The sequence below is a fragment of the Heterodontus francisci genome, chromosome 9 (assembly GCF_036365525.1).
Source record: "Heterodontus francisci isolate sHetFra1 chromosome 9, sHetFra1.hap1, whole genome shotgun sequence".
NCBI lineage: Eukaryota > Metazoa > Chordata > Chondrichthyes > Heterodontiformes > Heterodontidae > Heterodontus > Heterodontus francisci.
In genome coordinates this window covers 120,638,219-120,710,307 of record NC_090379.1, presented here as the reverse complement: position 1 = coordinate 120,710,307, position 72,089 = coordinate 120,638,219, and the positions used below count along the sequence as shown (strand labels likewise).

The 72,089-nt window shown below is 47.4% G+C and overlaps 1 protein-coding gene across 1 annotated transcript; it reads left to right on the top strand.

The window, feature by feature from the left end:
* Positions 1-33,526: 33,526 nt before the first annotated feature.
* On the top strand, positions 33,527-43,647 carry LOC137373407 (zinc finger protein 229-like). The gene is made up of 2 exons (XM_068038224.1): positions 33,527-33,772; positions 36,389-43,647. The coding sequence occupies exons 1-2, from the start codon at positions 33,527-33,529 to the stop codon at positions 37,667-37,669; spliced, it is 1,527 nt and encodes a 508-aa protein (XP_067894325.1). The 3' UTR covers positions 37,670-43,647.
* The last annotated feature ends 28,442 nt before the right edge of the window (positions 43,648-72,089 follow it).

The following is a 72,089-nucleotide window of genomic DNA, read 5'->3' as shown; positions in this document are numbered from 1 at the left end:
GATGATTGAGCTTAGTGAATTCCAAATGCCATCAATGTCAGCTTCCTGTTAAGGCTTTGGTGGGTAGCAAGCATTCTAGTGACAGTGCGAAGTGCTGGTATTTGACATTGTTGCTTCTGCAAAGGATGTTGATGGTGGTGGGCCGTCGTGTTTGGAACTGTGGAACTTTTGGGGGTGTACCTTCACTTCGGTGTCTGGTACTCAGAGCAAATATTACAGACTTATATTACTATATAAGGCTCTGTGAGTATAGGTGATGATTAAACAGTTCATGGAACCTATTTCTTGTCACGGGCAATCTTTGGTTAGGTTTATTTTTCATTTCTCTCTTTTTCTGTTTATTAGTCATTTGTAAGTTGGTATGTCCTGGCTTCATAAATTCACTCAGGCCAATTGTGGGCCAGTTCATTGTGCATTGATCCCAATCAGCATATTGTGGTTGAACAGGGGCTCGGACAGGTGCTTTCTGAGAAGCTTCCTTTAACGGTTTGATTGTCTCTGTCCAGGCTGGTGTCCATTCCCACTCAGCATTCTGTCTCAACAAAGCAAAGAGGGAGCAATTAACGTGGAAAATCCTCGATAAAATCCCAGTCGCACATCACCAATCCCAAAAAATGATCATACTGCCTTTTATTTCCATTTCATCAATATCCCTTTTCCTGCCTTGCGAATGTTTACTCCTAGAAAGGTAACCTTATCCTGGGTTATCTGTGTTTTCTTTGGATTAACTTTCAACCCTTCCTTGGTTAACAGTTGTCACAATTCTCTCAGAAATCTCATATGGCTTTTCTATGTCCAAAGTCAGTAACAATAAACCAACCATGTCCTGTATTAAACACTCAGGCTGGTTGAACTGAACGTTAGTCAGAACCATTTGTTTATGAAAAATGGAGAGGGGTTTGTGAAATCCTTGTGAGAAACGATTCCAGGAGGACTGCTGATCCTGGAATGTAAAGGTAAATTATGCTGGTGTTCTGGATTGTTGGAACTGACCAAAATCTGCTTATCGATTGTGTAGCTACAGAGAAACTATTTCCTATGGTTCGGGATCAGGAACAAGAGGACATCATCTTAAATTAGAGCTGGACCGTTCAAGAGTGAAATCAGACAGTAAGTCATCACAAAAAGGGCAGTAGGAATGTGGAACTCTCTCTTCCCTCAGTATTTCCTAATCAGTATATCTCTCTCTTTTGACATCATCCTTGTGAACCTATTTTACATCCCCTCAACTGCCTCTATATCCTTTTTTATAACACGGTGAACAGAAATGTTCACATTACTTTGTGTGGTCTAACCAATGTTCGATGTAAGTTTAAGATAACTTCTCTGTTTTTCAATTCGATCCCTCTGGAAATGAATCCCAGTGCCTGGTTTGCTTTTTTATGGCCTTATTAACCTTCTTATTGGAAAACCCAGGGTAAGGGTACAGCCAGCGTGCCCACTCTGAACCCACTTTGCTTCTCCCTCTGTGTCCAACAATGCCTGCACCCCAGGTTCATGGAAGTGAATTTCAAAAGAAGGGAGGAATCTGGCTGTATTTGAAAGGTATTTATAAAGAATTCAAGGAGTTCCCAGAGAGTTGGGATCTTTCTTTATTCTTGAGGAGTTGGACATTAGAGTGTCTCCTGTCAATATAGAGCTGCCTGATAGAGTCACGATGACCTTTGAAAGTTCTGCCAATTAATCCCACTCCCCTGCCCTCTCCCCAGAGCCCTACAAACTTTACCTTTTAATTAGAGATCCAGTTCCCTTTTGAAAGTTACTCTTGAATCAGCTTTCACTCCTTTCAGACAATGCATACTAGATCACAGCTCACTCAATTAAAAAACAACTTTCCTCCCTTCTGCCACTTTGCCAATCATTTGATGTGTTTTGTTTACTTGTTATCTTTTGTTAAATACATTTGCTCAGTTGATTTTAATTTCAATTTTAAAAAGAAAGACGTGCATTTATATAGCGCCTTTCACGACCACCGGACATCTCAAAGTGCTTTACAGTCAATGAAGTACACTTTGAAATATAGCAGACAATTTTGGGCACAGCAAGCTTCCACAAACAGCAATGTTAGAATGAATGGATAATCTGTTTGTGATGTTGATTGAAGGATAAATATTGACTGGTGATAATTCCCTGCTCTTCAAAGTAGAGCCATGGGATCTTTTATAGGCACCTTACAGGGCAGACTGGGCCTTGGTTAAACATCTCACCTGAAAGATGACACCTCCAACAGTGCAGCACTCTTTCAGTACTGCACTGGAGTGTCAGCCTTGATTCATGTGCTCAAGTCTTGGAGTGGGACTATGAGCCCACAACCTACTGAGTCAGAGACAAGAGTGTTCCCAGCTGAGCCATGGCTGGCACCCAGGTTTGCCGGCGTGATGCTCTATTCACACATCGAAGGTGTAGAGCACATACTAAACCCAGTAGGCGAAAGTGATGAACGGACTGGGTTTTGTATTTACTGATCCAGGACATGTTACCGATGCCGTCCCTGGATACCAAGGTTAGGAGGTACTCTGGAAGGGATGGGGAGCTGGAACTTGTCCATGACAGTAAGCAAAGTTATGAGAACTTAAATAATGTAGAGTTAGAAAAAAGGCTGAAAAATGGAACCGTCAGGATCAGGGTATCAGTCAGCCTCCTCTTGTGCATCGCTAGCTTTAATCGCTCCACCATTACTGGCCGTACCTGTAGTTGCCTAGGCCTCAAGCTCTGGAATACCCTCCCTGAACCTCTCTGCCACCCGACCTCCCTTTCTTGCATTAAGGCACTCCTTAAAACCTGACCTAATATCTCCTTTTGTGGCTTGGTGTCAAACTTGGTTTTATAATGCTCCTGTGAAGTTATTGCAGGATTCTCTCGAAGAGGTGCATGTTCAGCTGGTCATGAATTCAGTTGCTTGTAGACTCATTACTATTCTGTACTGTACTGGCAGACTTGAAAAGGAACAGGCTTGGAGACCTTAAGATGTTCTAGCCTCCAGTTCTTTTAAGGCATGATGGTACTGCCTTGTCTGCTTTGCTGCTATTTCTGCAGTCTTTATTAAAAAGAAGATTTTTAAAAGGAGACCAAATGGCTGTCCCGCCATGTGACTTCTTACAGTTCTTTTTCAAAATATGGTGGGGACTAGATTGATCAACTCCATCCTAATTTATTGTTGTAAGTTATTTATCCCAAGGAGGATTAAACAATCACCTTAGTTGTTTCAGGAGAAAACCATTCAATTCAGGAATGTCTCTCTATGGTCTCAGGATGAGCCTTGATGACACCTCTTCGTCTGCAAGGTATTCTTTTGTCCTTTCAGACATTGAGTCAGTTTCTGAATACACAGGCCGAAGGTCAGCTGTCCTTCGGCAGCCATCTTTGCGGCCAAGGTCCATTTTTAATGTCCATTGTGGTTCATTTAAAATAAAAGGAAAATTTAGTTCCAGAAGATGTTATGCTAAATATAGTTCATGTTTAAAGTTATGAATAGTATATTCCTGTACTGGGTATGACAATAGGAAGTTGGGTAAAGGGCAGAAAACAGAGAGTGGTGTTTAATGGATGTTCTTCAGACTGGAGGGATGGAAACAGTGGGTCAGTGTTGGAACCATTGCTCTTCTCACTATAGAGAAATGATCTGGGAATGGGTATATGGGCACAAGATCAAAATCTCCAAATGACTAACATAGGGAGTGTGGGGAACTGTGAAGAGGAATCTAAGTGACTCTGTGTGAATGCACAGATTAGCAAATGGGGCAAGATGTCAGATTAAACTTAACAGTGGAAAATATGAGAAGATACATTTTGTGACACAAAGAAGATAAAAGATACACTCAATGGTAAAAGTTTAGGAGGTGAGGAGCAGAGAGACTTAGGGGTTTGAGATTCTAGCTGACACCTTTTCTTATTAATGTGCTGGTTTGTGAGCCCAGTCTCAGCAACTTTAATTCCTTATTTAGAAATGTAAGCTGAGTAGATTCTCTGTCCTCTACTGTACCTTATATTGATCCATCAATCAGAGTAAACATGCAAGTCCCGCATGGCCACGGTTACATACACAAGATCAGCCTACTGGCTGGAACCTTGGGCACCGAGCTTGATCTCCGGTGTCTCCAGTCCCGACTGTCCCCTTGCATCAGTATCCCCTTACTTTTATACCCTGTAGTGATTCAGCTCTGGCACCTGACTCTTTGTCTTTTCTGCTGCGTTTTGGCAGGAGGTTATTTTTTATTCATTTGTGGGATGTGGACATCGCTGGCTAGGCCAGCATTTATTAGCCATCCCTAATTGCCCTTGAGGAGGTGTTGGTGATCCACTTTCTTGAACTGCTGCAGTCCAGGTGGGTAGGTACGCCCACAGCGCTGGGAGGAAGAGAGTTGCAGGATTTTGACCCAGCGACCGTGAAGGATCGGCGATATAGTTCCAAGTCAGGATGGTGTGTGGCTTGGAGGGGAACTTGCAGGTGGTGGTGTTCCCAAGCATCTGCTGCCCTTGTCCTTCTAGGTGGTAGAGGTCGGGGGTTTGGAAGGTGCTGTTGAAGGAGCCTTGGTGCGTTGCTGCAGTGCATCTTGTAGATGGTATTTACTGCTGCCACTGTGCATCAGTGTTGGTGGTGGAGGGAGTGAATGTTTGTGGATGGGGTGAAAATCAAGTGGGCTGCTTTGTCCTGGATGGTGTCAAGCTTCTTGAGTGTTGTTGGATCTGCATCCATTTGGGCAAGTGGAGAGGATTCCATCACACTCCTCAGTTGCGCCTTGTAGATGGTGGACAGGCTTTGGGGAGTCAGGAGATGAGTTACTCGCTGCAGGATTCCTAGCGTCTGACCTGCTCTTGTAGCCACGGTATTTATATGGCTACTCCAGTTCAGTTTCTGGTCAACATTAGCCCCCAGGATGTTGATAGTGGAGGATTCAGCGATGATAATGCCATTGAATGTCAAGGGTAGATGGTTAGATCCTCTCTTGTTGGAGATGGTCATTGCCTGACACTTGTGTGGTGCGAATGTTACTTGCCACTTATCAGTCCAAGCCTGGATATTGTCCAGGTCTTGCTGCATTTCTACATGGACTGCTTCAGTATCTGAGGAATCGCAAATGGTGCTGAACATGGTGCAATCATCAGCGAACATCCCCACTTCTGAGCTTATGGTTGAAGGAAGGTCATTGATGAAGCAGCTGAAGATGGTTGGGCCTAGGACACTACCCTGAGGAACTCCTGCAGTGATGTCCTGGAGCTGAGATAATTGTCTTCCAACAACCACAGACATCTTCCTTTGCACTAGGTATGCCTCCAATCAGCAGAGAATTTTCCCCTGGATTCCAAGTTTTGTGAGGACTCCTTGATGCCATATTTGGTCAAATGCTGCCTCGATGTCAAGGGCAGTTACTCTCACCTCACCTCTTTTGTCCATTTATGACCAAAGCTGTAATGAGGTCAGGAGCTGAGTGGCCCTGGCAGAACCCAAACTGCGAATCAGTGAGCAGGTTATTGCTAAGCAAATGCTGCTTGATAGCACTGTCGACGACACTTTCCATCACTTTACTGATGATCGGGAGTAGACTGATAGGGTGGTAATTGGCTGGGTTGGATTTGTTCTACTTTTTGTGTACAGGACATACCTGGGCAATTTTCTACATTGCCAGGTAGATGCCAGTGTTGTAGCTGTACTGGAATAGCTTAGCTAGGGGTGCAGCAAGTTCCGGAGCACAGGTCTTCATTACTATTGCCAGAATATGATTAGGGCCTGTAGCCTTGGCAGTATCCAGTGCCTTCAGTCGTTTCTTGATATCACGCGGAGTGAATCGAATTGGCTGAAGTCTGGCATCTGTGATGCTGGGGACTTCAGGAGGAGCCCAAGATGGATCATCCACACGGCACTTTTACCTAAAAAGTCAATAAGGAATGAAACCGGATGGACCACACTGGAACACACTTCCTGAAGGGGTGGTAGAGGCATGAACCCTCACAACATTTAAGTAGTATTCAGATGAGCACTTGAAATGCCATAGCATACAAGGCTACGGGCTGGAAAATGGGATTACAATAGATAGGTGCTTGATGGCCAGCACAGACGATGGGCCAAAGGGCCTGTTTCTGTGCTGTATAACTCTGTGATTCTATGGCACTTCTGGCTGAAGATGGTTGCAAATGCTTCTGCCTTATCTTTCGCACTGATGTGGTGGGCTCCCCCATCATTGAGGATGGGGATATTTGTGGAGCCACCTCCTCCTGTAAGTTGTTTAATTATCCACCACCATTCACGACTGGATGTGGCAGGACTGCAGAGCTTAGATCTGATCCATTGAACAAAAAAGAACAAAACAGTACAGCACAGGAACAGGCCATTTGGCCCTCCAAGCCTGCGCCGATCTTGATGCCTGCCGAAACTAACACCTTCTGCACTTCCGGGGCCCATATCCCTCTATTCCCTTCCTGTTCATATATTTGTCAAGATGTCTCTTAAGCATCGCTATTGGTTGTGGGATCGCTTAGCTCGGTCTATCACATGCTGCTTATGCTGTTTGGCAGGCAGGTAGTCCTGGATTGTGGCTTCACCAAGTTGGCACCTTATTTTTAGGTATGCATGGTGCTGCTCCTGGCATGCCCACCTGCACTCTTCATTGAACCAGGGTTGGTCTCCTGGCTTGATGGTAATGGTAGAGTGGGGGATATGCCGGGCCATGAGGTTAGAGATTGTGGTAGAGTACAATTCAGCTGCTGCTGATGGCCCACAGCGCCTCATGGATGCCCAGTTTTGCATTGCTAGATCTATTCGAAATCTATCCCATTTAGCACGGTGATAGTGCCACATAACACAATGGACGGTATCCTCAATGTGAAAACAGGACTTTGTCTCCACAAGGACTGTGCAGTGGTCACTCCTACTAATACTGTCATGGACAGATGCATCTGCAGCAGGCAGATTGGTGACAATGAGGTCAAGTATATTTTTCCCTCGTTAGTTCCCTCACCACCTGCTGCAGACCCAGTCTAGCAGCCAGGTCCTTTCGGACTCAGCCAGCTCAGTCAGTCGTGGTGCAATCGAGCCACTCTTGGTGATGGACATTGAATTCCCCCACCCAGAGTACATTCTGTGCCCTTGCCACCCTCAGTGCTTTCTCCAAGTGCTGTTGAACATGGAAGAGTACTGATTCTTCAGCGGCAGGGGGGGGTGGGAGCGGTAGGTGATAATCAGCAGGTTTCCTTGCCCATGTTTGACCTGATGCATTGAGACTTCATGGGGTCTAGAATCGATGTTGAGGACACCCAGAGGGCAACTCCCTCCCGGCTGTATACTACAGTGCCGCCACTTCTGGTGAGTCAGTCCTGCCGGTGGGACAGGACATACCCAGGGATGGTGGTGGTTATGTCTGGGACATTATCTGTAAGTTATGATTCTGTGAGTATGACTATGTCGGGCTGTTGCTTGACTAGTCTGTGGGACAGCTCTCCCAACTTTGATACAAGCCCCCAGATGTTAGTAAGGAGGACTTTGCAAGGTCGACAGGGCTGGGTTTGCCATTGATGTTTCCAGTGTCTCGGTCGATACCGGGTGTTCCGTCCGGTTTCATTCCTTATTGACATTTTAGCGGTTAGGTCTAACTGGCTGCTAGGCTATTTCAGAGGGTATTTTAAGAGCCAACCACATTGCTTACTCGAACCAAGTCCTGTTCACCCACACCTACACAGGCTCTCAGTTAAGCAGCACCTCAATTTTAAAATCCTCATCCTTGTTTTCAAATCCCTCTATACCTTCGCCCCTCACTATCTCTATAATCTCCTCCAGCTCTACAACCCTCCGAGAGATCAGGGATCATCTAATTCTGGCACCTTGAGTATTCCCGATTTTCATTGCTCCACCACTGGTGTTCGTGCCTTCAGCTGTCAAGGCCATAAGCTTTGGAAATCCCTCCCTAATCCTCTCCGCCTCTCTACCTTGCTTCAGACACTTCTTAAAACCAACCTCTTTGATCAAGCTTTTGGTCAACTGCCCTAATATCTCCTTATGTGACTCTGTTAAATGTTGATTTATAACCCTCCTGTGAACAGACTTGGAACATTTTATTACATTAAAGGCGCTACATAAATACAAGTTGATGTTAACTTGGACATATATCACCGTTCCTTCATCATCACTGGGTGAAAATCCTGTAACTCCTTCCCTAACACCATTGTAGGATCACCTTCACCACACAGACTGCAGCGGTTCAAGAAGGCGACCCACCATCACCTTCCCAATGGGCAACTGGGGATTGGCAATATATGCTGGTCTGGCTAGTGACACCCAGATCCCAAGAAGGAAGTAATAAAATCTGTATATATAAAATGGATTAACAGCATCTAAAGAAATACTTGTTACTAAAACAATACTCTTTTACATTGAGTGGTTGGTGTCCATTTAGCAACCGCATCTCCCCTGGAATCTACCTCTCTTGACAATCTCACACTGGAAATTGTTGGGCCTGACTGGGCTCAAAAGTACTCGGGTTAAACCCAGCAGCTTCTCCTCCATCTCCACTCCAGCTCAGACTGATGCAAGAAAAAAGACCAACACAGGTCAGGGACCGACTTCCACATCCAACACTCACCCCGATACAAACTGGCTCTCGATCCGTCTGTGTTTCTCGACTCAGTTCTGTGATCAACGCCCGCAACAAAACAAAACCAAAATACTGCAGATGCTGGAAATCTGAAATAAAAGGAGAAAATGCTGGAAATACTCATCAGATCAGGCAGCATCTGTGGTGAGAGAAACTGAGTTAATGTTTCAGGCGCATTGAGCCTGCAATCTGGAACTCGGAGTGGGAGCAGGAGGAGGCGATGGCGTATTGGTATTGTCACTGGACTAGTAACTCAGAGACCCAGGTATTGCTCTGGGGACATGGGTTCGAATCCCACTACAACAGAAGGTGGAATTTGATTTTAATTAATTAATCTGGAATTAAAAAGCTAGTCTAATGATGGCCATGTCGATTGTAAAAACCCATCTGGTTCAATAATGTCCTTTAGGTAAGGAAATCTGCTGTCCTTACCTGGTCTGGCCTACATGTGACTCCAGATACACAACAATGTGGTTGACTCTTACATGCCCTTGAAATGGCCTAGCAAGCCACTCAGTTGAAGGGCAATTAAGGACGCCCACATCCCACAAAAGAATGAGGAGAGGTAATATAGTCCAACAGTCATAGAAACATTGGAGCAGGAGTAGGCCATTCAGCCCTTCGAGCCTGCTCCGCCAATCATTATGATCATGGCTGATCATCCAACTCAGTAACCTGTTTCCACTTTCCCCCATATCCTTTGATCCCTTTTTCCCCAAGAGTTATATCTAACTCCTTCTTGAAAACATACAACTCCAGGGGGAGTCTTCGAGACAATTTCGTCCGACAATCCACCTATATGACCAGAAGACAGGCTGATTGACGGCAGCAGGGACCAATAGGAAGAGCGGGGGCGGGGCTGGCGGGCAGATGGGGCGCTCTACCTTCAACCAATCGGAACGAGTGAGGGGCGGGACGCGTCGGGGAGCGGGCAGCCGTGGCCGAGGGCCTCCAGTCCCGCCCTCTCTCGCTATTGGTCCAGAGTTTCCGTCAATCATCCAGACGTTCTGAGCTGATAGGGAGCTGCGAGTGCGCAATAGTGGTTGGAGTATGCGCAGTTCGAAACGCATCTGCAGCGGGTAAGTAGGCCTCAACATCCCCAAATAGAAGCTCCCGGTAACGCGTTTCTACCGAGCCGGGTGGTAGTTGCGGGTCTTTTCCCGGTGACAGGCCCGGGGTTAATGGCCGCCAGATTTCCAGCTCTTTTGGAGGAACTCAGGATTAATAAACTGTAACATTAAAGGACAAAACTATAAAGGAAACTGAGCTCAGTTATAAAGGAGCCTGGGGGGAGGAACCATTTGGGACACAGCACAGGGCAGGAGGTTCCCCCTCCCTGGTTCCACAAAGACTCCCCTTGGACTGGGCCACACCTGGGCAGAGCTGGCTCAAGGTGCAGGAAGCTGCTAGGCTGAGCTGTGGACTGGGAGGAGTGGGGGGTTTGACTGACAGGCCTGGGGAGGAGGATATCAGGGCAGGTACACACACTGCTCCCCCTTTTCCTCCTGGAATGTTTTACCTGAGTCCTGTTGCTGAGTATTTCTGAACTCTGTTTCCCTATTCTGGTAATGTTGGTGGGTTGTAGGTTACTGTGAGTGTTGGACTATATTGTCTTTCCTCATTCTTCCTCCTTCTCCTACTCTGAGTTCCAGGCTGCAGGCTCTGGCAGTCGATGCGCCTGAAACATTAAATCTGTTTCTGTTTCCACAGATGCTGCCTGACCTGAGTATTTCCAGCATTTTCTCCTTTTATTTCAGATTTCCAGCATCTGCGGTATTTTGCTTTTGTTTTATTGCAGGTGTTGCTCACAGAATTGAGTCGAGAAACACTGACTGACCATTTAAGAGCTGGTTTGTATTGGGGTGGGTGTTGGATGTGGAAATCAGTCCCTGAACTGTGTAGATCATTTTTGTTGCATCAGTGACTTAAAGGGATAGGCACCAGTAATATGCTGTCACAAAAGCTACCAACAAATCTTAGCTAAATGAAAGTAAAATATTGATGATGTTTCCCTTCTGAATTTCTGGCCTGGACTGACAGTGACAGAAGGAGTTTGTCAGCTCCTTTTACAGGTCTTTAGAAGGGGAGGATTTACACATAACAAACATCACATCAAGATCTGACAAGAGTTACTTGATTCATCAGAACCTGAAGACCTTTGAACGTGGAAGGAAAAAGCTTTGTCTGTTCTGTCTGTGGGAAAAGATTTCAGGTGTCAGTGTGACTGGAAAAGCACCGAGACACAAAAACCCTAGTTAGACCTGGAGTATTGTGTTCACTTCTGGGCAGCACACCTTCGGAAGGATATATTGGCCTTGGAGGGAATGCAGTGTCGATTTACCTGAATGATACCTGGACTCCAAGGGTTAAATTACGAGGAGAAATTACACAAATGAGTCATAGTCATTACAGTACAGAAGGAGGACATTCAGCTTTTTGATTTCATGCCAGCTCTCTGTAGAGTAATCCAGTCAGTCCCATTCCCCTGCTGTATCCCAGTAGTCCTGCTGTTTTATTTCCCTCAAGTCCGCATCCAATTTTCTTTTGAAATTATTGATTGTCTCCACTTCCACCACCCTCTTCGGCAGTGAGTCATTATCATTCGCTGTGTAAACAAAAAACAACTTCATATCCCTCCTGTATCTCTTTCCCAAAACCTTAATCTTGTCCCCAATCCTTGTCCCATCACCTAATGAGAACAGCTTTTCTTTGTCTACTTTATCTAAAACTGTGATAAATTTGAACACCTCTATCAGATCTCCCCTAATCTCCTTTGCTCCAAGGAGAACAACCCCAGTCTCTCCAACCTGCACCCTCTCTAGGACCTTAATATCCTTCCTGAAGTGTGATGACCAGAACTGGATGCAGTACCCTAGTTGTGGCCTAACCAGAGCTTTATAAAGATTCAGCATAACTTCCCAGCTTTTGCACCCAATACCTCTATTTATGAAGCCCAACATCCCAAATGCTTTGCCAGCTACTCTCCTGAATATGTCATACCAACTTCAGTAATCTATGCACGTGAATCCCCAGGTTCTTCTGTCCTTGCACCATCTTTTGAACTGTGCTACTAAGTATATTTCTCCATCCCTTCTGCCAGAATGCATCACCTCACTATGACAGTTGTATTCTCTGGAATTTAGAAGATTAAGGGGAGATTTGATCAAAGCATTCCCGATATTAATTGCAACTGATTGGAAATAGTTCCTCTCTATCTACTGTATTAGAGTCTTAGAGTAATACATCACAGAAACAGGCCCTTTGGCCCATCGTGTCTGTGCCGGCCATCCAGCACCCAACTATTCTAATCCCATATTCCTGCACTTGGCCCGTAACCTTATATGCGTTGGCGTTTCAAGTGGTCATCTAAATACTTCTTAAATGTTGTGAGGGTTCCTGCCTCCACCACCTCTTCGGACAGTACGTTCCAGATTCCAGTCACCCTCTGGGTGAAAACATTTTTCCTCAAATCCCCCCTAAACCTCCTGCCACTTACCCTAAATTTATGCCCCCTGGTTCTTGACCCCTCCGCTAAGGGAAAATGTTTCTTCCTATCTAACCTATCAATGCCCCTCATAATCTTGTACACCTCAATCATGTCTCCCCTTAGCCTTCTCTGCTCCAAGGAAAACAACACTAGTCTCTCTTCATAGCTGAAATGCTGCAGCCCAGGCAACATCCTGATGAATCTCCTCTGCACCATCTCCAGTGTAATCACACCCTTCCTATAGTGTGGTGACCAGAATTGTATACAGTATTCCAGCTGTGGCCTAACTAGCGTTTTATATAGCTCCATCATAACCTCCCTGTTCTTATATTCTGTGCCTTGGCTAATAAAGGCAAGTATCCCATATGCCTTCCCAACCACCTTATCTTATCTGTGTTGCTAACTTCAGTGATCTATGGACAAGTACACCAAGGTCCTTCTGACCTTCTGTACTTCCTAGGTTCCTACCATCCATTGTATATTCCCTTGACTTGTTCGTCCTCCCAAAATGCGTTGCCTCATGTTTCAGGATTCAGTTCCATTTGCCACAGCTCCGCCCATCTAACCAGCCCATCTATATGTCCCTGTATTCTAAGGCTTTCCTCCTCACTATTTACGACACCACCAATTTTCGTGTCATCTGCGAACTTACTTATCATACCTCCTATATTCACGTCTAAATTGTTGGGGAATTTTGTTTTGTTCTTTCATGGGATCTGGGCGTCACTGGCAGGACCGGTATTTGTTGCCCATCCCAAATTGCCCTTCACAACTGAATGGCTTACTAGGCCATTTCAGAGGGCAGTTAAGAGTGTGGGTCTGGAGCCATATACAGGCCAGACCAGGTAAAGGTGGCAGATTTCCTTCCCCAAAGGACATTAGTGAACCAGATTGGTTTTTATAGCAATCAGTGATAGTGCTAATAGTGCAATTCCAGGATTTGTATTAATTAATTAAATTTAAAGCGTGGCAGGATTTGAACCTGTGGCCTCAGGGCATTAACCAGGGCCTCTAGATTACTAGTTCAGTGACATTACCACTACTCCACTGTCTTCCCTCAATTTATGTTCTAGTACTAGGAGACATAGTCTAAAACATAGAGACAGACCTTTCGTTAATCCACCCCTGGGTCCTGTAAACCCAAGAATTAATCTATCTCTGGTCCCTGTAAACCCGAGAATTAATCCATCTCTGGTCCCTGTTTATGTTTATGACTTGGGCGAAGAGACAGTGAGTAATGTATCTAAGTTTGCTGACAATACAAAGCCAGGTGGGAATGCAAGCTGTGGGGAGGATACGAAGAGGCTGCAAAGAGATAAAAACAGGTTAAATGAGTGGGCAACAAGGTGGCAGATGGAATATCATGTGGGGAAGTGTGAGATTATTCACATTGGTTGCAAGAAGAGAAAAGCAGAATATTTTTTAAAAGGCGTGAATCTTGTCAGTGTTGATGTTCCGGCAGACTTGGGTGTACCTGTACAAGGAACATAAAACGTTTGCATGCAGGTGCAGCAAGCAATTAGGAAGGCAAATGGCAATTGTGCCTTTATTGCAATTAGCTTGGAGTACAAGATTAAAGAAGTCTTGCTACAATTGTACGGGGCTTTGGTGAGACCACATGTGGAATAATTTACTTGTTTCATGGGATGTGGGCACTGGTGGAAAAGCTGGCATTTGTTGCCCAGCCCTAATTGCCCTTGAGAAGGTGGTGGTGAGCTGCCTTCTTGAACTGCTGCAGTTCATCTGGTGTAGGCACATCCACAGTGCTGTTAGGAAGGGAGTTCCAGGATTTTGATAGAGCGACCGTGAAGGAACGGTGATATAGTTCCAAGTCAGGATGGTGTGAGGCTTGGAGGGGAACTTGCAGATTGTGATTCCATGCATCTGCTTGCCCTTTTCTTTCTAGGTGGAAGAGATCTTGGGTTTGGAAGGTGCTGTCGAAGGAGTTTTGGTGAGTTGCTGCAATGCATCTTGTAGATGGTACACACTGCTGCCACTGTGCGTCAGTGGTGGAGGGAGTGAATGTTGGTGGATGGGGCGCCAATCAAGTGGGCTGCTTTGTCCTGGATGGCGTCGAGCTTCTTGAGTGTTGTTGGAGCTGCACCCATCCAGGCAAGTGGAGAATATTCCATCACACATCTGACCTGTGCCTTGTAGTTGGTGGACAGGCTTTGGGGAGTCAGGAGGTGATTTACTCGCTGCAGGATTCTTAGCCTCTGACCTGCTCTCATAGCCATGGTATTTATGTGGCTACTGCAGTTCAGTTTCTGGTCAATGTTAACCCCCAGGATGTTGATAGTGGGGGATTCAGCGATGGTAATGCCATTGAATGTCAAGGGGAGATGGTTAGTTTCTCTCTTGTTGGAGATAGTCATTGCCTAGAACTTGTGTGGAGCAAATGTTACTTGCCACTTATCAGCCCAAACCTGGATATTGTCCAGGTCCTGCTACAAGGACTGCTTCAGTATCTGAGGAGTCGCGAATGGTGCTGAACATTGTGCAATCATCAGCAAGCATCCCCACTTCTGACCTTATGACTGGAGGAAGGTCATTCATGAAGCAACTGAAGATGGTTGGGCCTAGGACACTACCCTGAGGAACTCCTGCAGTGATGTCCTGGAGCTGAGATGTTTGACCTCTAACCCAACCATCTTCCTTTGCACTAGGTACGTCTCCAACCAGTGGAGAGTTTGCCCACTTATTTCCATTGACTCCACATTTGCTAGGGCTCCTTGATGCCATACTCGGTCAAATGCTGCCTTGATGCCAAGGGCATTCACTCTCACCTCACCTCTTGAGTTCAGCTCTTATGTCCATGTTTGAACCAAGGCCATAATGAGGTCAGAAGCTGAGTGTCCCTGGCGGAACCCAAACTAAGCGTCCGTGAGCATGTTATTGCGAAGCAAGTGCCACTTGATAGCACTGTCAATGACACCTTCCATCACTTTACTGATGATTGATGGCAGTAATTGGCCCGGTTGGACTTGTCTTGCTTTTTGTGTACAGGACATTTCTAGGCATTTTTCCGCATTGCAGGGTAGATGCCAATGTTGTAGCTGTACTGGAACAACTTGGCTTGGGGCGCAGCAGGTTCTGGAACATAAGTCTTCAGTACTATTGCCGGAATATTGTCAGGGCCCGTAGCCTTGGCAGTATCCAGTGCCTTCAGTCGTTTCTTGATATCACGTGGAGTGAATCGAATTGGCTGAAGTCTGGCATCTGTGATGCTGGGGACTGCAGCAAGAGGCCGAGCTGGATCATCAACCCGGCACTTCTGGCTGAAGATTGTTGCAAATGCGTCAGCCTTATCCTTCGCACTGATGTGCTGGTCTCCCCCATCATTGAGGATGTGGCAGGACTGCAGAGCTTAGATCTGATCCGTTGGTTATGGGATTGCTTAGCTCTGTCTATCGCATGCTGCTTATGCTGTTTGGCACACATGTACTCCTGTGTTGTAGCTTCAGCAGGTTGACGCCTCATTTTGAGGTATGCCTGGTGCTGTTCCTGGCATGCCATCCTGCACTTTTCATTGAACCAGGGTTGGTCTCCTGGCTTGATGGTAATGGTAGAGTGGGGGATATGCTGGGCCATGAGGTTGCAAGTTGTGGTTGAGTGCAATTCTGCTGCTTCTGATGGCCCACAGCACCTCATGGATGCCCAGTTTTGCATTGCTAGATCTGTTCAAAATCTATCCCATTTAGCACAGTTGTCGTGCCACACACCATCAATGTGAAGGTGGGTCTTTGTCTCCACAAGGACTGTGCGGTGGTCACTCCTACCAATACTGTCATGGACAGATGCATCTGTGGCAGGCAGATTGATGAGGACGACATCAAGTATACTTTTTCCTCTTGTTGGTTCCCTCACCACCTGCCACAGACCCAGTCTAGCAGCTATGTCCTTTAGGACTCGGCCAGTTCAGTCAGTAATGGTGCTGCCGAGCCACTCTTGGTGATGGACATTGAAGTCCTCCACCCAGAGTACATTCTGCGCCCTTGCCACCCTCAGTGCTTCCTCCAGGTACTGCTCCAGAAGGAGGAGTACTGACACATCAGCTGGAGGGGGGTGGGGGGAAAGGATGGAGTGGGGGAAACGATAGGTGGTAATCAGCAGGAGGTTTCCTTGCCCATGTTTGACCTGATGGTGATGGCAGTGTCAGGGACATTGTCTGTAAGGTATGATTCCGTGAGTATGCCTATGTCAGGCTGTTGCTTGACTAGTCTGTGGGACAGCTCTCCCAACTTTGGCACAAGCCCCCAGATGTTAGTAAGGAGGACTTTGCAGGGTCGACAGGGCTGGGTTTGCTGTTGTCATTTCCGGTACCTAGGTCGATGCCGGGTGTTCTGTCCGGTTTCATTCCTTATTGACTTCATAGCAGTTAGGTACAACTGAGTGGCTTGCTAGGCCATTTCAGAGGGCAGTTAAGAGTCAACCACATTGCTGTGGGTCTGGAGTCACAGGTAGGCTAGGCTGGCAGATTTCCCTCCCGAAAGAATGTGGGGTTTTTATGACATTTGATAGTTTTATTGCACCATTACTGAGACCAGCTTCCAATTCCACATTTTTAATAGTTAATTGAATTTAAATTCCACCAGCTGCCATGGTGGGATTTGAACCTGTACCCCAGGGCAGAGATTGCTCGTTCAGTAACATTACCACTAGGTCATCACCTCCACTCCTCTGTCCTGTAAACCCGAGCATTAATCCACCTCTGGGTCCTGTAAACCCGAGCATTAATCCACCCCTGGGACCTGTAAACCCGAGTGTTAATCCACCCCTGGGACCTGTAAACCCGAGTGTTAATCCACCTCTGGGCCCTGTAAACCTGAGCATTAATCCACCCCTGGGCCCTGTAAACCCGAGTATTAATCCACCCCTGGGCCCTGCAAACCTGAGCATTAATCCACCCCTGGGCCCTGTAAACCCGAGCATTAATCCACCCCTGGGCCCTGTAAACCCGAGCATTAATCCACCCCTGGACCCTGTAAACCCGAGCATTAATCCACCCCTGGACCCTGTAAACCCGAGCATTAATCCACCCCTGGACCCTGTAAACATGAGCATTAATCCACCCCTGGACCCTGTAAACATGAGCATTAATCCACCCCTGGACCCTGTAAACATGAGCATTAATCCACCCCTGGACCCTGTAAACACGAGCATTAATCCACCCCTGGACCCTGTAAACATGAGCATTAATCCACCCCTGGACCCTGTAAACCTGAGCATTAATCCACCCCTGGACCCTGTAAACCTGAGCATTAATCCACCCCTGGACCCTGTAAACCTGAGCATTAATCCACCCCTGGACCCTGTAAACACGAGCGCAAATCCACCCTGGGCCCTGTAAACCCGAGCGCTAATCCACCCCGGGCCCTGTAAACCCGAGCGCTAATCCACCCCGGGCCCCGTAAACCCGAGCGCTAATCCACCTCAGGCCCCGTAAACCCGAGCACTAATCCACCCTGGGCCCCGTAAACCCGAGCACTAATCCACCCTGGGCCCCGTAAACCCGAGCACTAATCCACCCTGGGCCCCGTAAACCCGAGCACTAATCCACCCTGGGCCCCGTAAACCCGAGCATTAATCCACCCCTGGGCCCTATAGGCTTAAATATTAATCCACCCCTGCTGTACATACACAGAGCTACAGCCCAGAAACAGGCTGTTTGGCCCCACTAGTCTGTGCTGGTGTTTATAATCCTCATGTGCCTTCTCCCAATCTAATTCCCTTGTCCCACTCTGCTCCCCTATCCCTCTATTCCCGTCTCCCTCATAAATGTATTGAACCTCCCCTTAAACATTTCATTGCTATCAGCTTCAACCACTCCACGTGGCAGTGAGTTACACATTTTCTCACCCTCTGAGTATAGAAATTCCTCTGAAGTTCTCTATTTGACTTGTTAATGTCTGTCTTATATTGCTGCCCCTTGTTTTGATTCAGTGATAATTTTAAAGACCTCGATCTGGTCTCTGAGTCTTCTCTTCTCCAGAGAAAGGAGCCCCAGTCTGCTCAGTCTTGCTGGATAGTAACATCCTCTCTGGTGACATCTTTGTAAATCAATTCTGCACTTTCTTCACTGCTTCAATATCCTTTTTTAATACGGAGACCAGAACTGCTCACAGTCCTTCTAAGTGAGGTTCTCTATAAATTTAACATTCCCTCCCTGCTGTTATTTGTATTCCTCTAGAAAAGAACATCAGCTCTTTCTTTGCTCTCTTATCGACTTGTGTTGCTCCTTTTAATGATTTATGTGACTCTGTTCCCAGATCTCTTTGCTCCTCTGCTCCATTTAATTTCTTACATTCTAACCAATAACTGGCCTCTTTATTCCTCCTCCCAAAATGAACCAGCTCACATTTCACTATGTTGAATTTCATTTCCCATTTATCTGTCCAGTCTGCCAGCTGTTTCTGTCTTCCTGGATTTCAGTGCAGTCCTCCACATTGTTAGTTCTACCGTCCAATTTAGTGTCATCTGCAAATTGTGAAAACATCCCTCTAATTCCTGAGTCCGAATGTGGGTAAAGAACAGAAGTCCCATTGTACTTCACACCATAGTTGATGGCCCCGGCACTTGGGTTTCTGTATAATTTATTTAATTTTTTTTCATTTCACTTCGGCTCCAATTTCCATGGGATGACATGAAAATAATCATCCATTTGACAATTGGACCGTCCAATGGCAGATTAATTACCCAGGACTTCCTGTGCGTCAGAAGTCCCCTATCAATAACTACAGGAGCTCAGTGCGCCTGTGCAGGATCGGACTGTGCTCTGAGGCCGACCAGGTGATTCAGGAGGCAGGAGGAGATTGTAGGCACAAGGGAGGAATTGGAGCCGTGGGTGGGCTGGGAAGCTTCATAACCACCTGGAAGCGGCCTGAGGTCCCAAATAAGAGCCCACAGACCCTGTGTTTACCTCGCAGTGACAGGCTCGGGGAGCGGGGGCACTGGCTGCCACCTTGGACAGGGCAGGGTCAGGGTGCTTGTGCCGCCATCTTGGTGAGGGCAGAGTGGACGAGGATTCAGGGTCTCTTCCCAACCAGTTCCTCGTGCCCGGGAGATAGACAACAGGGATTTCAGCAGCTTCACCCACTCCCAGGCTGCATGTGATGTTTGCAGACTCAAGGAGTCCGTGGGACATGTATATATTCAGTGTGAGATGTTACAGTCCCTGTATAGTTACCTGAAGGGGAAGCTCCTCAACTTAGAATCATAGAAATTTACAGCACGGAAGGAGGCCATTCAGCCCATTGTGTCCATGCTGGTTAACAAGGAGCCATCCAGCATAACCCCACTTTCCATCTCTTGGTCCATAGCCTTGTAGGTTCGGGCACTTCAAGTGCATGTCCAAGTACGTTTTAAATGTTATGAGGGTTTCTGTCTCTACCACCCTCCCAGGCAGTGAGTTCCAGATCCTCAGGCGCTGAGTAAAAACATTTCCCCTCAAATCCCCTCTCAACCTCCTACCTCTTACCCTAAAAATATGCCCCCTGGTTATTGATCCCTCAACCAAGGGGAATAGGGCCTTCCTATCAACTATCTAGACCTCTCATAATTTTATACACTTCAATTAGGTCTTCATTCAGATTCCTCCATTGTAAAGAAAACAGCCCTCACCTATCCAATCTTTCCTCATAACTAAAATTCTCCAGTCCAGGCAACATCCTCATTATTCTCCTTTGTACCTTCCCTAATGCAGTCACATCTTTAATATATTGTGGTGACCAGAACTGCACACAGTACCCGAGCAGTGGCCTAACCAGAGCTTTATACATTTCCAGGGTAACCTCCCTGCTCTTATTCTGTGTCTCGGCTAATAAAGGCAAGTGTCCCATATGCCTTTTTGACCACCTTATCAACCTGCCCAGCCAGCTTCTGAGATCTGTGAACTTGTACACCAAGGTCCCTCTGTTCCTCTATACTTCTGAGTGCCCCACCATTTATTTTGAATTCCATTTGCCACTATTCTGCACACTTGACTAGTCCATTCATATCATCCTGCAGTCTACAGCTTTCTTCATATCAACCACACAGTCAATTTTTTTAATCATCTGAAAACTTCTTAATTGTACCCCCCTATATTCAAGTCCAAATCATTGATATATACCACAAAAAGCAATGGACTCAGTACTGAGCTCTGTGGAACCTCACCTAAGACAATCACAAAAACACCCATCAACCATTACCCTTTGCTTCCTGCCTCTGACCCAGTTTTGACTCCAACTTGCCACTTTGCCTTGGATCCCATGGGCTTTTACTTTCGTGACCAATCTGCCATGTGGGACCTTATCAAAGGCCTTGGTTCCACTTTAGCTTCACTCTCCTGATCTTTGGTTGCTCAGTGTGGAGAGGGATGGGTAAGTCGGAGGATCTTCTCCTAGACCTGCTCTTTAGCCTGGTTAAAACAGCAATGTGTAGATTCAGGATGGGCAGGGACCATGTTGGGGATGGGGGAGTGGGGTCACTCTGGCTGCCGCCCTCTCTCCCGTGATGTTGTCTGTGCCCGGGTGGCCCTGGAGAGGGGGCACACTTGATACCATCTGCAACCAGTGGACACTTCAGGATACAGAGTGTCTCATTGTCACTGATAACAACATTCTGGTTTAGTTGGGAAGGTTCCCTCTGCTTTTGTTGCGACTTTGTTGTTTATTTTGGCTTCCTTTAGTTTGAATGGGGGGCACGGAGTGGAGACTTTGCCTGAGTGAGACGTAGTCAGAGTGTGAAGATGGGAATTTGGTTCACGTGGGAATTTGGTGCAGAGGGGGAAAAGAGGAATTGATGTGTGACGTTCCAGCAAAGAGGGTAAGTGATTGGTTTGTGAACATTTTCTCTTATTGAAACAAAAGAATGTGGGAGCTGATGGACACCAGTGTGATCCACGGCAAACACGTCTGCAGTCGCACCCCTTAGTATAGGGTCTTCTGATCTGATCAGTGGTCAGTGACAGGAGGATGTGACTGCGAGTGAGGCAGGTAAGGGGATTGAGAATGCAGAAGTGGAGGAGGCTCAGCCCTTGCAGTTGTCTCACAGGTTTGAGGTTCTTTCAGCTTGTACAGATGAGAGTGAGGGCTGCAGGGCGGAAAAATAAAATGGTGTAAAACATTGAATATTATCCACTCCCACTCCCCACTGGAGTCGCAAATGAATATATTAATTGCAACAATTCATTTGATTTGATTTTAAATAGTTTAAAAATTGAATCATGGTTCTCTCATTGTGTTTCACAACTCAGATTCATGGCCTCATTTCAAGGGCAATTAGGGATGGGCAATAAATGCTATCCTAGCCATGACACCCACATCCCATGAACAAGTAAAAAAAAATGATTTTCTTCATCTGACAGTGTAATGTTGGTGAGTGGTGATTGATTGATTGTCCTGGGAAGCAACAGGAAGAAGCTCAGAGGCTGGAGGGCCAAGGCAGCAGCATGTTCTGTAACCAGTGCTTGAGGGGTGGAACATGAATTGGCCAGTCAGTTGAGTCAGTATGAACACCTCTTAAACTATTTATCTTTTCATAGTTAAATTGAGATTGTCAGTATTTTGTTTTCCTGGAGTTCCAATTCTGAGTTTCAGTCTCTTCAGTGCCAAGTTGCCCAGGTATGTACAGGTTATTCATTTCCCTATTTACATGTTGCTGTCAGTTAAAGATACAGAGAATGATTGCCCCTTCATTCTGTATCTGTTTGTGATATTTACAGGGACATACTCACCTTTCTACATATTTATCAGTTAAAGCAACATCCTTTCTTTTAGCAGTGAGTTACATTCTGTACAGGGGGAGATGTCAGGTGACTTCAGCATTTAAAATACTCATTCTTTTGTTCATTTCCCTCCATGACCTCACCCCCACCCTATCTCGGTGACCACCTCCAGCTGTATAATCCTCTTAATAAGGAGAAACCCTTTCCAGTATCAGAAGGGTCGGTAGCAGACGGCACAGATTTAAGGTAATTGGGAAAAGAACCAGAGGTGACATGAGGGAAGACATTATGCAGTGAGTTGTTCTGATCTGGAATACACTGCCTGAAAGGATGGTGGAAGCAGATTCAATAGTAACTTTCAAAAGGGATGAATACTTGAATTGGAAACATTTTCAGGATTACAGGTGAAGGACAGTAGAGTGGGTCTAAATTGCACAGCTCTTTCAAAGGGCCAGCATGGGCATGATGGGTTGAATGGCCTGCTGCTGTGCTGTCTCATTCTATGATTTTATGAACTGTGTTCCTCTTACTCACCAATAACCTGTTGACCAATGCTCAGCTTGGGTTCCTCCAGGGCGCTCGGCTGCAGATCTCATTACAGCCTTGGCCCAAATGTGGAGACAAGACCAGAATTCGAGAGGTGAGGTGAGAGTGACTGTGTTTGATTTCAATATAGCTTTTCACCAAGTATATAAATGCAAGTCCTTCTTTTAATGTCGGAAATAAGGCAGAAAAATTCCACACAGCAAAGTCCACAAACAGAAAGGTGTTTTATTAGTGATATTGGTTGAGGGATAAATTTTGTCAGCACACCAGGGAGAACATCTCTGTCTTCAAATTAACTTCATGGGATCATTTGCAGCCACTTGAGAGGACAGATGGGGTCTTGGTTGAAGATGTCATCTGAAAGACAGGACATCTGACAGTGCAGCACCCCCCAGTACTGTATTGGAATATCAGCCTAGATTTTATGTTCAAGTCTCTGGATGTGGATTTCAACACATAATCTACTGACTCAGGGATGAGAATGTAATCACTGAGCCATGACTAACACATCATCATTATTCTACATTATTTCAGTTCTTAGATTAGATTAGATTAGAGATACAGCACTGAAACAGGCCCTTCGGCCCACCGAGTCTGTGCCGAACATCAACCACCCATTTATACTAATCCTACACTAATCCCATATTCCTACCAAACATCCCCACCTGTTCCTATATTTCCCTACCACCTACCTATACTAGTGACAATTTATAATGGCCAATTTACCTATCAACCTGCAAGTCTTTTGGCTTGTGGGAGGAAACCGGAGCACCCGGAGAAAACCCACGCAGACACAGGGAGAACTTGCAAACTCCACACAGGCAATACCAGGAATCGAACCCGGGTCCCTGGAGCTGTGAGGCTGCGGTGCTAACCACTGCGCCACTGTGCCGCCCTTGTCCTTTGTATATTCTCATGGACAAGTCCCAGCTCCCCATATATTCCAGAGAGCCTCTCCTAGTCTTGCTATTCAGGGAAGGTATCGGTAACGTGTCCATGTATCTGTTCTGGGAGTGTTTGGTGGGACAGTGTAGAGGGAGCTTTACTCATAGGAACATACGAATTAGGAGCAGGAGTAGACCACTTGGCCCTTCGAGCCTGCTCCGCCATTCAATAAGTTCATGGCTGAACTGATGACTCCACATTTCCACCACCGCCCGATAACCTTTCACCCCCTTAATCTGTATCTAACCGTGTGCTGTACCTGTCCTGGGAGTGTTTGATGGGACAGTGTAGAGGGAGCTTTACTCTGGATCTGACTTTTTTAAGGTGGCCTTTATACCCCAGGCCCCTTTTCTGTATTATATGTCGGGGGGCCTTTATTCCTCAGGTTCCCCCTTATGTACATTTTATAAAATAAATTTATTAAAATCAAATAAGTGAAACAAAACTCAAATTAAAATGCCATTCTCGGTGTCGATGCATTCCAGTCCCTGCAGTGCCCACCGGTCGTCGAAGGCCTCAAGCGTACTGGCAGACACCGCATGCTCCTTCTCCAAAGACACCTGAGCGCGAACGTAACCTCAGAAGAGGGGCAGGCAATCAGGGTGGACGGACCCCCCGATGGCCTGCAGCCTGGGCCTGTGAAATGCCACCTTGGCTAGGCCCAGGAGCAGACCGACGAGCAGATCCTCCTCCCAGCCCACCCTCCTCCACATCGGGTGCCCAAAGATCAGGAGCATGGGGCTGAAGTGCAAACAAAACTTGAGGAGCAGCCCCTTCAAATACAATAATGGGCTGCAAACTCGCACATTCCATGTATACATGGAACACGGACTCGTCCAGGCCACAGAAATTACAGGCGGCCTGGGAGACCGTGAACCGACTTAAAAGTTTATTGCACAGGACTGCTCTGTGCAGCACCCTCCACCCCAGGTCTCCGATGTAAAGGGGGAGGACTCCCAAGTAGAGAGACCTCCACCGGGGTTTCCCCTCGCTGCCAGACAGCAACATGGACAGCTGCAGCGTGTCCGGGTGGCAGACAAGGGCGAGGAAGTGGAGAGTGTTCCTGAGCAGCCTGTACAGGAAACCCCTCTGCACGGTGTGGAATGGCACGGAGGGCATTTCCGAAAGACGGTTCGGGTTGTGTGGGCCCGGCTCCTCAGGAGGGTTTCGGGGCCTGGGGCCGATGAGCAGTTCCAGCTAAGTGGGGGTCAGCTTGGTCGGGACCACTCAGTACTCCCGAGCCCCCTTGGCACCTGCAGTGAGGAGCATCCTTTGGCTACTCCTCCGCCAATCGTTCCGTCCCCGGAGTCGGCTACCCAGACAGCCGAGGTGCACTCCTCCACCGACAGGGGAGTGCCCTGAATGGAGGCGACGATGTTCCAGACTCTGAATAGATCGCGGTAAAAGACAGGCAACTCCCTCAGAGAGGCACAGCTAATGTTACCCGTGGGAGCTGCATGTTGTCTTGAAGGCAGTGCCCCGGCGGCAAAAATAGGTCACCGCACGCCATATGGGAGGACGCTCAATGTACAGGTATCTCTGCAAGGTCCGAAGGCGGAGAGTCGCAGCCTGGGTGCAGACGCATACCTGCGACTGGCTGCCCTCCTCAATTGGGAGACTCAGGACCGCGGCAGAGACCCAGTGTTTTCTCTTGCCCCAGAAGAAATCGACAAGTTTCTTCTGGATCTTGGTGGCAAATGCAGGGGGCGGGGCCAAAGTAACCAACCGGTACCACAGCATCGAGGCCTGCAGTTGGTTTATGACCAGCACTTGTCCCCTGTAGGAAAGCACTCAGAGCAGTCCTGTCCAGTGCCCCAGCCGAGTGGTGACTTTCACCTCCAATTCCTGCCAGTTTTCCGGCCAGGCTTCCTCAGCGGGGCTGTGGTGGACTCCCAGATAGAGGAGGTGTATGGTGCACCACGCAAAAAGTGTTAACTCCTCCGGTAGGGAGTCCATCCGCCACTGACCCACCAGGTGTCCGGAACATTTCTCCCAGTTGATCCTTGCGGAGGACGTCGCAGAAAAGGTCTGCTGGCAGTTGCGCAGCCTGCACAAGTCAATGGGATCTGTGACTGCAAGGAGCACATCATTGGCATAAGCCATTGGCATCCCGCACAAAGCCAAACATGTCAGCCTCCTGCGAAGCAGGCACAGGAACGGCTCCACTTAGATGGTACACAGTTGGCCAGATGTGGGGCATCCCTGACGCACTCCTCTCCTAAAGGGAACGGGTGCCGTCAAGGACCCGTTAACTTTGACCAGACACTCTGTGGTGGTGTATAAAAGTTGTACCAGGGCCCGAGACCAAATGTCCCGAAAAGGTATTTTTGATCCACCCTGCTGAATGCCTTCTCCTGATCAAGGGAAAGGTGACCGACAGACCAGTCCTCTGGGAAAGATGGATCAGGTCCTGGACCAGGTGGATGTTGTCCTGGATGGATCGGCCCAAGACATAGAAAACATAGAAAGTAGGAGCAGGATAAGGCCATTAGGCCATTCGGCCCTGCTCCGCCATTCAAAAAAGTTCATGGCTGATCTTCTAATTCAGTACCCTGTTCCTGCTTTCTCCCATATCCCTTGATCCCTTTGGCATTAAGAAATATATCTATCTCCTTGAATATATTTAATGACTAGGCCTCCACTGCCTTCTGCAGTAGAGAATTCCACAGGTTCGCCACCCTCTGAGTGAAGAAATGTTTCCTCATCTCGGTTCTAAATGGCATACCCCGTATCCTGAGACTGTGACACCTGGTTCTGGACTCCCCAGTCATCGGGAACATCCTCCCTGCGTCTAGCCTGATTAGTCCTGTTAGAAGTTTACAGGTTTCTATGAGATTCCCTCTCATTCTTCTAAACTCTTGTGAATATAGGTATGTTAACCCAATCTCTCCTCATACGTCAATCCTGCCATCCCAGGAATCAGCCTAGTAAATCTTCTTTGCACTCCCTCCATGACAAGAACATCCTTCCTCAGATAAGGAGACCAAAACTGCACACAATACTCCAGATGTGGTCTCACCAAGGCCCTGTATAACTGCAGTAAGACATCCTTGCTCCTGTCCTGAAATCCTCTTGCAATAAAGGCCAACATACCATTTGCCTTCCTAACTGCTTGCTGCACCTGAATGCTTGCTTTCAGCGACTGGTGTACAAGGACACCCAGGTCTCGTTGCACGTCCTCCTTTCCCAATCTATCACCATTCAGATAATCTGCCTTTGTTTTTACAACCAAAGTGGATAACCTCACATTTATCCACGTTATACTGCATCTGCCATGCATCTGCCCACTTCCCCAACTAGTCCAAATCACATTGGAGCCTCTTTACATCCTCCTCACAGCTCACATTCCCCCCCCCCCCCACAGCTTTGTGTCGTCTGCAAACTTGGACATGTTCCATTTAGTTCCCTCACCCAAGTCATTAATATATATTGTGAAAAGCTGGGGCCCAAGCACTGGTCCCTGCGGTACCCCACTAGTCACTGCCTGCCACCCGGAAAAAGACCCGTTTATTCCTACTCTCTGTTTCCTGTCTGTCAACCAATTCTCAATCCATGCCAGTATATTACCCTTTTCCCATGCGCTTTAATTTTGCACACTAACCTCTTATGTGGGACCTTATCAAAAGCCTTCTGAAAATCCAAATACACCATATTCACTGGTTCTCCCTCATCTATTCTATTAGTTACATCCTCAAAAAATGCCAGTAGATTTTAGCACGACTTCCCTTTCGTAAACCCATGCTGACTTTGCCCAATCCCGTTTATGCTTTCTAGGTATTCTGCTATCACATCCTTTATAATAGACTACAGCATTTTCCCCACTACTGATGTAAGGCTAACTGGTCTGTAATTCCCAGTTTTTTCTCCCTCCATTTTTAAATAGTGGGGTTACATTTGCCACCCTCCAATCTGCAGGAAATGCTCCAGAGTCTATAGAATTTTGGAAGATGACCACCAATGCATCCACTATTTCCAGGGCCACTTCTTTTGGTACTCTGGGATGTAGATTATCAGGCCCTGGGGATTTGTCGGCCTTTAACCCAATTAATTTCCCTAGCACTATTTTATTTTTACTAATTTGTAGGACTGGTCGGGGTGGATCATGTGGGTCGCATAGAGCCCAGGCAGGTAGACATAGATCTTCTAATCCATGCTGAGGAAGGAGACTGGACGCCAGTTCTTAAGCAAGTGGAGATCACCCCTCTTAGGCAGCAGGACGATGACCGCCCTGTGCCACGAGAGGGGCATCTTCCCGTTCGTCAGGCTTTCCCTCAGGACCCGCGTGTAATGGTCCCCCAGGACATCGAGAACACCGAGCAACTCCACGGTCAGCCCAGCAGTCCGGGGATTTGCCCCTCTAGAGCTGGTGGAGGGCGCCGGTCAGCTCCGCCAATGTGAGTGGAACCTCCAATCCTTCAGTGCTCTCTGGGCTGACCTGCGGCATGTCCTCCCACAAAACTCGCTGGATGGATCCGGAGAGAACAACGCACTGTAATAGGTATGAACCAGGAAGCTCATTCCCTCCAGATCCATGATGGAGGATCTGTCGTCAGCCAGCATTACGGACCCCCCGCCATTTTTCCAGCAAGTAGAAGAAGGGTGAGGCGGGGTCCAAATCTTCAAGGATCCGGATCCGCGACTTCACCTACGTGCCTCGGGACCCTACGAGCTGCAGGTCCTTCAGCGCGCCCTTCTCTTTGCACACCTGTGAATGCATGACCAAGTGGGGACTCCAAGTCAAGCACCTCCCTCTCCAGGTGCCCAATCTCGGCTTCCCGCCTCTTGGTCGACCCCTTCGCGTACTCCTGACACCTGATCCGGAGCGGCAGCTGTAAATAAAGAGCGGGGCTCGTGGCACTCTTTCACTTACCTGGGAGCAGAGTGGAGCGGCGGCTGGCGGACCTGTGTGGAAGCTGATCCGGAGCAGCGGCACACTCCCTGTATCTCTCAGCACATGCTGAGACTCGAAAAGTGGAAAAAAAACTTGGTGACATCACAGGAATTCTGCAAGGTGATTGGTTAGGTAAGGAACAGCTGTTAGTGCATGTAAATTGCTTAAAAAAGTGGAATTTTTTTTAAAAAACCTTAAGTGATAAGGTGAGTAGTACTACTTAAATTAGAGTGATTTATTAAGGACTTTAGATTGTAGTGGGTAGTGTTTGGAGTAGAACAAGACCCCTAGTGGAATTAGTATTTTTTAAAGGGAGTAACTAAATTAATTTAAAGGTAAGTCATGGCAGGAGAGCTCAGCCCCGTGGTATGCTCCTCCTGCACTATGTGGGAAATCAGGGATGCTTCCAGTGTGCAGGAAGTGTATCCATCTGCAGCTACTGACTACCCGCATTACGGAGCTAGAGCTGCGGGTGGATTCACTGTGGAGCATCCATGATGCTGAGGATGTCGTGGATAGCACGTTTAGTGAGGTGGTCACACCGCAGGTAATGGCAGCACAGACAGAAAAGGGATGGGTGATCACCAGGCGGAGTGGTAGGCGCAGGCAGGTAGTGCAGGAGTCCCCTGTGGCCATCCCCCTCTCAAACAGATATACCGCTTTGGATCCTGTTGAGTGGGGGGGAGGACCCCCCAGGGGAAAGCAGCAACAGCCAGGTCCGTGGCACCAAGGATGGCTCTGCTGCACAGCAGGGGTGAAAAAGGAGTGGAAGAGCTATAGTGATAGGGGATCCTATCGTAAGGGATACAGATGGGCGTTTCTGTGGCTGCAAACATGACTCCAGGATGGTATGTGCCTCCCTGGTGCTAGGGTCGAGGATGTCATGGAGCGGCTGCAGGACATTTTGAAGGGGGAGGGGGAGCAGCCAGAAGTCATGGTACACATTGGTACCAAAGACATAGGTAGAAAAAGGGATGAGGTCCTGCAACAAGAATTTAGGGAGCTAGGTAGCAGATTAAAAAGCAGGACCTCAAAGGTTATAATCTCTGGATTACTCCCTGTGCCACGTGCTAGCGAGTATAGGAATAGGAGGATAGAGCAGATGAATGTGTGGCTGAGGAGATGGTGCAGGAGGGAGGGCTTTAGTTTCTTGGATCACTGCTCTGTTTCTGGCAAAGGTGGGACCTGTACAAGTTGGACGGGTTGCACATGAACTGGAATGGGTCAAGCTTCCTTGCTGAGAGATTTGCTAGTTCTGTTTGGGGGTGCTGTTTAAACTAATTTGGCAGGGGGATGGGATACAGAGTGGAGGTACAGTAGGGGTAATAGAGAACTGAAAGTGAGTCTGCCTGGAAGGTAGAGCAAATATAGACCTGTTAAGGCACAAGGGAAAAATGCAAGGTTGGATTGCATCTATTTCAAAGGAAGGAGTCTTACTAGTAAGGCAGATGAGGGCGTTGATTAGCACATGGGATTATGATATTATTGCTATCACAGAGACATGGTTGAGGGAGGGACAGGACTGGCAGCTCAATATTCCAGGGTATAGAATCTTCAAGCATGACCGGGGAGGGGATAAAAGAGGAGGTGGCATTGCACTGTTCATCAAGGAGTCAATTACTGCAGTAAGGAGGGATGACATCTTAAAGGTTCCTCAAATGAGATCATTTGGGCAGAACTTAAAAACAAAAAGGGGGGGGGCAATCACTTGGCTGGGTGTCTACTATAGGCCTCCAAACAGTCAGGGAGAGATAGAGGAGCGGATATGTAGGCAAATCTCAGAGAGGTGTGAAAATACTAGGGTAATAATAGTAGGGGATTTCAACTTCCCCAATATTAACTGGGATGGTCTTAGTGCAAAAGGCTTAAAAGGGGCGAAATTCTTAAAATGCATACAGGAGAGCTTTTTGAGCCAGTATGTAGAAAGTCCTACAAGGGAAGGGGCATAATTGGACCTAATCCTAGGGAATAAAGCCAGTCAAGTGGTAGAAGTGTCAGTGGGGGAGCATTTCGGGGATAGTGACCATAACTCTGTAAGATTTAAGGTAGTTATGGAAAAGGACAATGATGGACCAGAAATAAAGGTACTGAATTGGGGGAAGGCTGATTTCGATATGATAAAACAGGATCTGGCCAAAGTGGACTGGGAGCAGCTACTTGTAGGAAAGTCTACATCAGACCAGTGGGAGTCATTCAAAGAAGAAATAGTGAGAGTCCAGAGCCAACATGTACCCGTTAAGGTGAAGGGTAGGACTAACAGGCCCAGGGAATCCTGGCTGTCAAGGGATATAGAGCATTGAATCAGGAAAAAAAAGGAGGCTTAAGGCAGATTCGGAGCGCTGAAAACAGCGGAGGCACTACAGGAGTATAGAAAGTGTAGAGTGGCACTTAAAAAAAGTAATTAGGAGAGCGAAGAGGAGGCATGATAAAACACTGGCGGGCAAGATAAAGGAAAATCCCAAGGTGTTTTATAAGTAGATTAAGGCTAAGAGGATAACCAGGGAAAGAGTAGGGACCAACGTGGCAATCTTTGTGTGGAGCTGGAGGACATAGGTGAGGTTTTAAATGAATACTTTTCATCTGTGTTCACTATGGAGAAGGACGATGTAGGTGTAGAGATCAGGAAGGGGGATTGTGATATACTTGAACATATTAGCATTGAAAGGAAGGAAATATTAGCTGTTTTAGCAGGCTTAAAAGTGGATAAATCCCAGGCCCGCAAGAGATGTATCCCAGGCTGTTATGTGAGGCAAGGGAGGAGATAGCAGGGGCTTTGACACAAGTTTTCAAATCCTCTCAGGCCACAGGAGAGGTACCAGAGGACTGGAAGACAGCGAATGTGGTACCATTATTCAAGAAGGGTAGTAGGGATAAAGCAGGTAATTACAGGCCGGCGAGTCTAACATCAGTCGTTGGGAAAATATTGGAAAAAATTCTGAGGGACAGGATTAATCTCCACTTGGCGAGGCAGGGATTAATCAGGGATAGTCAGCATGGCTTTGTCAGGGAGAGATCGTGTCTAACTAACTTGATTGAATTTTTCAAGGCAATGACCAGATGTGTAAATGAGGGTAAAGCAGTAGATGTAGTATACATGGATTTCAGTAAGGCTTTTGGTACGTTCCCGCATGGGGGATTGGTTAAGAAGGTGAGAGCCCATGGGATCCAGGGCAATTTGGCAAATTGGATCCAAAATTGGCTTAGTGGCAGGAGGCAGAGGGTAATGGTTGAGGGCTGTTTTTGCGATTGGAAGCCTGTGACCAGTGGTGTACCACAGGGATCGGTGCTGGGACCCTTGCTGTTTGTAGTGTACATTAATGATTTAGACATGAATATAGGAGGTATGATCAGTACGTTCACAGATGACACGAAAGGTGGTGGTGTTATAAATAGTGAGGAGGAAATCCTTAGATTATAGGGAGATATAGATGGGCAGAGCAATGGCAAATGGAATTTAATCCTGAAAAGTGTGAGGTAATGCATTTTGGGAGGACTAACAAGGCAAGGGAATACACAATGGATGATAGGACCCTAGGAAGTGCAGAGGGACCTTGGTGTACTTGTCCATAGATCACAGAAGGCAGCAGCACAGGTAAGATAAGGTGGTTAGGAAGGCATATGGGATATCTGCCTTTATTAGCCGAGGCACAGAATATAAGAACAGGGAGGTTATGATGGAGCTGTATAAAATGCTAGTTAAGCCACAGCTGGAATATTGTATACAGTTCTGGTCATCACACTATAGGAAGGATGTGATTGCACTGGAGAGGGTGCAGAGGAGATTCACCAGGATGTTGCCTGGGCTGCGGCATTTCAGCTATGAAGAGAGACTGAAAAGGCTAGGGTTGTATTCCTTGGAACAGAGAAGGCTGAGGGGGGACATGATTGAGGTGTACAAAATTATAAGGGGCATTGATAGGTTAGACAGGAAGAGACATTTTCCCTTAGCGGAGGGGTCAATAACCAGGGGGCATAGATTTAAGGTAAGAGGCAGGATTTTTAGAGGGAATTTGAGGAAACATTTTTTCACCCAGAGGGTGGTTGGAATCTGGAATACACTGCCTGAAGTGGTGGTAGAGGCAGGAACCCTCACAACATTTAAGAAGTATTTAGGTGAGCACTTGAAATGCCATAGCATACAAGGCTACGGGCCAAGTGCAGGAAAATGGGATTAGAATAGTTAGGTGCTTGATGGCCAGCACAGACATGATGGGCCGAAGGGCCTGTTTCTGTGCTGTATGACACTATGAGACCAATACTGTTCACAGTACTCCAGATGTGGTCTCACCAATGCCTTGTATAACTGCAGCATAACCTCCCTACTTTCGTATTCAATTCCCCTTGTGATAAATGAGGTTCAGCTTTCCTAATTACGTGCTGTATCTGCGTATTAACCTTTTGCGATTCATGCACTCGGACACCCAGGTCCCTCTGCGTCTCAGAGCTCTGCAATCTCTCACCATTTAGATTATATGCTTTTTTATTCTTCCTGCCAAAGTGGACAATTTTACATTTTCCCACATTATACTCCATTTGCCAGGTCTTTGCCCACTCACTTAACCTATCTATATCCCTTTGTAGCCCCCTTATGTCGTCTTCACAAGTTACTTTCCTACCTATCTTAGTGTCATCAGCAAATTTAGCAACCATACCTTTGGTCCCTTCATCTAAGTCATTTATATAAATTGTTAAAAGGTTGAGGCGCCAGCACAGATCCCTGTGACACACCACTCATTACATCTTGCCAACAAGAAAATGACCCATTTATACCTACTGTCTGTTTCCTGTTGGCTAGCCAATCTGTCCGTGCCAATATGTTACCCCCTACACCATGAGCTTTTATTTTCTGTAATAACCTTTGATGTGGCACCTTATCAAATGCCTTCTGGAAATCTAAGTCCAATACATCCACCGGTTCCCCTTTATCCACAGCACATGTAACTCCCTCAAAGAACTCCAGTAAATTGGTTCAACATGATTACCCTTTCACAAAAACCATGTTGACTCTGCCTGGTTACCTTGAATTTTTCTAAATGCCCTGCTATAACATCTTTAATAATAGCTTCCAACATTTTCCCTAAGACAGATGTTAGTCTTTGTTGAGATTCGGGCCGGAGGGAAGTGGTGGAAGGTGTGGCTGGGGGTTGATCATCTTGTTTGTTGTGATCTCTCTGTTTAGATTGTCTTCTGGCTCCGCATTCGGTGTATCTGCAGCCTGCGATCCCCGAGCTTTATTAACCCGCCTCCCTCTCACCTGCTGGAACCATGCTCTCTGCCTCAGCTCCCGCCGACCACGCATTCTCAGCACACACTGCCCACCCAACTGGCTGATTGACGGTAGCTCTGGACCAATAGGAAGAGCGGGTATGGTTCTGGAGGCCCAAGCGGGCACTGTCCTAAAACCAGTCGTAGCAAGTGAGGGGTGGGCGGCAGCACATCTGATCCTCCAGTCCTGCCCTCTCTCGCTATTGGTCCAGAGCTGCCGTCAATCAGCAAGACATTGTGAGCTGTCAGGGCAGAGGTCGCTTACGAGAGCTTCAAGTACCGAGTGTGCAGTGCATGTGCAGTGCATGCCTCTAAGTGGAGGCAGGGCGGATGGAGCGATGGAGCCAGTGGGTGGGCAGGGAGGTTTCAGAAACACCCAGTGGGCCCCCAGTAAGAAGCTTCCGGTCCCGCGTTTGTACTGAGCAGGGTGGCAGCTGCGGGGCTTCTCCTGGTGACAGGCCCGGGTTAACGGCCACCAGTTTTCCAGCTTTTTTGGAGGAACTCAGGATTAATAAACGGTAACATCAAAGGACAAAACTTTAAAGGAAACTGAGCTCAGTTATAAAGGAGCTGAGGGGAGGGGAGGGAGGAACCATTTGGGACACAGCACAGGGCAGGAGGTTCCCCCTCCCCCACTCCCTGGTTCCACAAAGACTCCCCTTGGACTGGGCCACACCTGGGCAGTGCTGGCTCAAGGTGCAGGAAGCTGCTAGGCTGAGCTGTGGACTGGGAGGAGTGGGGGGTTTGACTGACAGGCCTGGGGAGGGGGATATCAGGGCAGGTACACACACTGCCCCCCCTTTTCCTCCTGGAATGTTTTACTGGAGTCGTGTTGCTGAGTGTTTCTGAACTCTGTCTCCCTATCCCAGTGATGTCGGTGGATTGTAGGTTACTGTGAGTGTTGGGTTATATTGCCTCTCCTCATTCTTCCTCCTCCTCCCACTCTGAGTTCCAGGCTGCAGGTTCCGGCGGTTCAAAATGTTGGAAACATAACTCTGTTTCACTCTCCACAGATTCTGCCTGACCTGCTTAATATTTCAAGCATTTTCTTCTTTGATTTCAGATGTCCAGCATCCACAGTATTTTGCTTTTGTTTTATTGCAGGTGTTGCCCACAGAACGGAGTCGAGAAACACAGACAGACCAATAAGAACCAAGTTGTATCAGGGTGAGTGTTGGATGCGAAAGTCGCTCTCTGACCTTTTTTTGTTGCATCAGTTTGAGCTGGAGTGGAGATGGAGGAGACGCTGCTGGGTTTAACCTGAGTCCTTTTGAGCCGAGTTGCACCCAGCACTTTCCAATGTGAGACTGTCAAGGAGTTAGATTCCAGGGAGATGAGGTTGCTAAACGGACACCAAACCACTCGATGTAAAAGAGTATTGTTTTCGTAAAAAATATTTCTGTAAAGGCATTTAATCCATTTTACATATACACATTTTCTTACTTCATACTTGGGATTTGGGCGTCACGAGCTATATTGTCAATCCCCAGTTGCCCATTGAGAAGGTGACGGTGGACTGCCTTCTTGAACTGCTGCAGTCTGTGTGGTGAAGGTGATCCCACAATGGTGTTGAGGAAGGAGTTACAGGATTTTCACCCAGTGATGATGAAGGAACGGTGATATATGTCCAAGTTATCATCCAGTTGTATTTATGTAGCGCCTTTAATGTAATAAAATGTTCCAAGTCTGTTCACAGGAGTGTTATAAATCAACATTTAACACTGAGTCACATAAGGAGATATTAGGGCAGTTGACCAAAAACTTGATCAAAGAGGTGGATTTTCAGAAGTGTCTGAAGCATGGAAGGTGAGGTAGAGAGGCGGAGAGGACTAAGGAGGGATTTCCAAAGCTTATGGTCTTGGCAGCTGAAGGCCTGGCCACCAGTGGTGGAGCAATGAAAATCGGAGATGCTCAAGGTGCCAGAATTAGATGATCCCTGATCTCTCGGAGGATTGTAGGGCTGGAGGAGATTATAGAGATAGTGAGGGGTGAGGGCATGGAGGGATTTGAAAACAAGGATGAGGATTTTAAAATTGAGGTGCTGCTTAACTGGGAGTCTGTGTAGGCCAGCGAGCACAGTGGTGATGGGTGAACAGGACTTGCTTTGAGTAAGGACACCGGCAGCAGAGTTTTGGATGATCTCAAGTTTACGGAGGGTAGAATGTGGGAGACCGGCCAGGAGTGTGTTAGAATAGTCAAGTTGAGATGTAACAAATGCATGGATGTAAGTTTCAGAGGCAGATGAGCTGAGGCAGTGGCGAAGTCGGGCGATGTTACTGCAGTGGAAATAGGTGGTCTGAGTGATGGCACCAATATGCAGTTGGAAGCTCATCTCGGGTTTGGTTTAGCCTCAGACAGTTGCCAGGGAGAGGGATAGAGTCCTTGGCTAGTGAGTGGAATTAGTAGCAGAAACTGAAGACAATGGCTTCAGACTTTCCAATATTTAATTGGAGGAAATTTCTGTTCATCCAGTACTGAATGTCAGACAAGTCAGGATGGTGTGTGACTTGGAGGGGAACTTGGAGGTGATGGTGTTCACATACACCTGCTACCCCGGTCCTTCCAGATGATGGAAGTTAACCCCTTTTCCTCGCTCCCTGCTTCTCCCTCCTCTTCTCTGTCTCCTCCCCAGGAGGGCAGAGTCTTGTGTAGGTCCAGACTGGCTGCAGGTTCCCTTCCCTGAAGGACATTATTGAACCAGTTGGTGTTGTACATCAATCCAGCAGCTTTCATGGTCACTTTTTCAAGTGCCAACCCCATGAATTACCAGATTCATTCAGCTCCATTTCACAACCTGCCTTTGTGTTTTTGTGCGTTCTCTCACACTGTTTTAAATCAATTTCACAGGGTTTTAGAAGGGGAGGAATTACAGCCGTGAAATGCAAAGCAAGCTTCCGATCAGGATCTGAAGGAGCCGCCCAGTTTGTCAGAAACCGAATATCACCAGATTTTGAACATGAAAGGAGAAAGGACCGGTCACAGTGGGGAGAAACTGTACACGTGTTCTGTGTGGACGAGGTTTCAGACGATCATCTGGCCTGTCGAGACACAAGCGCAGTCACACTGGGAAGAAACTATGTAAATATGGGGATTGTGGAAAGGGATTGAATTATCCAGTGGAGCTGGAAACTCATCCACACAGTCACAGCCTGGAGAGGCCGTTCACCTGCTTAGAGTGTGGGAAGGGATTTACTACTTCATCCCACCTGCTGACACACCAGCGAGTTCACACTGGGGAGAGACCGTTCAACTGCTCCGAGTGTGGGAAGGGGTTCATTCAGTCATCTAACCTTCTGACACACCAGCGAATTCACACTGGGGAGAGGCCGTTCCCCTGCTCAGAGTGTGGGAAGGGATTCGCTACTTCAGCCGAACTGCTGACACACCAGCGAGTTCATACTGGGGAGAGACCGTTCAGGTGCATTCACTGTGGGATTGGGTTTAAGCAATCATCTGACCTCACTGTACACCAGCGCACTCACACTGGGGAGAGGCCGTTCACCTGCTCAGAGTGTGGGAAGGGATTCACTACTTCATCCCACCTTCTGAAACACCAGCGAGTTCACACTGGAGAGAGACCATTCACCTGCTCAGAATGTGGGAAAGGATTCACTACTTCATCTCACCTGCTGACACACCGGCGAATTCACACTGGGGAGAGACCGTTCACCTGCTCAGAGTGTGGGAAGGGATTCATTCAGTCATCCGACCTTCAGAAACACCAGCGGGTTCACACTGGGGAGAGGCCATTCACCTGCTCAGAGTGTGAGAAGAGATTCAGTACTTCATCGGAACTGCTGAGACACCAGCGAGTTCACACTGGGGAGAGGCCATTCACCTGCTCCGAGTGTGGGAAGGGATTCACTACTTCATCCGCCCTGCTGACACATCAGCGAGTTCACACTGGGGAGAGGCCGTTCACTTGCTCTGAATGTGGGAAGGGATTCACTCAGCTATCCAACCTGCTGACACACCAGCGAGTCCACGTTGGGGAGAGGCCATTCACCTGCTCTGAGTGTGGGAAGGGATTCACTCAGTTATCTGCCCTTCTGACACACCAGCGAGTTCACACTGGGGAGAGACCATTCACCTGCTCTGAGTGTGGGAAGAGATTCACTCAGTCATCCAACCTGCTAAAACACCAGCGAGTTCACACTGGGGAGAGGCCGTTCACCTGCTCAAATTGTAGGAAGCGATTCACTACTTCATCTGCCCTGCTGACACACCAGCGAGTCCACACTTGAGAGACCGTTCAGGTGCCCTTATTGCGGGACTGGGTTCAAGCGATCATCTGATCTCACTGCACACCAGCACACTCTCACTGGGGGGAGAGGCCGTTCACCTGCTTCAGGTATGGGAACAGATTCAATCAGTTATCCCACCTTCTGATACACCAGCGAGTTCACAATTAACTCTGGGATGAGAAATTTCCACCACATGGCAGATTTCCGACATCGGGGTTTTAGAAATCCACCATTGGTTTCTCCCTTCCCAACCTTGATCAGTTCGCTGTCAGTTCCGATTTTTAAAAAAATCCAGCCATTCACAAAGCTGCTTGGAAGTCTTTTTGCCTGTTTTTAAGCCGTCTTCATTTTTTATCGTCTTCCAGCTCGGTGGAAATGACCTTCAACCAGGAAAGCAAGTGGGTGGAACTGCATCCTCCTTCACAACTTCAGTGTGCCAGTCTTCTGTAAATGGCCAAAAAGGAGGTGTGTGTATACAAAGACCAATTCCCAATGTTTCTTTTTGCCTTCATGGGATATCTTAGCAGAGAACACCTGAGAACTGACACAGCTCATTTGACATGGCTTAAAATTAATGGTGCAGGATCAGTAGCTGGCAAATCACTGGTCTGCAGCAAAAACATTGGTCTGTCAATAGTGTTACAAGTGCTTTGTTTTTAAAAAGAAAACTTGGGAGTTCTGTGTTTTGAAAGACTGATGAAAAAAGTATTTTTCTCTGAGAACATTGAATGCTGAACTGGGTGGGCCACAGACTGCAAGGCAACCTGTTTTCAAACAGCAAGGGCAATGACAGTTCACAGGACTCATTGTTAAGAGTTCAATTTCACTTTTGCTTTGTGAAAGGCCAGTGCTGGGCAGGCAGGAGGCAGAACAAAATGGCAGGGACCTTTGTTTTTGCAGACCAGATAAAAGACCTCTCCCTGAAAAGAAGACTTGCCTCTCTTGCAAAAAGAAACCCTACATTTGAGTTGTGGCTGTGTTCTGCCTGGAGAGAGAAAAAGACACCTGGAGAGGAAATGGCCCAGAGAAAGAGGAGTTGCTGCTCTCTATGGAGAAAAGCTCCTTTGCTGAGAGGAAGCCACTGCATTGTTAAAGGTAGCAAATTCCTATTGTCCGCAGTCTCAGAAAAATCTCTGCCTCAAGAGTGATTCCTGCTGCTTTTTGTGTTTCGGGGGATCCTGAAATCTCAAGAAAGCTTTTATTGCTAGACTGCTGTTGTAAAATTTAAGTAGACCTATTGCTGCACCTTTTGCTGAAAATCTGTGTGGTGCCTGCTATTGATAAATTGCTTTGAATGTCCACCCATCACAGACTATTCATCAAACTCGCCCGGAGAGACTTCAAGTGGCATCTGACTATTCGACTCTGGGGCACCTCACTGATCTGGAAATATCCTACCAGACCATGACCACCAACTATTGAATGTATGCCTGTGTGCATGAGGGTTAAGAAGAATAAGAAATTACACATCTTTTCATATATAGATTTATCTCATTGTTTAAGATTTCGTTTATTAACGAACAGTTAATTTTGTTGTTTAAAGAAACCTAGTTTGGTATGCTTTATTCTGGGGGATAAAATAGTGTTTAATTTGGCTAATTCCTGGTTGGTGGGGAACTTCGCTAATATGCTGTGACCTGTGGAGTAGCGGGACTGAATTAACAGTGCATTAACAGTGGGGAAAGTCTTTGCTCGAGTCGCTCTGAACAGGCTCCAGAAGCTGGCCGAGCACGTCTACCCTGAGGCACAGTGTGGCTTTCGTGCAGAGAGATCGACCGTTGACATGCTGTTCTCCCTTCGTCAGATACAGGAGAAATGCCGTGAACAACAGATGCCCCTCTACATTGCTTTCATTGATCTCACCAAAGCCTTTGACCTCGTCAGCAGACGTGGTCTCTTCAGACTACTAGAAAAGATTGGATGCCCACCAAAGCTATTAAGTATCATCACCTCATTCCATGACAATATGAAAGGCACAATTCAACATGGTGGCTCCTCATCAGACCCCTTTCCTATCCTGAGTGGCGTGAAACAGGGCTGTGTTCTCGCACCCACACTTTTTGGGATTTTCTTCTCCCTGCTGCTTTCACATGCGTTCAAGTCCTCTGAAGAAGGAATTTTCCTCCACACAAGATCAGGGGGCAGGTTGTTCAACCTTGCCCGTCTAAGAGCGAAGTCCAAAGTACGGAAAGTCTTCATCAGGGAACTCCTCTTTGCTGACGATGCTGCTTTAACATCTCACACTGAAGAGTGCCTGCAGAGTCTCATCGACAGGTTTGCGGCTGCCTGCAATGAATTTGGCCTAACCATCAGCCTCAAGAAAACAAACATCATGGGGCAGGATGTCAGAAATACTCCATCCATCAATATTGGCGACCACGCTCTGGAAGTGGTTCAAGAGTTCACCTACCTAGGCTCAACTATCACCAGTAACCTGTCTCTAGATGCAGAAATCAACAAGCGCATGGGAAAGGCTTTCCACTGCTATGTCCAGACTGGCCAAGAGAGTGTGGGAAAATGGCGCACTGACACGGAACACAAAAGTCCGAGTGTATCAGGCCTGTGTCCTCAGTACCTTGCTCTATGGCAGCGAGGCCTGGACAACGTATGTCAGTCAAGAGCGACGTCTCAATTCATTCCATCTTTGCTGCCTCCGGAGAATACTTGGCATCAGGTGGCAGGACCGTATCTCCAACACAGAAGTCCTCGAGGCGGCCAACATCCCCAGCTTGTACACACTACTGAGTCAGCGGCGCTTGAGATGGCTTGGCCATGTGAGCCGCATGGAAGATGGCAGGATCCCCAAAGACACATTGTACAGCGAGCTCGCCACTGGTATCAGACCCACCGGCCGTCCATGTCTCCGCTTTAAAGACGTCTGCAAACGCGACATGAAATCCTGTGACATTGATCACAAGTCGTGGGAGTCAGTTGCCAGCGGGCAGCCATAAAGACGGGGCTAAAATGTGGCGAGTCGAAGAGATTTAGTAGTTGGCAGGAAAAAAGACAGAGGCGCAAGGGGAGAGCCAACTGTGCAACAGCCCCGACAAACAAATTTCTCTGCAGCACCTGTGGAAGAGCCTGTCACTCTAGAATTGGCCTTTATAGCCACTCCAGGCGCTGCTTCACAAACCACTGACCACCTCCAGGCGTGTATCCATTGTCTCTCGAGATAAGGAGGCCCAAAAGAAGAAAGAAAAGAACTCCCACCTTGGTCAAAACATTAGAAATTTGAAACTTGCCTCCATTTACACAGCAATGAGTATCTGAACTAATTTCTGAAAACCCTGCACAAATTGGTTACTGCATGCTGTTCCATGTCCTAAAATCTTAGAATTCTGTGTGTTTAAAAGAAAAAGTGAGAAAGGATTTTTCAGTGAACATGGACACCTGCAAATAGCTGAAATTTTTTGCATGATTGCAAGGAAGCTGACTTTGTAAAAGAACAGGAAAGCAGACAGTTTCAAGGAAACCAGTAAGGGGTTTTGACCTTCAGCGCATCACTTTAAATGACAGGGAAGACCCAGTGTCTGGTCATGTGATTGACTCAGGAAGGTTTTGCTTTCAGCTTGGAACTCTTTAAAAAGCCAGTGAGTTTGACAAAAAGCAGACTTTTGAAATTCGGCTTTGACCTGCCTGGCGACAAGAGGAAGACTCAGAAAAAGTGTTACCTTTCTCTGCAAAAGAGGCCTGCATCACTTGAGGAGAAATCTTGTATGTCAGAGGCAGCATATTCCAATTGCCTCCTTTTGCTGAAAATCTGTGTGACACAAGACCTAAGCAGACCTGTTGCCACACCCCTGCTGAAAGACCTATGTGAGGCCTGCTACAGTTGAATGCCTTGAACACCTACCCATCAAAGACTGTTAATCACCTTCGCCTGGAGAGACTTCAAGCAACTCTGAACACCTCACCAAACAGAGGAATTTCTTACCAGAATATGACACATTGAATTGTTTTATTATTCCTTCTATTCCTATGAAACAACTATAAGCTAAAAATCCTTTTTTCCCAGTTAACCGGTTTCTTTTTTTATGAATGTATTTGTGTGTGCATGAGGGCTGGGGAAAGAAGGAGCTTTTCAGGTATAGATTTATCTGATTATTGGTTAAGACTTAGTTTATTGATAAATAGTTAATTTTATTGTTGATTAAAGAAACCTGGTTGGTGTGATTTATTCTGGGGGGAACAAATAGAGTGAGAATTGGCTGTTCTTCGGTAGTTGGGAAAGTTTATTGATATGTTGTGACCCGTGGAGAAGTGGGATTGAATTAACAGTGCACTCCTCCCACCTCGATCATAATGTGAATATTCTGCAGTGAGCATGAGTTGTATAAACTGAATATGTCCTGTGCTTTGCAGCAACTGAAGTGATCTGGAATTTCCACTTATCGGTTTGCTCAGGTGTATGGCTGAATTCCATTCATTGTTCATCTCCACTTTCACTGTCTACTGCCCCAGTCACACTATAAACCTTGAGTCCGTGTGAAGCTGTCTTTTACACCATAGTGATGCAAGGCAAGGAGTATAACTCTGGTTATCTTTCTTCAATTTATGGTTTGGCATTGCTTAAGATTATCTGGAAAAGGATGTCCTGCAGCACAAGTGTTGTGCATCGGCTACAGTGCAACTATCCTGTGTTCTCTCTGCAGTCACCATTGATGGTCACTGAGCTTCTGAGGCTGATGGCACATGTAGTAAGACATAGGTTTGGACTGAGTGAAATGTACACAGACTGCAAGGCACCTGTGTCCAAACTACTCAACAGGGGAATGACGGGTCAAGATTTATGACTGTCATGTGAAAGTTAGTTTCACTTTTGGATTGTGAAAAGTAGTTGCTGTTAGACCTGCCAGAAAGGTAGCCAAAATCTCTCTCTTGAAAAATAATTCCTGCATCAGGTGTAATTCCCATTTCCTCATGAAGTTAAAGGAGTTGCAACTCAATTGTGTGGGAGCTAAACTCTTGTTGCTGTGTTTGACCGGAGAGAAGAAACCCTGCATTTTAAATGTGGGCAGCTTCCTATTGCCTCCTGCCTCTGAAGAATCCCTGCATCAAGCTGTACTGTTGCCTCCTGTGTTTCAAGAAGCCCTAAATTTGCAGAAATCTTTAAAAAGCAAAAGACATTTGCACTGAGAACTGACGCCTGCTGCTGCACCCTGATGGAAGACCTTATACGAAGCCTTCTACTGTTGAATTTTTGAATGCCTACCCATCACAGACTGTCCATCAACCTCACCTGGAAAGCACTTTGAGTGGCATCTAGCTATTTGACTTTGGGACACCTCGCCAAACTGAAGAACTTTCTTCCAGATCATGGCGGTCGAAGTTTTTATTTTTTTTATTTCTTTGAAACAGTTGTACACAAAAATCTCATTTTTCCCAGTTAACCAGTTTTTGGATGGGTGTGCATGAGGACTAGAGAAAAATAAGGAGTATTAATATCTCAATTCGTATATAGAGTTACTTCATTATAGGTTAAGAATTGGTTTTATAATAAACAGTTACATTTTGTTGCTGATTAAAGACACTTGGTTTGTGCACTCTATTCTGGGGACAAATAGAGTATCTAATTGGCTGTCTTGGTGATTAGGAAAAATTATTGATATGCTGTGACATGTTGAGAACTGGGACTGAATTAACAGTACACTCCTCCCGCCTCAGTGGTGACATTAAAAACAAGCATTCTATCTATAGAGGCACGACATTTACTAAAGTTAATAAGTTTATTTTCCTCTTTTGTGCTTGGAGGTAAATAATTGTCTAATAGAGAATTGTGTCGGGAGCTGCACATGCTCTTAACAGAATGTATGTGATATTCCTGTGCATTTAAGTTAATGGACAACAAATTGGGCAGGCTGCCTAACTGGCATAGAATCCTCCCTACCTGGATTTGCTTTCTGCTTTGTTCAGATAATTATGCATGTCAAGTTTTTGGATTGTCAATGTCTCAGAAATGTTTACTTTTTGTGAATTTATATACCGTCTGATTTGTGCACATCACTTACCAAGGTTCCAGAACGTGCCACCTGGTATGCTTATATATATTGCTTTCCATTAAAGTTAACACATCTTCACAGAACTTCTTTTATATGAGCAATCTATAAATAGGCAGAAGCAGGACATTGAGAACGCGATGCTCTGTAAAACTGTCAGGAAAATCTCATGAAATCATATTTCAAGTGCAGTGCAATTTTATTCGTTACATACACAAAACTGTATGAAATTGCCATTACGCAACCAGTTTGTTTGAATAGCAGTGCTATCATTACATGATTCCTTGTCAAAAAAATTCAGACTTTTTTGTCTTCGGCTACTAATTTTCAGAGCTTTTGGTCTTTGGCCATTCTCACCCCTGCATTTGTTACTTGTATTTATGAAATACACTCCCTATTAGTGCTCACCTGCTGGATAACTGATTACATTGATACGTATTTATACATGTCTGTGTGTGGGCATGACTTGTAGTCTGATATCTTGGTGATTTGTCAAGAAAGATTTAATTCACTCACTCAGCAGCTGGAGAGGAACCAGACTGAGATTTAATGAACATAAGAAATAGGAGCTGGAGGAGGCCATTGGGCCCTTCAAGCCTGCTCTGCTATTCACCAAGATCATGGCTGATCTTCTACCTCAACTCCGCCTTCCTGCACTATCCCCATATCCCTTAATTCCCTTAGTACCCAAAAATCTATCAATCTCTGTTAAATATACTCAATAACTGAGCATCCACAGCTCCCTGGGGTGGACAATTCCAAAGATTCACAACCCTTTCAATGAATAAATTTCTCCTCATCTCAGTCCTAAACGGCCGATCCCTTATCCTGAGACTGTGACCTGGTGTTCCAGATTCCCCGGTCAGGGGGAAACATTTTCTCAGCATCTACCCTGCCATGTTCCTTAAGAATTTATGATGTTTTCAGTTAGATCACCTCTCATCTAAACTCCAGGGAATGTTGGCCTAGTCTACTCAAATCTCTCCTTTTAGGAGGAGATGTAGCACAGTGATTATGTTACTGAACTAGTAATCCAGAGGCCTAGACTAATAATGCAGGGACATGAATTCAGATCCCACCACTGCACTTTAGGGATTTAAACTCAATTAATTAAATAAAGCTGGGGAAAAAAAAGCTCGTATTAGTAACAGTGACCATGAAACTACTGGATTCTCTCCCATGCAAGCGCAGAAGATGTAACACCTGCCATTTACCTTCTCCCTTCTCACTGTCCAAGACCCCAAACACCCCTCAAGATGAAACAGCGATTTACTTTTAAGTTAGTATACTGTATTCACTGCTCATGATGCAGTCTCCTCTACAATGGGGAGATAGAATCAGATCAGGTGACCGCTTTGCAGAACATTTCCGTTCAGACTGCAAGTATGCCCCTGAGCTTCTGATCGGCTGTCATTTTAATTCTCCACCTTGCTCCCATGCTGACCTCTCTGTCCTCAGTCTCCTACACTGTTCTAATGAAGCTCAAGTGAAGCTCGAGGAACAGCACCTCAGCTTTCAATTAGACACTTTACAGCCTTCCAGACTCAACACTGAGTTCAACAATTTCACATCACAATCACCACACCCAGTTTTTCCAGAGAGCGGCTATTGGGAATGGTTCTACTATTCCCATTTAAACCTCTTCTGGACCCATCTTCTTTTAACTAGTACCATTACCATCTGCGTTTGCCTCTGTACTATCCTCCCTTTGCCATTCTCTTTTGTTCTTTCCTCTCCCTCTTTCCCTGCCTCTGTACTTGTTTAAAACCTGTTACATCATGTATAACAAATTTCCATTCTAATAGAAGGACAAAGACCTGGAATGTTAACTCTGATCCTCTCTTCACAGATGCTGTCTTAATCTGCTGCATATTTCCTGCATTTTCTACAAAGTGATTCCTGACAATGCAGCGGCCTGCTGACAGCATCAGAATGTGCCAAACTGCACACATGCGCAGCTACATCTTGCCAGGGCTAAGTGGCGCGTGTGTGGGATGATGTCATTGCACAGCGCCAACGTCATCGTGTATCCACACCTGGTCCATCTTCACGCATGCGCGATAAAGCATGATTGGGTATCCAGCCCCTCACACGGTTGGAGGAAGCGACTGAATGGGAGACTTTGAGGCTGCTCGCTCCAGGCCTCGACGCTTCCTCCCCTCAGCTGCTCGTTCCAGATCTCGCTGCTCCACCACCCCCCACCCCCCCCCCCCACTCCGCTGGCCAATTGTTCTTCGCTTCGTGCCACCCCACACTCCAGCCACTTGCTCCCCACTTCCCCGCACCCTCCAGCTGCTAGCTCTAGACTGCGCCACTTCCCTCCTCTCGGCCACTCGCTCCTACGTCGTCCCATCACCTCTAGCAGCTGGAGGTGGGGGGGGTGCGGGGAAGCGAGTGGCCGGAGAGCATGGGGTGCAAGTAGGGAACCATCGGCCAGGGAAGTTGGGGGCGGGGGGGTAGCAGTGAGGTCTGGAGCGAGCAGCTGGGCCGGGTGTTGGTGGGGGTGGGGGGTGGGGGGAAGTGGCCGGTAGAGAGGTGAGGGAGAAAGCGAGTTGCTGAGAGGGGAGTTCAGCCAGTGGGGTGGGAGCTAGTAGCTGCATTCAGGTGAAATCAGTACTGATCGGTCATATAAATGGATCACAATAACGAATTGGCAGCACATTTTATACTCTGCCCAATTTTCGATCGGGGTGACAATTCACTATCTTGCAATGGAAATTCAATCATAAAATTCCTTTTGTATTTAATAGGATTACTGGAATATTAAATGGATCTGATGATTACAGTTAGTAGCCTATAACTACATAGCATATTACTGGGCTTCCATCCAACTTAATGTAAGGTTAGTTTGCTCGACCTATCTAGCCATAAGCATTTCCTATGATAAATTGAGCAGCGCCATCTTTAATCTTGGCAGCTGCCTGAATGTTGAAGACACTGACATTCCAGTTGAAGAGGCTGCATTTGTCCATGTGCAAGTACGGCGCCACCTAGTGGTTGCGTTGTCAGCAAACGGCGCCTTTGAGATTTGGACCGGCAAGTCAAGGCAACCTTGAAGGTAGATGCCAACAGAGCCATCATCCATCCTCCCTCCAGCTTCGCTATCGGGGGAAGTCGAGGCTTCTTGGTCTACGCTGGGCAGCCCAGAATTTGTCGCACCTGTGGCAAATCTGGTCACGTGGCAGCTAATTGCAGCACAGTCGTCTGCAAGAAGGAAGGCCATCAGACCAAGGACTGTAAGCAGAGTAAGTGCTGCAACCTGTGCGGTGAGGCAGGCCACCTCTACAAAACCTGCCCCAAACGCTGCCTCAGTTATGCTCAGGCGGCAAGGTCCAAGAAAAGGCCGGGAGAAGGAATGGTGAATGCGTCTGGTGCCGGGAAGGAGACAAGCAACCTTCTCCACAGCGAGGAAAGTCAACCTGAGAAGGAGAATAAAGGGGTGACGGCTGCAACCAGCGACCCAGCACCTACCCCATGCTTGGAAACCCCTCCTCTACAAACAAAATCAATGGAGCAGGAGGCAGCAGATGGACAAACTGGTCAGTGGCAAGTGGTAAAAAGGAAAACCACAAAGAACCTCCAAAAAAGGAACAGGTCACCACCCAATCCAGTGGCAAGAGGAGGCTACCATCTGAGACAGACTATGGCAGCTCCTCCGCATTGGACGAGGAAGGGCCGGAACGATGGCACCTGCAAAAAAAACGGCAGAACTCAAAGGAGCTGGAAGATAAAGGCCCCCAGCCCCCGGGGCACTGGAAGCTGTGATGGGCCCAGCGTGCCCCAAACCCAAAGCGCCAAATCCAGCGACATGCCTAGTGCACCCCAGCTCTGGGACACAGAGAGCAAAGAAGTGTCTGGCACACTCCAGCTCCGGGAAGCCAGGGGCACTGATGTCTTCGAGGAGGAACAGAAGACACCAACAGCAGAGGACAGCCCTTGCTGCCTACAAGACCCCCCTAATGTCACCCCAGAGGAACAAACCCTGCATGAGAAACCAGGAGGGATTTCTGAGCCCAACGAATGTGAAACAGCTTGCGTACACTATGGGTATGCAGGAACACACCCAAGGACTGGGACTAGCAAGGACAGCTGGTGTGGGAAGCAACACCTAACTTTAAAATGGGTATAAAGATTGCTTCGATTAATGTGTATAGCATTAAATCCACTATGCGATGTGTTTCACCCTTGCACTACCTCACCAAGGTCAAAGCCGACCTGCTGTTTCTGCAGGAGTGTGGAATACCACACCTCAGCACCTACAGGCAATGGTCGCGATGGTGGTCCCACGGGCCATCGATCTGGTCAGGGGTGATGATTCCTGTTCCTCCGGCCTGGATATTCTGCTGCGGGGAGGCAACGTCATCATCTCTGAAGTTAAGGTGTTGGTAGGCGGCTGCATACTCGTAGCAGATGTAATGTACAACAATGCTCTGCTCCAGTTGATCAATGTGTACGCCCCGGCTCAATGCAGCGAGCGACTGATGGTCCTCCAGCAGTTCCCACATCTGCTGGCAACATCCAGACCTCCCTCTGGACCATGACCCCACCGCCGAACATCAAGCCACTGTCCACAGGACTGTCACTGACCTCCTCTCTTCTGGAGATCTTCCCTCGACAGCTTCCAACCTCATAGTCCCACAACCCCGGACAGCCCACTTCTACCTCCTTCCCAAAATCCACAAACGGGGCAGTCCTGGCAGACCCATTGTGTCAGCCTGTTCCTGCCCCACTGAACTTATTTCTTCCTATCTTGACTCTATCTTTTCTCCGCTGGTCCAGTCTCTTCCCACTACATCCATGACTCTTCTGACACCCTATGTCATTTTGACAATTTTCAGTTTCCTGGCCCCAACCTTCTCCTCTTCACTATGGACGTCCAAACTCTCTACACCTCCATCCCCCACCAGGACAGTTTGAGGGCTCTCTGCTTCCTCCTTGAACAGAGGCCCAACCAGTCCCCATCCACCACCACCCTCCTCCGCCTGGCTGAACTTGTTCTCACATTGAACAACTTCTCCTTCAACTCCACTCACTTCCTTCAAGTAAAAGGTGTTGCTATAGGTACCCGCATGGGTCTGAGTTATGCCTGTCTTTTTGTGGGATATGTCGAACATTCTTTGTTCCAGTCCTACTCAGGCCCCTTCCCCCAACTTTTTTTCCAGTACATTGATGACTGTATCGGTGCCGCTTCCTGTTCCCGCCCCGAACTGGAAAATTTATCAACTTTGCTTCTAATTTCCACCCTTCTCTCACCTTTACATGGTCCATCTCCCTTCACTTCGTCGACTTCTCTATCTCCATCCCTGGGGATAGGCTGTCTACTAATATCCATTATAAGCCCACCGACTCCCACAGCTACCTCGACTATACTTCTTCACACCCTACCTCCTGTAAGGACTCCATTCCATTCTCCCAGTTTCTCCGTCTCTGACGCATTTGCTGTGATGATGCTACCTTCCATGACAGTGCTTCTGATATGTCTTCCATTTTCCTCAACTGAGAATTCCCCCCCCCCCCCCCCCACTGTGGTTGACAGGGCCCTCAACCGTGTCCAGCCCATTTCCCGCACCTCTACCCTCACCCCTTCCCATCCCTCCCAGAACCGCGACAGGGTTCCCCATGTCCTCACTTTCCACCCCACCAGCCTCCACATCCAAAGGACCATCCTCCGCCATTTCCGCCACCTCCAGCGTGATGCCACTACCAAACGCATCTTCCCCTGTCAGCATTCCGAAGGGATCATTCGCTCCGTGACACCCTGGTCCACTCCTCCATTACCCCCACCACCTCGTCCCCTTCCCATGGCACCTTCCCCTGCAATCGCAGGAGGTGTAATACCTGCCCATTTACCTCCTCTCTCCTCACTATCCCAGGCCCCAAACACTCCTTTCAGGTGAAGCTGCGATTTACTTGTACTTCTTTCAATGTAGTATACTGAATTCTCTGCTCACAATGTGGTCTCCTCTACATTGGGGAGACCAAACGCAGACTGGGTGACCGCTTTGTGGAAAACCTCCACTCAGTCCACAAGCAGGACCCCGAGCTTCCGGTTGCTTGCCATTTCAACTCTCCCCCCTGCTCTCATGCTCACATCTCTGTCTTGGGATTGATGCAGTGTTCCAGTGAACATCAATGCAAGTAATCAGACCAAGTGATGGGGCTTCATCATTAGTGCTGTGCTGCTGCTCTCTCTCTCTCTGTCTCCTGGAGCTGCTGTGACTGGGAATCTGGCAGTTTTAGGTTATCATTTGAAAGTATAAAATCAGAAGGGGAGGGTTGGAGTGAGGGATTGGGGGTGGGATGGAAAGAAGGAGGTCCATGGTGGCACCATTTGCAGCTTGTACATCATCCCAGACAGCAATATGAGGGGGAGGTGGGAGTTAAGAAGGGACATAAGGCAGGAACATAGCATCATCCTGAATACTCTTGGTGATGCCGGATGCTACGGGCACTGTCACAGCCAGTCCCATGATGTGGAGAACCACCTCCTCCCTCAGGCTCAGGGGATGAAGGTATGCCTGGCCCTTGTCGGTTCACTGCAGCTCCCTGTGATTTTGGGTCATCTTGTCTGACAAGAAAGGGGGCAGAATGTCAGTGATTGTGTTGCACTATATTTGGGTGATGTGCCTGCCATGGCTGAATAGCTGGAGGTATGTGGAGGCAGTGAGAGGTGGGTGTGAGGCTGGTATCAATGGAAGGTGTGTGAAGGTGAGGTGGAGTATGTGAATGTTAGGTGTGAGTCCTAAGTGTTAGGGACTGCTGATGGGTGAGTGATGGGTGTGTGGTACATTGAGCAGTGGGAGAGGTTGGTGGTGTTGGGGGTAGGAGATGCCATGTTAAGTTGAATTCACTGACATTGACCACCCGTGTGAGCTCATTAAACTGCTTCTGGCACTGCTGCCAGGTCCTCGGGGCCAGACTTCTTGCATTGTCCTCCCTGGCCACCTGCTCCCATTTCCTTCGGAGGGCGTTCCTTGAGGGTCTTCACCCCCTTCCCATGGAAACATGGTCTTGCTCCTCCCGTCAATGTCCATGACAGGGCCACATCCGTGAACCGCAGAGCCCTCTCTCTGTCCTAGTTTTCCATTTATCTTGTCTCCAATTTCTGCATTCACAGTCAGTAGCAGCAGCCTCCTGTGATTCAGTGCAGCGTCCCTTTAAGAGGGACTGACTGCATTTAAGAGCTGAATCCTGGCTGAAACATGAACCAGCCTCTCACACAGTTTGTTAAGCGTGCAGACAGACAGCAGCGCGGGTCACCCTGGGTGGCACATAGAATTCATGGAAATGAGGAGGCAGCGTGAAGTTTGTGTGTTGCCTATCTCAACTGGAACGGGCACGGGCAGATCACGCATCACTACTCGTACGCCCAAAATTGTCTCTATTTTCTTTTGTTTCTTTTATCCTTTCTCTCTCCTCACTCTCTGTCTCTTGCTCATAGAATCAGAGATTTATGCAGCACAGAAGAAGGTTATTCGACCCATTGTGTCAGTGTTGTCTCTTTGAAAGAGCTATCTAATCAGCTCCACTCCCCTCCGCTTTCCCCAGACTCCTGTTTTTTTTTTCTATTCAAGTATTTGTCAAACTCCCTTTTGAAAGATATTATTGAATCTGTTTCCACCATGTTTTCAGGCAGTGAATTCCAGAGTCCAACAACTTGCTGTGTAAGAAAATTCTCCTCATTTGGCTTCTGGGTCTTTGTCAATTACCTTCAATCTGTGTCTTCTTAATACTGAACTTTGACATTAGAAACAGTTTCACATTTTAATTACTCTATCAAAACTCTTCATGATTTTGAACTTCTATATTAAATCTCCCTTTACCCTTCACTGCTCTAAAGAAAACAATCCCAGCTTTTCCAATCTGTCCATGTAACTGAAGTCCTAGATCGCTGGTACTATATGATTAAAATTCTGCCATTCCATGTGTGATGTACTGGGATGTGCTGTAGTGTTTTATATAGATTTAGCATAACCTAGCTTTTGTTTTCAATGCCTCTATTTATAAAGCCCAGAATGTCATATGCGTTATTAACTGCTTTGTTAACCTGTCCTGTGACCTTCAACGATTTACACATAAATTTCCCAGGTCTCTCTGTTCTTGCACTCCCTTTACAGTTGTAGCTTGTGTTGTTTCTCCACATACATCCTTCGAAAATGTATTACCTAACACATCTGCTTTGCCAATTAAAATTTGAGAAGATTGAGCCATTGTTTTCAGGTAATGTTCCAGACTCCATTCCCTAGCTACCAACTCCATCCCTCTCCCTGACAACTGTGTGAGACTAAACCGTTCACAACCTTGGTGTCATATTTGACCCCCACCACATTTACGGCCTTCACTATTTCCACCTAGAAAATCATAGAAAAATTATAGAATGTTTACAGCACAGAAAACAACCCCAGCCTATCCAATCTTTCCTCATAGCTGCATTTTTCCAGTCCTGACAACATCCTTGTAAATCTGCTCCGTACCCTCTCTAGTGCAATTAGAGGTGATTTGAGGTGACCAGAACTGCACACAGTACTCAAGTTGTGGCCTAACCAATGATTTATACAGTTCCAGCATAACCTCCCTGCTCTTATATTCTGTACCTCGGCTAATAAAGGAAAGGATTCCATATGACTTCTTAACCACCTTATCGACCTGTCCTGCTACCTTCAGGGATCTGTGGACATTCACTCCAAGGTCCCTCACTTCCTCCACATCTGTCAGTATTTTCCCATTAATTGTATATTCCTTTGCCTTGTTTGACCTCCCCAAATACATCACCTCACACTTCTCCGAGTTCATTTTCCACTTTTTTACCTACCATTGTTATCTTCCTGCAGTCGACAGCTATCCTCGTTGCTATCAACCACATGGCCAATCTTTGTAATTTGCAAACTTCTTGATCATGCGTCCAAATCGTTAATATACACCACACAAAGCAGGGGACCCAGTTCTGAGCCCCACAGAATGCCACTGGAAACAGCCCTCCAGTCGCAAAAACACCCATCAACAATTACCCTTTGTTTCCTGCCACTGAGCCAATTTTGTATCCAGCTTGTTACATTTCCCTGGATCCTATAGCCTTTCATTTTTTTAACCAGTCTGCCATGTGGGACCTTGTCAAAAGCCTTGCTAAAATCCATGTAGATCACATCAACTGCACTACCCTCATATATCTTACTTGTTACTTCAAAAAATTCAATCAAATTAGTTAGACAAGATCTTCCCTTAACAAATCCATGCTGACTATCCTTAATTAATTCATGCCCTTCCAAGTGACAGTTTAACCTGTCTCTAAAATTGATTCCAACAATTTGCCCACTACTGAGGTTAGATTGACTGGCCTGTAATTATTCGGTCTATCCCTCACTCTCTTTTTAAACAAAAGTACAATGTTAGCAATTCTCCAATCCTCCGGCACCACATTGTATCCAGTGAGGACTGAAAAATGATGGATAGACCCTCTGCTATTTCCTCCCTGGCGTCTTTTAACAAACTGGGGTACATTTCATCCGGCCTTGGTGATTTATCCACTTTCAAGGATACTAATACCATTAGTACTTCCTCTCTCCCTATGTTTAGCATATCCAATACTTGACACCCCTCTTCCTTAATGACAATATCTGCATCATCCCCATCTTTTTTGAAGACAGACGCAAAGTATTCATTAAGAACCATACCAACATCTTCCACCCCTACACATAGGTTACTTTTTTGTTTTTTATGGGCCCTACTCTCTCCTTAGTTATCCTCTTACTCTTAATGCATTGATAAAACATCTTCGGGTTCACCTTGATTTTGCTTGCCAATGTTCTTTCATTCCCTCTCTTTGCTTTCCTAATTTACTTTTTGATTTCGCCCCTTCACTTTTTATCCTCCTCTCGGCTTTCAGTAGTATTGACTTCTCGGTGTCGACAATAGCTTTCCTTTTCTGTCTTATCTTACCCAGTAAACTCCTTGGCATTCGGGGAGCTCTCGGTTTGGCTGTCCCACCCTTTTGTTGTGGGAACATGTTTACTCTGAACCCCATGAATCTCCCCTTTGAATGCCTCCCACTGCTCTGACACTGATTTACCTTCAAGTAGCTGTTTCCAGTCCACTTTCGCTAAATCACTCCTCAGCTTAGTAAAATTGGCCTTGCCCCAATTGAGAACTCTAACTCCTGTTCTGCCCTTATCCTTTTCCATAATTATATTAAAACTGACTGAATTATGATCACTACCACCAAAATGCTCTCCCACTGCCACTCATTCCACTTGCCCAGCTTCATTTCTCAAAACTAAGTCCAAAACTGCACCCTCTCTTGTTGGACTTGCTACATACTAGCCAAAAAGGTTCTCCTGAATACTGGCCAAAAAAGGTCTCCGTAACATCGCTCAACTTCACCCTTTTCTCAGCTCCTCTGCTCAAAACCCTCATTCATGCCTTCATTACCTTCAGACTTGACTATTTCAATGCCCTCCTGCTGATCTCCTACATTCTTCTGTCTGTGAACTTCAGGTCATTCAAAACCCTGCTGCTGATGTGTTAACTCACAGCAACTCCCGTTCACCTATCACTGCTCTTCTCGCTGACCTATACTGGCTGTCGATTAAGAAACATCTTGATTTTAAAATTCTTATCCTTGTTTTCAAATTCCTCCATGGCCTCACAACTCCCTGTGCTGGATTTTATGGGCCCCCGTGAGTCGAGGTCAGAGGTTGGGGGGGGGGGCCCACATAGAATGGCGACAGGTGGTTGGGGCGGAGAGCCCATTGCCGCCCTGTCACCAAATGATCATGCCGGGGGCGGGATAGGCTGACGATGACCTTCCCACCTAGAGGCCAATTGAGGCCCTTAAGTTGCCACTGATGGGCTCCTTTCCGCAGCCTCTGAGATCCAACCAGTGGTGGAGGTACCTCTGCCACATGGGGGTGGTGCCTTGTAAAATGGGGCACCCTCTCTGCAGGCTTGGGGGTCTCCCTCCTCCATTGGCAATCTATGGCCCAAGGAGGGCCCTGGCTGGGAGACAACTAATCTCCCAGGACACCCCTTCCCCTGGGCTTTATGACCACCCTTCCAATCCCCCTCACCGGGGCCTTCCAGACTGGCCCGGGTGACCCTGCCTTACTCACCTTGGATCCAGGTTCCAGGGCTGGGCCTGGGTCCGAGACTTCTGCAGTATCGACAGTTGCCTCCACTCCCTTTGATAGTCCCGATACTGCTGGACATGCTAGCCCTGTGATTAGCCAGCAGCTCTTGGAGGTGGGATCTCCATCTTGAAAGAGTCTTGGATCCCGGGACAGGACACTTAAACAAAAAAACAACGCAGGATCACTCCAGAGCAGGGTGGTGGCACAAAAAGGCCGAGGTGATGTTACCCTCACCTTTCTGGCTCAGCGCTAGGAGCCCCGCCTCCTACACATATCCAGCCCCTCATCTCTGTAATCTCCTCCTGCCCCACAACACACTAAGATATCTGTTCATCTATTACTGGCCACTTGTGCATCCCTGATTTTATAATCTCTTCACTATTGGTGGTCATATCTTCAGTTGCCTGGACCCTAAGCTCTGTAATATCCTTTCCACCTTTAAGATTCTCCATAAAGCATACCTCTTTGGCCATCTTGTGTACAATCTCCTTACGTTACTCGGTGTCTTATTTTGTTATATAATGCACCTGTGAAGAATCTTGGGATGTTTTAATACATTAAAGGCGCTATATAAATACAAGTTGTTGTTATTTATGCCCATTCCACCACTCTACTATGCTCTCTTGAAATCAATTACTATCTTCCTCACTCTTCACTAAACTTCCACGCTTCATGACTTCTGGAAATGTTGACATTGTGGCCTGTACCCGAAGTCTAAGTCATTAATGTATATCAGAAACAGCAGTGGTCCTAGTACTGAACCCTGGGGAACAGCACTGTATACCCTCCAGTCTGAAAAACAGCAGTGGTCATAGTACTGAACCCTGGGGAACAGCACTGTATACCCTCCAGTCTGAAAAACAGCAGTGGTCCCAGTACTGAACCCTGGGGAACAGCACTGTATACCTCCCTCCAGTCTGAAAAACAGCAGTGATCCCAGTACTGAACCCTGGGGAACAGCACTGTATACCTCCCTCCGGTCTGAAAAACAGCAGTGATCCCAGTACTGAACCCTGGGGAACAGCACTGTATACCTCCCTCCGGTCTGAAAAACAGCAGTGATCCCAGTACTGAACCCTGGGGAACAGCACTGTATACCACCCTCCAGTCTGAAAAGCAGCAGTGGTCCTAGTACTGAACCCTGGGGAACAGCACTGTATACCTCCCTCCAGTCTGAAAAACAGCAGTGATCCCAGTACTGAACCCTGGGGAACAGCACTGTATACCTCCCTCCGGTCTGAAAAACAGCAGTGGTCCCAGTACTGAACCCTGGGGAACAGCACTGTATACCTCCCTCCAGTCTGAAAAACAGCAGTGGTCATAGTACTGAACCCTGGGGAACAGCACTGTATCCCTCCCTCCAGTCTGAAAAACAGCAGTGATCCCAGTACTGAACCCTGGGGAACAGCACTGTATACCTCCCTCCGGTCTGAAAAACAGCAGTGATCCCAGTACTGAACCCTGGGGAACAGCACTGTATACCACCCTCCAGTCTGAAAAGCAGCAGTGGTCCTAGTACTGAACCCTGGGGAACAGCACTGTATACCTCCCTCCAGTCTGAAAAACAGCAGTGATCCCAGTACTGAACCCTGGGGAACAGCACTGTATACCTCCCTCCGGTCTGAAAAACAGCAGTGGTCCCAGTACTGAACCCTGGGGAACAGCACTGTATACCTCCCTCCAGTCTGAAAAACAGCAGTGATCCCAGTACTGAACCCTGGGGAACAGCACTGTATATCTCCCTCCGGTCTGAAAAACAGCAGTGATCCCAGTACTGAACCCTGGGGAACAGCACTGTATACCACCCTCCAGTCTGAAAAGCAGCAGTGGTCCTAGTACTGAACCCTGGGGAACAGCACTGTATACCTCCCTCCAGTCTGAAAAACAGCAGTGATCCCAGTACTGAACCCTGGGGAACAGCACTGTATACCTCCCTCCGGTCTGAAAAACAGCAGTGGTCCCAGTACTGAACCCTGGGGAACAGCACTGTATACCTCCCTCCGGTCTGAAAAACAGCAGTGGTCCCAGTACTGAACCCTGGGGAACAGCACTGTATACCACCCTCCAGTCTGAAAAGCAGCAGTGGTCCTAGTACTGAACCCTGGGGAACAGCACTGTATACCTCCCTCCAGTCTGAAAAACAGCAGTGATCCCAGTACTGAACCCTGGGGAACAGCACTGTATACCTCCCTCCGGTCTGAAAAACAGCAGTGGTCCCAGTACTGAACCCTGGGGAACAGCACTGTATACCTCCCTCCGGTCTGAAAAACAGCAGTGGTCCCAGTACTGAACCCTGGGGAACAGCACTGTATACCTCCCTCCGGTCTGAAAAACAGCAGTGGTCCCAGTACTGAACCCTGGGGAACAGCACTGTATACCTCCCTCCAGTCTGAAAAACAGCCATTCACCACAGTGTTCATGAAAGATCTCCGGAAATCTGTTACTGTCCTCGCCGATATTTGCTGGGGGGCTGATTTTTAATAAACCTGTTATTATTCATGTTTAATTTAATCCTTTTATTTTATTAACTTCTCAATCCACTCTTGATTCCAGCTGAAATCCTTGTTTTTTAAATTATATTTCCCAACCCAGTCATGATTATTTAATTTAAACCCTGTCTAGAATTTAATGGGCCTGGGAGACAGGATAGGAGGTGGAGGGGCCCATAGAATGCTGACTGAGATGACCTTCCCACCCACAGATCAACTGAGGTCTTTAAGTGGAATTACACGAGTGGTTGGTGGGAACCCGGCCACTTGTGCAGGCTGCCCAGGAAAACAAGACAGCCTCCTTGCGGGATTGGGGGAGGCCTCCTCCGTAGGTAATCTGTGGCCCATGGATGGACCCCTGGCAGCAAAGACTGCTTCTCTGTTAAATACCCCCACACTCAATGAGCACCCTCACCCACCTTCCAGGGGCTGGAGCCAACAACCATACCATACTTACCTGGGGTCCGGGGCTCCAGTGATGGTCCTGGTTCCAGGTTGCCTGTAATACTGCCACTGGCCCCCATTCTCTAAATGGAGCTGGCAACACTGCCATATACTTGGTGTTGGGGTCTCCAGGAATGGGCCTGGTCTCAGGCCTGGTGTATTACTGGCAGTGGCGTCACTCCCTGACTGGCTCCGATGTCCTTACTATACTTATATAAAAGCAAAATACTGCGGATGCTGGAAATCTGAAACAAAAACAAGAAATGCTGGAATCACTCAGCAGGTCTGGCAGCATCTGTGGAAAGAGAAGCAGAGTTAACGTTTCGGGTCAGTGACCCTTCTTCGGAACCCTTACTATACTTACCTGGGTCCGGGACTCCAGTGATGGTCCTGCTCCCGGGCCTCGTGTATTACTGGCAGTGGCCCCGACTAGCTGACTGGTCCTGGTGTCCAGGAGCTCCAGCAATGGTCCTGCACTCCGGCCTGGTGTAGTACTGGCAGTTCCACTGCTCCTGGTGTCATTGCCGATACTACTGAACTGCTGGCCCTCTGATTGTTCAGCAGCTTTGGCAGGTGGGATCCCCATCCTTAAAGAGACGTGGGCCTGCTGCCGGGCAGTTAATTACCCGAGCACCACTGAATTACACCGGGTGTGGGCTCCGAATTGCCAAGACGGGGTTCCCCTCATATTTTAGTCCTGCCGTCAGGAACCCGCTGGCTCCACAAAATTCAGCTCCCTGTCTCCAGCAGAAATCACTGTCACTGGTACAATAATCTGATACATACTGAATACGGTAACAAATGTACAAATGGCACCACAAACTTCTTCAAACTGTTGTTTTTACTCCCAACTTGATGTATCATTTCCTGATAATTTCCCTTATTTACAGTTAACTTAGCGACGATTGAGAATGTTTTCTGGATTTTTCAGTGGACTCATTTACAATTATTGCTTTGAAATATTTGAATTCCGTGCTGCCTGTCACAGGTGAGGGAATCTCTCAGTCAGTCCAACATTTAACTTTCTATACAAGAGAAAAGTGCTGCAGATGCTGCAAATCTGAAATAAAAACAGAAGATGCTGGAAATACTCAGCAGGTCTGGCAGCATCTGTGGAGAGAGAAGCAGAGTTAATGTTTCAGGGTGGTGACCCTTCATCAGAACTGGGAGAGATTAGAGATGGAACAGTTTTTAAACCAGACAGAGAAAGGAGGGAGGGGGAGAATTATTATCAACATTGAGTTTAACAATTTCAGTCTCATCCTTTTGTCATTTAATCTCTCCTGCCTTCCACCGTATCACAGACCCTCCCATTTGTTCTTTCAGGTTCAATCATTTCAATACATCACTGGATACAGGAACACATTTGTAAATCTCAATAAGTCCTCAATCAAACTGATAATTTTGCTCCCAGCCTGATGTATAATTTTCCTGTTTATTTCCCTTCCTCACAGTTAGCTTGCTGACGATTGGGATTCTATCCCAGGGAAAGTGAGGTCTTTCCAAATGTGTCACTCGCTACCTGGTGGCCATGTCAGCGGTGGATCTACTGGTCATTATCCTGGACCTGATATTGAGGTAGATTCCCATCATTTATTGGGAACAGTTTTGGTTCCTGCAGTCCATCCGTGTGTATGATATCCACGCCGTCCTGCTTTATGCAGACTGTTCTGTTTGGTTCACTGTCACTTTCACCTTTGATCAATTTGTGGCCATTTGTTGCCAGAAGCTGAAAAGTAAATATTGCAGTGAGAAAATGTCGGCTGTGGTTGTTGGAACAGTGACTGTGCTGAGCTGTTTAAAGAACATTTTCTGGTATTTTATGTTAACAGGTCTGTATCAGCTGGTGAACACCCCCTGGTTTTGTGATGTAACAGAGGATGTTCTGGAATCTCGGGTCTGGGGAATAATCGAGTTCCTCCATCACATTCTAACCCAGGAGTCCCATTTCTGGTGATTCTGGTGCTCAATGCTCTCACTGTCAGACACATTTTAGTGAGCAGCAGAGAGCGCAGGAGACTCCGGGCTCACAGCAGTGGGGAGAGTCGCAGAGACCCAGTGATGGAGAGCCGAAGGAAATCCGTCATTTTACTGTTGGTTATCTCAGCCAATTTCATTCTGCTATGGGCAGTGCATGGTGAATTTGATATGACAGCGGATGTGGCATTTGCTGTATCGATCTGTGCAGCTACCTCTTTATCTGCGGGAATTAGGCTTCATGCTGCAGCTCCTGAGTTGCTGCACAAACACTGCGATTTATTCTGTGACCCAGACTCAGTTCAGAGAGCAGTTGAAGAATGTGCCCTTTACTCCAGTTGTTAAAATCCTTTAATGATGAGAGGAAGTGAATCACTATTTCCACCAGCCGGGGGACGGGGCCTGTCACAATGGTGACAGAGTGGGGCGGGGCCTGTCGCTATGGTAACAGAGTGGGCAGGGGCTGTTGCTATGGGGACAGTGCGGGAGTAGGCCTGTCACTAAGGTGACAGGGCAGTGGGCAGGAACTGGTCCCCTTAGTGACAGAGCCGGTAGAGGCCTGTCGCTGTGGTAGAGCGGAGGCAGGGCCTGTTATTATGGTGACACATGGGGGCAGGGCCTATTCCCTTGGTGACAGAGCGGGGTCGGGGTCGGCGTCTGTTCCCTTGGAGATGGTGGAGAGGGGACGGGGCCTGTTTTCATGGTGATGTGGGAGTGTGGACGAAGCCTGTTCCCATGCAGATGGGGGAGATGAAGCATGGTCTGTCGGTAAGGTAACAGGGTAGTGTAGGCTTTGCTTCCCATTTCCACCCTTCACACACCTTCACATTGTCCATCTCTGACACTTCCCTTCCTTTCCTCGACTTCTCTGTCTCCATCTCTGTGGATAGGCTGTCCGCTAGTATTTATTATAAGCCCACTGACTCCCACGGCTACCTTGACTACACTTCCTCACACCCAGCCTCCTGTCAGGATTCCATTCCATTCTCCTAGTTTTTCCGTCTCTGACGTATCTGTTCCAATGATGCAACCTTCCACAAGAGCGCCTCTGATATGTCTTCCTTTTTCCTCCACCGAGGATTCCCCTGCACTGTGGTTGACAGGCCCCTCGACCGTGTCTGGCCCATTTCCCGCACTTCTGCCTCCACCTCTTCCCCTCCCTCCCAGAACTGCGACAGGGATCCCCTTGTCCTCACTTTCCACCCCACCAGCTTCCACATCCAAAGGATCATCCTCCGTCATTTCCACCACCTCCAACATGATGTCACCACAAAACACATCTTCCCCTCCCCTCCCCTGTCAGCATTCCAAAGGGATTGTACCTTCTGCGACTCCCTGGTCCACTCCTCCATCACCCCCAACACCTCTTCCCTTTCCCGTGGCACCTTCCCATGCAATCGCAGGAGGTGTGTACCTGTCCTTTTATCTCCTCTCCCCTCACCATCCAAGGCCCCAAACACCTCTTCCAGGTAAAGCAGTGACTTACTTGTACTTCTTTCAATTTAGTATACTATATTTGCTGCTCAAAGTGCGGTCTCCTCTACAATGGAGAGATCAAACACAGATTGGGTGACCGCTTTGCAGAACACCTCCACTTGGTCCGCAAGCATGATCCCGAGCTTCCGGTTGCTTGCCATTTTAATTCTCCACCTTGTTCCCATGCCCACATTTCTGTCCTTGGCCTGCTACAGTGTTCCAGCGAACATCAACACAAGCTCGAGGAACAGCACCTCATTTTCTGATTAGGCACACGACAGCCTTCTGGACTCAATATTGAGTTCAATAATTTTATATAGATATTCTTTTTTAGTTATATTTATTTATAACCATGTGCCAGTCATAATTTTTTTCATGTTTTTGCTTTTGTACAGACTTGTTCATTTTTCTTCCATTAGCACTCTGGACTCATGCTTTGTTTTTTGCTACAACTATTTGGCTCTCTATTGTATTCTGTTTCATGACATCTGTCATTCAACCTCTCCCCCCTCCAATCTATCACAGTCCTTCCTTCTTCTTCTACTTCCCCCTTCCCTCCCTCACTTGCTCAAATTTCTAAATTGTGCCAGTTCTGATGAAAGAACTTCTGATGTAGCTGGTCTGATTAGTAAGTTTGCGGACGACACAAAGGTTGGTGGAGTTGCGGATAGTGATGAGGATTGTCAGAGGACACAGCAGGATATAGATCGGTTGGAGACTTGGGCGGAGAAATGGCAGATGGAGTTTAATCTGGACAAATGTGAGGTAATGCATTTTGGAAGGTCTAATGCAGGTGGGAAGTATACAGTAAATGACAGAGTATTGACAGGCAGAGAGATCTGGGCGTACAGGTCCACAGATCACTGAAAGTGGCAACGCAGGTGGATAAGGTAGTCAAGAAGGCATACGACATGCTTGCCTTCATCGGTCGGGGCATAGAGGTATAAAAATTGGCAAGTCATACTGCAACTGTACAGAACTTTAGTTAGGCCACACTTGGAATATTGCGTGCAATTCTGGTCGCCACACTACTAGAAGGATGTGGAGGCTTTGGAGAGGGTACAGAAGAGGTTTACCAGGATGTTGCCTGGTCTGGAGGGTATTGGCTCTGAGGAGAGGTTGGATAAACTCGGATTGTTTTCACTGGAATGACGAAGGTGGAGGGGTGACATGATAGAGGTTTACAAAGTTATGAGCGGCATGGACAGAGTAGATAGTCAGAAGCTTTTTCCCAGGGTGGAAGAGTCAGTTACTAGGGAACATAGGTTTAAGGTGCGAGGGGCAACGTTTAGAGGGGATGTGCGAGGCAGGTTTTTTACACAGAGGGTGGTGAGTGCCTGGAACTTGCTGCCAGGGGAGGTGGTGGAATCAGGTACAAAAGCGACGTTTAAGAGGCATCTTGACAAATACATGAATAGGATTGGAATAGAGGGATATGGGCCCCAGAAGTGCAGAAGGTTTTAAATTATTCAGGCATCAAGATTGGTGCAGGATTGGAGGGCCGAATGGCCTGTTCCTGTGCTGTCCTGTTCTTTGTTTTTTGTTCTTTGAAAGGTCACAGACCTGAAACGTTAACTCTGTTTCTGTCTGCACAGATGCTGCCAGACCTGCTGAGTATTTCCAACACTTACTGTTCTCATTTCAGAGTTCCAGCATCCGCAGTATTTTGTCCTTATTTTAGTGGGCGGGAGGGGGGGTGTGCGGGGCCTGTTCTCTAGGGTGATGGGTGAGAGTGAGTGGGGCCTCTTCTCAATTGGATGGGGGAGTGGTGACGTGGCCTGTTACCCATGGTGACAGAACGGGGTTGGTATCTGTTCTCTATGTTCACAGGTAGAGGGAGCGAGCCAATTCCTGATGATCACAGGGGAGTGTGGGCATGGCCTGTTCCCCATTGTGATGGAACAGTGGAGGCGGGGCCTGTTCAACATGGCACATCCCACACAGCAAATATCCCCATTTCTGACCTTATGATGGAGGGAAGGTCATTGATGAAGCAGCTGAAGATGGTTGGGCCTAGGACACCATCCTGAGGAACATCTGCAGTGATGTCCTGGGACTGAGATAATTGACCTCCAATAACCACAACCACCTTCCTTTGTGCTATGTATGACTCCAACCAGTGGAGAGTTTTCCCCCGATTCTCATTGGCTCCAGTTTTGCGAGGGCTCCTTGATGCCATACTCGATCAAATGCTGCCTTGATGTCAAGCGCAGCCACTCTCACCTCACCTCTCAAGTTCAGCTCTTTTGTCCATGTTTGGACCAACTCTGTAATGAGGTCAGGAGCTGAGTGGCCCTGGCAGAACCCAAACTGAGCGTCAGTGAGCAGGTTATTGCTGAGCAAGTGCTACTTGATAGCACTGTTGACGACACCTTCCATCACTTTGCTGATTATCGAGACGAGACTGATTGGGCACATTTGGCCAGGTTAGATTTGTTCTGCTTTTGTCCACAGGACATAATTGGGCAATTTTCCACATTGCCAGATAGATGCCAATGTTGGAAACAAGTAACAAAGGGTAATGGTGCCCGGCCGAGCTGACCCCCGCTGGGCCGGAACTGCTCATCGGACCCAGGCCCCGAAATCCTCCTCGGGAGCCAGTCCCGCACAACCCGAGCCGCCTCTCGGAAATGCCCTGCGAGCCATTCCAATCGAAGTAGAGGGGTTTCCTGTACAGGCTGCTCCTGCACACTCTCCACTTCCTCGCCCTCATCAGCCGGCCGGATACGCCCTGGCGGTCCGCGTTACCGTCTGGCGGCGAGGGGAAACCCCGATGGAGGTCTCTCTACGTTGGAGTCTTCCCCCTTTACATCGGGTCCTGGGGTGGAGGGTGTTGCACAGGGCAGTCCCGTGCAATAGACTTTTAAGTAGGTTCACGAACTCCCAGGCCACCTGTACTTTCTGCGGCCTGGACACATCCGTGTTTCACGTATATACGGAGTGTGCGAGGTTGCAGCCTCTCTTTGAGTATTTAAAGGGGCTGCTCCTCAAGTTCTGGCTGCACTTCAGTCCCACGCTCCTGATCTTTGGGCACCTGGTGCAGAGGGGCGTGGGCCGGGAGGAGGATCTCCTCGTCGGTCTGCTCCTGGGCCTGGTCAAGGTGGCAATTCACAGTGATAGGCACAGACAATCCAGCTATTGGCTGGGAGCAACAGTAGCAGAAGGGATTGGGTACAAGAAAGCCACCCTGCCCTCTCGTCTGGTTTTTTTTCCAGCTAGATGAAGACAGTAACACAGGAAAACAGGGAAAAGAGAGAAGAATTAAGACTGGACCAGCCTATTATTTTAAAACATTTTTAATAGTATCAGTATAAACTTACATTGATGATAACATTCTTTGTCATCGCTTATCCTTAACCTATCAAGGACATGTCAAGAAAATTAAATGATGAAATCATGAAGGAAATGTCTAAGCCTCTCTCCCCTCCTTTTAAACTTTAGGGTTTGTCATTGTCAGAATGATGATGTTCATAGCTGTTTAAAGAGCACCCTTTCAGAAAAATAGATTGATCAGCAGCGGTCTCATGAATAATGTTGTATAAAATAATGCCCTCTGCTAATAGACACTGACACAGGGCAGAAACATCAATGCCCTCTGCTAATAGACACTGACACAGGGCAGAAACATCAATGCCCTCTGCGACAAGACACTGACACATAGCAGAAACACCAATGCCCTTTGCTACAAGACACTGACACAGGGCAGAAACACCAATGCCCTCTGCTACAAGACACTGACACAGGGCAGAAACACCAATGCCCTCTGATACAAGACACTGACACAGAGCACAATGACCAATGCCCTTTGCTACAAGACACTGACACAGAGCAGAAACACCAATGCCCTCTGCTACAAGACACTGACACAGAGCACAATGACCAATGCCCTTTGCTACAAGACACTGACACAGAGCAGAAACATCAATGCCCTTTGCTACAAGACACTGACACAGAGCAGAAACACCAATGCCCTCTGCTACAAGACACTGACACAGAGCAGAAACACCAATGCACTCTGCTACAAGACACTGACACAGAGCACAATGACCAATGCCCTTTGCTACAAGACACTGACACAGAGCAGAAACATCAATGCCCTTTGCTACAAGACACTGACACAGAGCAGAAACATCAATGCCCTCTGCTACAAGACACTGACACAGAGCAGAAACACCAATGCCCTCTGCTACAAGACACTGACACAGGGCAGAAACACCAATGCCCTCTGCTACAAGACACTGACACAGAGCACAATGACCAATGCCCTTTGCTACAAGACACTGACACAGAGCAGAAACACCAATGCCCTCTGCTACAAGACACTGACACAGAGCACAATGACCAATGCCCTTTGCTACAAGACACTGACACAGTGCAGAAACATCTATGCCCTTTGCTGCAAGACACTGACACAGAGCAGAAACACCAATGCCCTCTGCTACAAGACACTGACAGAGAGCAGAAAGATCAATGCCCTCTGCTACAAGACACTGACACAGAGCAGAAACACCAATGCACTCTGCTACAAGACACTGACACAGAGCACAATGACCAATGCCCTTTGCTACAAGACACTGACACAGAGCAGAAACATCAATGCCCTTTGCTACAAGACACTGACAGAGAGCAGAAACATCAATGCCCTTTGCTACAAGACACTGACACAGAGCAGAAACATCAATGCCCTCTGCTACAAGACACTGACACAGAGCAGAAACACCAATGCCCTCTGCTACAAGACACTGACACAGAGCACAATGACCAATGCCCTTTGCTACAAGACACTGACACAGAGCAGAAACATCTATGCCCTTTGCTGCAAGACACTGACACAGAGCAGAAACACCAATGCCCTCTGCAACAAGACACTGACAGAGAGCAGAAACATCAATGCCCTTTGCTACAAGACACTGACACAGAGCAGAAACACCAATGCCCTCTGCTACAAGACACTGACAGAGAGCAGAAAGATCAATGCCCTCTGCTACAAGACACTGACACAGAGCAGAAACACCAATGCACTCTGCTACAAGACACTGACACAGAGCACAATGACCAATGCCCTTTGCTACAAGACACTGACACAGAGCAGAAACATCAATGCCCTTTGCTACAAGACACTGACAGAGAGCAGAAACATCAATGCCCTTTGCTACAAGACACTGACACAGAGCAGAAACATCAATGCCCTTTGCTACAAGACACTGACAGAGAGCAGAAACATCAATGCCCTTTGCTACAAGACACTGACACAGGGCAGAAACACCAATGCCCTCTGCTACAAAACACTGACACAGAGCAGAATGACCAATGCCCTTCGCTACAAGACACTGACACAGAGCAGAAACATCAATGCCCTTTGCTACAAGACACAGACACAGAGCAGAAACACCAATGCCCTCTGCTACAAAACACTGACACAGAGCAGAAACACCAATGTCCTCTTCTACAAGACACTGACACAGAGCAGAAACACCAATGCCCCCTGCTACAAGACACTGACATAGGGCAGAAACATCAATGCCCTCTGCTACAAGACACTGACACAGAGCAGAAACACCAATGCCCTCTGCTACAAGACACTGACACAGAGCAGAAACACCAATGCACTCTGCTACAAGACACTGACACAGAGCACAATGACCAATGCCCTTTGCTACAAGACACTGACACAGAGCAGAAACATCAATGCCCTTTGCTACAAGACACTGACAGAGAGCAGAAACATCAATGCCCTTTGCGACAAGACACTGACACAGAGCAGAAACATCAATGCCCTCTGCTACAAGACACTGACACAGAGCAGAAACACCAATGCCCTCTGCTACAAGACACTGACACAGGGCAGAAACACCAATGCCCTCTGCTACAAGACACTGACACAGAGCACAATGACCAATGCCCTTTGCTACAAGACACTGACACAGAGCAGAAACACCAATGCCCTCTGCTACAAGACACTGACACAGAGCACAATGACCAATGCCCTTTGCTACAAGACACTGACACAGAGCAGAAACATCTATGCCCTTTGCTGCAAGACACTGACACAGAGCAGAAACACCAATGCCCTCTGCTACAAGACACTGACACAGTGCAGAAACACCAATGCACTCTGCTACAAGACACTGACACAGAGCACAATGACAAATGCCCTTTGCTACAAGACACTGACACAGAGCAGAAACATCAATGCCCTTTGCTACAAGACACTGACAGAGAGCAGAAACATCAATGCCCTTTGCTACAAGACACTGACACAGAGCAGAAACATCAATGCCCTCTGCTACAAGACACTGACACAGGGCAGAAACACCAATGCCCTCTGCTACAAGACACTGACACAGAGCACAATGACCAATGCCCTTTGCTACAAGACACTGACACAGAGCAGAAACACCAATGCCCTCTGCTACAAGACACTGACACAGAGCACAATGACCAATGCCCTTTGCTACAAGACACTGACACAGAGCAGAAACATCTATGCCCTTTGCTGCAAGACACTGACACAGAGCAGAAACATCAATGCCCTTTGCTACAAGACACTGACAGAGAGCAGAAACATCAATGCCCTTTGCTACAAGACACTGACACAAGGCAGAATGACCAATGCCCTTCGCTACAAGACACTGACACAGAGCAGAAACATCAATGCCCTTTGCTACAAGACACAGACACAGAGCAGAAACACCAATGCCCTCTGCTACAAAACACTGACACAGAGCAGAAACATTAATGCCCTCTGCTACAAGACACTGACACAGGGCAGAAACACCAATGCCCTCTGCTAATAGACACTGACATAGGGCAGAAACATCAATGCCCTCTGCCACAAGACACTGACACAGGGCAGAAACATCAATGCCCTCTGCTACAAGACACTGACACAGGGCAGAAACATCAATACCCTCTGCTACAAGACACTGACACAGCGCAGAAACATCAATGCCCTCTGCTACAAGACACTGACACAGGGCAGAGACACCAATGCCCTCTGCTACAAGACACTGACACAGAGCAGAAACACCAATGCCCTCTGCTACAAGACACTGACACAGGGCAGAAACACCAATGCCCTCTGCTACAAGAAACTGACACAGAGCACAATGACCAATGCCCTTTGCTACAAGACACTGACACAGAGCAGAAACATATATGCCCTTTGCTGCAAGACACTGACACAGAGCAGAAACATCAATGCCCTTTGCTACAAGACACTGACAGAGAGCAGAAACATCAATGCCCTTTGCGACAAGACACTGACACAGAGCAGAAACAGGAATGCCCTCTGCTACAAGACACTGACACAGGGCAGAAACACCAATGCCCTCTGCTACAAGACACTGACACAGAGCACAATGACCAATGCCCATTTGCTACAAGACACTGACACAGAGCAGAAACACCAATGCCCTCTGCTACAAGACACTGACACAGAGCACAATGACCAATGCCCTTTGCTGCAAGACACTGACACAGAGCAGAAACATCTATGCCCTTTGCTGCAAGACACTGACGCAGAGCAGAAACACCAATGCCCTCTGCAACAAGACACTGACAGAGAGCAGAAACATCAATGCCCTTTGCTACAAGACACTGACACAAAGCAGAAACACCAATGCCCTCTGCTACAAGACACTGACAGAGAGCAGAAAGATCAATGCCCTCTGCTACAAGACACTGACACAGGGCAGAAACACCTATGCCCTCTGCTACAAGACACTGACACAGGGCACAATGACCAATGCCCTCTGCTACAAGAAACTGACACAGAGCACAATGACCAATGCCCTTTGCTACAAGACACTGACACAGAGCAGAAACATCTATGCCCTTTGCTGCAAGACACTGACACAGAGCAGAAACATCAATGCCCTTTGCTACAAGACACTGACAGAGAGCAGAAACATCAATGCCCTTTGCTACAAGACACTGACACAGGGCAGAATGACCAATGCCCTTCGCTACAAGACACTGACACAGAGCAGAAACATCAATGCCCTTTGCTACAAGACACAGACACAGAGCAGAAACACCAATGCCCTCTGCTACAAAACACTGACACAGAGCAGAAACATTAATGCCCTCTGCTACAAGACACTGACACAGGGCAGAAACACCAATGCCCTCTGCTAATAGACACTGACATAGGGCAGAAACATCAATGCCCTCTGCCACAAGACACTGACACAGGGCAGAAACATCAATGCCCTCTGCTACAAGACACTGACACAGGGCAGAAACATCAATACCCTCTGCTACAAGACACTGACACAGCGCAGAAACATCAATGCCCTCTGCTACAAGACACTGACACAGGGCAGAAACACCAATGCCCTCTGCTACAAGACACTGACACAGAGCAGAAACACCAATGCCCTCTGCTACAAGACACTGACACAGGGCAGAAACACCAATGCCCTCTGCTACAAGAAACTGACACAGAGCACAATGACCAATGCCCTTTGCTACAAGACACTGACACAGAGCAGAAACACATATGCCCTTTGCTGCAAGACACTGACACAGAGCAGAAACATCAATGCCCTTTGCTACAAGACACTGACAGAGAGCAGAAACATCAATGCCCTTTGCGACAAGACACTGACACAGAGCAGAAACAGGAATGCCCTCTGCTACAAGACACTGACACAGGGCAGAAACACCAATGCCCTCTGCTACAATACACTGACACAGAGCACAATGACCAATGCCCATTTGCTACAAGACACAGACACAGAGCAGAAACACCAATGCCCTCTGCTACAAGACACTGACACAGAGCACAATGACCAATGCCCTTTGCTGCAAGACACTGACACAGAGCAGAAACATCTATGCCCTTTGCTGCAAGACACTGACGCAGAGCAGAAACACCAATGCCCTCTGCAACAAGACACTGACAGAGAGCAGAAACATCAATGCCCTTTGCTACAAGACACTGACACAGAGCAGAAACACCAATGCCCTCTGCTACAAGACACTGACAGAGAGCAGAAAGATCAATGCCCTCTGCTACAAGACACTGACACAGGGCAGAAACACCTATGCCCTCTGCTACAAGACACTGACACAGGGCACAATGACCAATGCCCTTTGCTACAAGACACTGACACAGAGCAGAAACATCAATGCCCTTTGCTACAAGACACTGACACAGAGCAGAAACACCAATGCCCTCTGCTACAAGACACTGACAGAGAGCAGAAAGATCAATGCCCTCTGCTACAAGACACTGACACAGGGCAGAAACACCTATGCCCTCTGCTACAAGACACTGACACAGAGCAGAAACACCAATGCCCTCTGCTACAAGACACTGACACAGGGCAGAAACACCAATGCCCTCTGCTACAAGAAACTGACACAGAGCACAATGACCAATGCCCTTTGCTACAAGACACTGACACAGAGCAGAAACACCAATGCCCTCTGCTACAAGACACTGACACAGGGCAGAAACACCAATGCCCTCTGCTACAAGACACTGACACAGAGCACAATGACCAATGCCCTTTGCTACAAGACACTGACACAGAGCAGAAACACCAATGCCCTCTGCTACAAGAAACTGACACAGAGCACAATGACCAATGCCCTTTGCTACAAGACACTGACACAGAGCAGAAACATCTATGCCCTTTGCTGCAAGACACTGACACAGAGCAGAAACACCAATGCCCTCTGCAACAAGACACTGACAGAGAGCAGAAACATCAATGCCCTTTGCTACAAGACACTGACACAGAGCAGAAACACCAATGCCCTCTGCTACAAGACACTGACACAGAGCAGAAACACCAATGCACTCTGCTACAAGACACTGAAACAGAGCACAATGACCAATGCCCTTTGCTACAAGACACTGACACAGAGCAGAAACATCAATGCCCTTTGCTACAAGACACTGACACAGAGCACAATGACCAATGCCCTTTGCTACAAGACACTGACAGAGCAGAAACATCTATGCCCTTGGCTGCAAGACACTGACACAGAGCAGAAACACCAATGCCCTCTGCAACAAGACACTGACAGAGAGCAGAAACATCAATGCCCTTTGCTACAAGACACTGACAGAGAGCAGAAACACCAATGCCCTCTGCTACAAGACACTGACAGAGAGCAGAAAGATCAATGCCCTCTGCTACAAGACACTGACACAGAGCACAATGACCAATGCCCTTTGCTACAAGACACTGACACAGAGCAGAAACATCAATGCCCTCTGCAACAAGACACTGACAGAGAGCAGAAACATCAATGCCCTTTGCTACAAGACACTGACACAGAGCAGAAACACCAATGCCCTCTGCTACAAGACACTGACAGAGAGCAGAAACACCAATGCACTCTGCTACAAGACACTGACACAGAGCAGAAACACCAATGCCCTCTGCTACAAGACACTGACACAGAGCAGAAACACCAATGCCCTCTGCTACAAGACACTGACACAGAGCACAATGACCAATGCCCTTTGCTACAAGACACTGACACAGAGCAGAAACATCTATGCCCTTTGCTGCAAGACACTGACACAGAGCAGAAACACCAATGCCCTCTGCTACAAGACACTGACAGAGAGCAGAAAGATCAATGCCCTCTGCTACAAGACACTGACACAGAGCAGAAACACCAATGCACTCTGCTACAAGACACTGACACAGAGCACAATGACCAATGCCCTTTGCTACAAGACACTGACACAGAGCAGAAACATCAATGCCCTTTGCTACAAGACACTGACAGAGAGCAGAAACATCAATGCCCTTTGCTACAAGACACTGACACAGAGCAGAAACATCAATGCCCTCTGCTACAAGACACTGACACAGGGCAGAAACACCAATGCCCTCTGCTACAAGACACTGACACAGAGCACAATGACCAATGCCCTTTGCTACAAGAC

What these genes read in the sequence shown, in the direction of transcription:
- LOC137373407 (XM_068038224.1), top strand. Translation starts at nt 33,527, where the DNA reads ATGGTTCTGGAGGCCCAAGCGGGCACTGTCCTAAAACCAGTCGTAGCA. An exon ending in CGGATGGAGCGATGGAGCCA is followed by an intron (nt 33,773 to 36,388) that starts GTGGGTGGGCAG and finishes TGAACATGAAAG; the next exon opens with GAGAAAGGACCGGTCACAGT.